We start from the raw sequence: 58,628 nt of genomic DNA, 5'->3' as shown, positions 1-58,628 counted from the left end.
TGGCTAAGGAAGGGCGGGGCTTGAAAGGGGCAGGGTGGGGCTGGGCACAGGGAGGGGGTGGGGTAGGGAGGGGTGGGCAAAGGAGGCGTGGCCAGAAGAGGGCGTGGCCAGAAGGGGGCGTGGTCACGGGGGGGCGTGGCCAGGGGCGTGGTCGAGCCCAGGCGGGGTTTGGCTCCTGTGCAGCTGAGCTGGGGGCGGGGCCAAGCCCCGGGGGGCGGGGCTAAGGGGAGGGGCTTGGCTGGTCCGGGAACCCCGAGGAGGGCGGGGCTCTGGGAGGGGCGTGTCCTGTGAGGGGGCGTGGCCTAAGATATGGGGGCGGAGCTAAGCACTACCCAACGGGGCGGGGCTGGTGGGGCTGGGGCGGGGCCAAGTGGGGGCGGGGCCACGCGCGACCCCGGGGGCGTGGCTTGGGGAAGCGGGGGCGTGGTCGCGGTGGGCGTGGTCAGCAAGGGGCGTGGCTAGTGAAGGGGGAGGGGGCGCGGCGCCCCGTGGGGGGCCGGGGGCAGCGGGGAGGGGGCTCGTGGGGTCCGAGGGGCGTGGTCAGCCGGGGCGTGGCCTGAGTGGGCGGGGCCTCGGGCGGCGGGCCTCACCATCAGGTCCTCCACGGACACGACGTCGTCGAACTCCGGGTCCATCGCACCCGGAAGCGCCGGGGCCGGAAGTGACGCCGCGGCCAACCCGGAAGCACCTCCCCTCTCAACCCCTCCCCGCCCCGCGCATGCGCGTAGGGGAGGGTGAGGCCGGGAGGAGTGACGTCACGGCGCTTGGCGGAGAGGGCCGCGCCCGTGGCCACGCCCCTAGCAACGCGCATAGCAACGCGTAAGGCGGCGGGCGTAGCCACGCCCATAGCAACGGCGTTAGCCACGCCCCTAGCAACGCCCGCAGCCAGGAGGGGAGGGAAGGGAGGGGCGTGGTCTCAAGGGGGCGGGGCCTCAAGGGGCGGGGCTCGTGGTGCGGGAACCCGAGTGGGCGGGGTCTTGGGGGCGGGGCTTAAAGGGGGCGGGGATTGGAGGGGGCGGGTTTAAGGGGGCGGGGTTTAAGGGGGCGGGGTCTCGGGGGTTGTTTTCTCAATGGGCGGTGTTCTGTGGGGGAGCGGTTTCAAGGGGCGGGGCTTCAGGGGGAGGGGCCTCAGGTGGGTTGACTTCGGGGGCGTGGCCTCGGAGGGGCGTGGCCTCAGTGGGCGGGGCTCCAGGGGGTGGTTTCTCAATGGGCGGTGTTCCAATGGGGCAGCGTTCCAAGGGTGGGGCCTCGAGGGGCGGGGCTCCAGCGGGCGGGGCTTCGAGGGCGGGATTCCCGGGGGCGTGGTCTCAGTGGGCGTGGCCTCGGTGGGCGGGGCTCCAGGGGTTGGTTTCTCAATGGGCACTGTTCCAATGGGGCAGCGTTCCAATGGGTGGAGCCTCAAGGGGGCGGGGCCTGGAGGGGCGGGGCCTCGGGGGGCGGGGCTCAAGGGGGCGGGGCTTCATGGGGCGGGGCTCCAGGGGTTGGTTTCTCAACTGGGGGCAGTGTTCCAAGGGGGTAGGTGTTTCAAGGGGCGGGGCCTCGAGCGGGTGTGACTCAAATGGGCGGGGCTTTAAGGGGGTGGGGCTTTAAGGGGCGGGGTCTCGGGGCATCCTAAAGCCGCGGCGGGCCGGGGGCGGGCAGCTATGGCTTCATACCGGGTGCGGGTGCACACTGGGAGCCAGCCCGGGTCTGGCACCGCCGACTCCATCGCCGTGACCCTGGTGGGGACCCGGGGGCCAGCAGGGGGGGGGCTGGGGTCTGGGGGCACCCCGGTCCTTGTAGGGTTCTGGGGACATGGGGATGTTAGGGGACATCGGGGAGCTGGGGGCACCCAGGGGTGTTGGGGGGCTGGGGGCACCACAACTCTTGTAGGGTCTTGGGAGACACTGGGGACATGGGGACATTGGGGGGCTGGGGGCACCCCGGTCCTTGTAGGGTCTTGGGGGACATGGGAATATTGGGGGACATCGGGGGGCTGGGGCACCCCAGCTCTTCTAGGGTCTTGGGGGACATTGGGGGACATGGGGACATTGGGGAGCTGGGGGCACCCTGGTCCTTGTAGGGTCTTGAGGGACATGGGAACATTGGGTGACATTGGGGGGCTGGGGGCACCCAGGGGGCTGGGCGCACCCCGGTCCTTGTAGGTTCTTGGGGGACATTGGAGGATCTGGGGACATGGGGATGTGAAGGGATGTTGGGGGGCTGGGGGCACCCCAATTCCTGTTGGGGGACATGAGGGACACTTGGGGACACTGGGGGGCTGGGGGCACCCCGGTTGTTATTGGGGGGACTTTGGGGACATTGGGGGGCTGGGACACCCCTGTCCCTGTTGGGTTTTGGGGGACACCTGGGGCTGGGGACACCTGGGGACAGTGGGGGGGATGCCAGGGGGGTTGGGGACACCCCGCTCCCTGTCGGGGGGACTCTGGGGGCTGGGGACACCCCAGTCTCTGGGTTTTGGGGGGACACGGAGGGACTGAGGACCCCCTGGTCCCTATTGGGGCCACCCTGGGGACACTGGGGGGGGAGGACATTGGGGGGGGGAGGAGGCCATCGGGTGGCTGAGGACACTTGGGGACAGCGGGGTGCCACCAGGACCACCCCAATTTACCAGCGAAGGGGGGATTCGGGATCCCGTGGGGCCACCCTGACTCTGGGAGGGGACGGGGGGGGGGGCGTGGGGATCCCGGTGTCCCCGATGTCCCCAATGTCCCCAAATGTCCCCGCAGGAGCGCGAGTACCGCGTGGTGGCCCCGCGGGCGCTGGGGCCGCTGCTGCTGGTGCGGGTGCACAAGGAGCCCTACGGGCGCCTGCCCCAGAGCTCCTGGTTCCTTGAGGGGCTCCGCGTGTGGCCCGAGGGGACGTGGGGGCAAGGGGGGGACCCCGAGGACCCCCGGGATGAGGACCCGAAAGCTGGGGACGCTGGGGGCAAGAACCCGAAAAATGAGGACGAGGACCCAAAAAGTGGGGACAAGAACCCAAAAGATGGAGACAAGGACCCCAAAAATGGGAATGAGAACCCAAAAAATGGGGGTGAAGACCCAAAAAATGGGGATAAGAACATGAAGAATGAGGACGAGGTCCCCAAAAATGGGGACAAGAACCTGAAAGTTGGGGACAAGAATCCAAAAGATGGGGACGAGGGCCCAAAAAATGAGGACGAGGCCTCCAAAAATGGGAATAAGAACCCAAAAAACGGGGACGAGGACCCAAAAGATGGGGACACGGAGGACGAGGACACCGATGGTGACGATGACACCGAGGACGACGACGACACCGAGGACGAGATCGGTGACGCGAGTGACACCGACGAGGAGCTCGCTGACCCCGACGCCCCCTCCGACCCCGAAAACCTTGGGGCCGCCTGCGACCCTGACGACCCCTGTGACCCCGACGACCCCTACGATGACCCCGATGACCCCGGCGATGACCTCGAGGCCGCCTACGCCGCGGGGGACATTGGGGACACCGAGGAGGTGGCCCCGTGCTACTCCTTCCCCTGCTACCGCTGGCTGCGGGGTTTTGGCACCTGGGAGCTGCCCGAGGGCTCAGGTGGGGCCCGGTGGCCTTTGTCACCCCCCCCCCCTTTGTCCCCCCCCCCTTTGTCCCCAAATTGTCACCTCGTGTCCCCCCCCCCCCAGCCAAGACCCCCACCCAGGAGTGTCACCCCCTGCTGCGGCGTCACCGGCGCCGTGCCCTCGCCCAGCAGCAGCGGCGGTACCGGTGAGTGTGTGCCCCCCCCCCCCCCGTGTGTCCCCCCCCCATTTTGTCACCTGTGTCGTCCAGCCCCCCTTGTCCCCTTTGTGCCCCCCATTCCTGTCCCCAGGACCCCTGTGGGCTCCTGGTGTCCCCCCAGATGTCCCCTGGGTCCTGTCCCCCCCCCCCCCCAAAAAAATGTCCCCTCCTGCCCCCCCCCCAAGTGTCCCCTCCTGTCCCCCCCTCAATGTCCTGTCCTGTGTCGTCCCCCCCCCACACACTCCCCCCCAAAATGTCCTCTGGGTCCCCTCCTGCCCCCCCCCAATTGTCCCCCAAAATGCCACCTTCTGTCCCCCCCCCCCCCCCAAAAAAGTCCCCTCCTGTCCCCCCCCCTCCTGTCCCTTGTGTCCCCCCCCATGTCCTTGTGCCCCCCCTTTACTGTATCCCCCCCCCCCTCCGGGGGGTGTTGGGGTCCCCTTGGGGACATTATTGGTGGTGGTGGGGGGGGGGTCTTTATTTCAGGGGGGCTACGGGGGGCTTTATTTTGGGGGGGGCGGGCTATGGGGGGAGGCCGTGTTTTAGGAGTGCCTATGGGGGGCTTTATGGGGGGGTTCTGTTTTGGGGTGGCTCTATAGGGGATCTTATGGGGTGGCTGTGTTTTGGGGGGGTCTTTGGGGGGGGTTATGGGGGGGGTCTTTATTTGGGGGGCTACGGGGGGAGGCCGTGTTTTAGGGGTGCTTATGGGGGTCTCCATTTTGGGGGGCTCTATAGGGGAGCTTATGGGGGGGCTGTGTTTGGGGGAGGGGTCTTTAGGGGGAGTTATGGGGGGGGCTTTATTTTGGGAGGGCTATGGGGGGGCTTTATTTTGGGGAGGCTACGGGGGGAGCCCTTGTTTTAGGGTTGCTTATGGGGGGGTTTATGGGGGTGGGGGGGGTCTCCGTTCCGGGGGCTCTATAGGCGATCTTATGGGGGGGCTGTGTTTCGGGGGGGGGGGGCTCTCACCCCCGGGGGGGGTGGGGGTCACTCACCTCCCCCCCCCGCCCCCCCCAGGCTGGCCCCCTTCGCCCCCGGCCTCCCCTGGGCGCTGCCCCTGGGCTCGGCGCCCGACCCCGACCTCGACTTCTCCCTGCCCAAGGCGGCCGCCTTCTACCTGCGGGCGGGGGCCGTGTGAGTGACCTCTGACCCCGTGTGACCCCTGACATCTGACCCCAGTGATCCCTGACCTCTGACCCCAGCAGCCCAGCCACGCCCCTTCCATGTGTCTGCCTGGGCATCGTGGCCCCGTGGCCGTTTGGCCCCACGTGGCTTTATGGCCTCGTGTCCCTGAATCCCAATGGCCCCACGTGTCCCCGTGTCCCTTTGTCCCCGTGTCCCCAAATCCCCATGTCCCCATACCCCATGGCCACATGTCCCCCAAATCCCGATGTCCCCACGTGTCCCCATACCCCATGGCCACACGTCCCCATGTCCCACAGCCACGTGTCCTCACATCCCGGTGTCCCCATGTCCCATATGTCCCCTTATCCCCGTGTCCCCATGCCTGACGGCCACGTGTCCCCCTTTTCCCATGTCCCCATGCCACGTGTCCCCATGTCCCTTTATCCTCGTGTCCCTGTGCCTGTTTGTCCCCATGGTCTCATGTCCCCAAGCCCCATGGCCAAGTGTCCCCGTGCCACATGTCCCTTTATCCCAATGTCCCCATATCCTTTGTCCCCGTGTCCGTGTGTCCCTTTATCCCCATGTCACCACGTCCCATGTCCCTTTATCCTCGTGTCCCTGTGCCACGTGTCCGCATGTCCCCAAGCCCCAAAACTGTGTCCCTTTGTCCCCGTGTCCCTTTGTCCCCGTGTCCTTTGTCCCCGTGTCCCTTTGTCCCCGTGTCCCTTTGTCCCCGTGTCCCTTTGTCCCCATGCCACGTGCCTCATGTCCCTTTGTCCCCATGTCCCCACGCCCATGAGCCCCAAAACTACGTGTCCCCGTGCCCCACGTCCCTTTATCCCCGTGTCCCCGTGCTACATGTCCATGCGTCCCTTTGTCCCCATGTCCGTGTGCCCCCGTGCCATGTGTCCCTGTGTCCCCAGGAACCTGGAGACGAAGCTCAAGGGCTTCCTGGACCGCCCGATGTCCTGGGAGAGCATCGAGGCCATCACGCGCGTCTTCTGCTTCTACCGCACGCCCGTCACCGGTATGGGGACACGGGGACACGCGTGTGCGGTATGGGGACACGGGGACACGTGTGTGTGGTATGGAGACACAGGGACACGCGTGTGGAGTACGGGAGGATGGGGACACGTGTGACCGGTACAGGGACACGGGGACACGCGTGTGCACCCCGCCCGCTGCCACGGCACACGCGTGACCGGCGGCACCTCCTCCTGGTGGCCAGGTTTTGGGAGACCCCATTGTCAGGGTTTTGGGGTCCCCACAGTGCCCAGACACCAGAGGACCCCTGGTGTCAGGGGTTTTGGGGACCCCCCGCATCCTGGTTTTGGGGACTCTGTGCATCAGGGCTTTTGGGGTCCCCCTGGTGTTAGGGGTTTTGGGGTCCCCGCTGTGGGGTTTTGGGATCCCCTGGTCTCAGGGGTTTTAGGGATCCCTGCAATCGATTTTTGGGGTCCTCTGCTGGTGGATTTTGGGATCCCTTATTACCAGGGGTTTGGGGGATTCTGCTGTGGGGTTTTGGGGTCCCCTATTATCAGAGAGCTTGGGGTCCCCTGTTATCAGGGCTTTTAGGGTTCCCCCAGTGTCAGGGGTTTTGGGGCCCCCATATCCAGGTTTTGGGGTCCCCCGCTGCGGGGTTTTGGGCTTCCCTATTATCAGGGCTTTTAGGGCCCCCCACAACCAGGTTTTGGGGTCCCCCCTGTGGGGTTTGGGGTCCCCGCTGTGGGGCCATGGGGGACACGGTGCCGGTCCCGCAGAGTACGTGGTGCGGCACTGGCGGGACGACGCCTTTTTCGGGGAGCAGTACCTGAGCGGGGTGAACCCCGTCCTGCTGCGCCGCTGCCCCCGCCTGCCCCCCAACTTCGCCGTCACCCCCCCCATGGTGGCGCCCAGCCTGGGCCCCGACACCTGCCTGCAGCGGGAGATGGAGGTGGGGGCACTGGGGGGGCTCTGGGGGGGTCTGGGGGTCCAGGAAGAGGAGGGGGACTTGGGGGAGGATTTGGGGGTCCAGGAAGGGGACAGAGACCTGGGGGGGGGGGGGGGGACTTGGGGGTCTGGGAGGGGATTTGGGGGTCCAGGAAGGGACAGGGACTTAGGGGGAGGGATTTGGGGGGACAGGACAGGGACCTGTGGGGGGTTTGGAGGTACAGGAGGGGGGTCTTGGGGGTCCACAAGGGGATGGGGACCTTGGGGGGGGGGGGGGGGGGACGACACAACACCTGGGGGTTTGGGGATGGGGACTTGGGGAGGGATTTGGGGGTCTGAGGGAAGGATGGGGACCTGGGGGGGGGATTGGGGGTCCAGGAGGGGATGGGGACCTGGGGGGGAATTTGGGGCTCCAGGAGGGGATTTGGGGGTCCTGGGGGGGACAGGGCCCTGAAACCCATGGGAAGAATCCTTGGGGGGGGCGATACAGTGACCTCAGCACCCCAAAAAGCCCCCTACAGGACGGGGATACTGGGGGGTGTCCAGGAGGGGACTTGGGGCCCCCTGGGGGAGGGGTTAAGGGGCGGTGGGGGGGGGGGGGGTGTTGCCCCGTGGTGACACCCCCCCCCCCCCCCAGAAGGGGGACGTGTACCTGGCCGACTACTCGGTGCTGGACGGGATCCCCGGGGTGCTCATCGACGGGAGCCCCACGTTCGTCTGCGCCCCCCTCTGCCTCCTGCACCAGCGCCCCGACGGGAAGCTGCTGCCCCTCGCCATCCAGGTGGGGAGGGGGGCACGGGGGGGTCATGGGGGCTTGGGGGGGGGAGCACGGGGGGCTGGGGCTGGGGGGGGTAGAAATGGTTATGGGGGGGTTTAGGGCAGAAAGGGGGGTGCTGGTGGGGGGCACTGGGGTCTGCGGTGGGGGGGAATTAGGCTTGGGGGGGCTGGGGGGGGAATGGGATCCGGGAGTGGGGGCACAAGGGTCTGGGGGGGGGGAAATGGGGCCTGGGAGGGGGGTCAAGAGGCTTTGGGGGGGGGGGGCAGACACGGGGGTCTTGGGATGGGAAATGGGGTCTGCGGGGTACAAGGGTCTGGGGGGGGTAATGGGGTGCGGGGGGACACGGGGTCTCGGGATAGGAAATGGGGTCTCGAAGGGGGGAAATGTGGTCTGGGGGGGGTAAATTGGGTCGGGGGGGGACGCAAGGGGCACGGGTTTAGGGCAGACAGCGGGAATTTGGGGCTCTGGAGGTTCCCCCCTATTCCCCATTCACCCAGCGGGGGGGCTCCGGGGGCGTGGGATTTGTGAATGGCGGCGGGGGGGGGGGAGGGGAGGGGAGGGCGTGCCTCCCCGGGCGTGGCACTTTTGTGAATGGGCGTGGGCGCGGCTTTTGCGTGGGCGGCGCGTCTCTGTTTAGGAACGGCCCCGCTATTTTTTTTTTTTTTATGAATGGCGCGTCCGCTTTCGTGAATGGCGCGGCGGGTTTTTATGAATGGAGCCTTCCGTTTCATGAATGGAACCTGCCTCTTTATGAATGGCGCCGCTCCTTTTTTTACGAACGGCGCCGCTTTTCGCCGCCGGCGTTGGGTGTAGCCGCCCCCCCAGCGGCGTGGCTTTTTTTCGGGGGGGTGGGCGCCCCCCCTCCCCCGCGGCTCGTGACGTCAGGGCCCTGCCCCCCAGCTATCGCAGCAGCCGGGCCCCGTGTTCCTGCCGCGGGACCCCCCGTGGCTGTGGGCGCTGGCCAAGGCGTGGGTGCGCAGCGCCGAGTTCCACGTCCACGAGGCCGTCTCCCACCTCCTCCGCGCCCACCTCCTGGGGGAGGTCTTCGCCCTGGCCACCCGGCGGCAGCTGGCGCCCCGCCACCCCCTGCATAAGGTGGGGGGTGGGGGGGCGGTGGGAGAATGGGGGAGGAGGGGGGACATGGGGGGGGGTGGGTGGCATCAGGGAAATTGGAGGGGGGGAAACGGGGGGCATTGGGGACATGGGGAGGGCTTTGGGGTAAGGGGGGGCTTTGAGGAAATGGGGGGGCTTTGTGGGCGTGGGGGGCATCAGAGAAATTGGGGGGGCATAAGGACATGGGGGGGACTTTGGGGAAATGGGGGGGCGTGGGGGGTATGGGGGGATTGGGAGGGCGTGGGGACATGATGGGGACATGGGGACTATGGGGGCACACAGAGGGGACGTGGGGGGTACTTGTCCCATGGGGGGATATGTAGGAATTTGGGGGGGGGGGGGGGGGGATCCCAGGTATTCAGGGGGGTCCCAGATGTTGGGGGGGGGGGTCCCAGATGTAGGGTACCAGGTGTCACCAGGCACGAGGCTTCCCCCCCTTGCCCCCCCCCAGCTGCTGCTGCCCCACACGCGGTACACGGTGCACATCGCGGTGCTGGCACGGCGCTTCCTGCTCAACCCTGGCGGCGTCTTCGACCAGGTGAGTCCTGGGGGGGGTCCCATGGGTGGGGGGCACCCTTGGGTGGGTCTGGGGGGATCCCCAAGGGGGCGAGGGGGGGGGGGTCTGAGGGGTGCCTGGGGGGGAGTGGGTGGGATCTTGGGAGGGTTTAGGGGGGTGCGGGGGGGCCTGGGGGGCTGATTTGGGGCTATTCTGAGGTGATTTGGGGCAATTTGGGGATGGATTTGGTACATCTGGGGCTGTGTTGGGGGATGAATCGGGGCAATTTAAGGTTTTGGGGGCTGTTGGGGCAAATTGGGGTTACATCGCGGCAATTCAGGGTATTTAGGGATGTGTTGGGGTGAGTTGGGGCTGTATTGGGGTAATTTGGGGATGAATTGGGGCTGAGCTGGGGCAATATGGGGCGATTTGGGGCTGAATTGGGGCAACTTGGGGCTGAATTGGGGCAACTGGGGATGATTTGGGGCAGTTTGGGGCCATGTTGGGGCAGTTTGGGGCCATGTTGGGGCAGTTTGGGGCCATGTTGGGGCAGTTGGGGATAATTTGGGGAAGAATTGGAGCAACTGGGGCAATTTGGGGCCGAATTGGGGTGACTGGAGGGGGCAGCTGGGGGGCTTCTGCTGACTCCCCCCTCCCTCCCCCCCAATTTCCCCCCCCCTCAGGCCATCGCCCTGGGGCGCCGGGGGCTGCTGCGCGTGGTGGCGCGGGGGCTGCGGAGGCTGCGCTACGGGGACCTGGTGCTGCCCCGCGACCTCCGGCGCCGCGGCGTCACCCGCACCCGCGGCTACCACTACGGGCAGGACGCCCGGCGCCTCTGGGCCGCCATCCGCAGGTGGGGGCCACCTCCCCCCGTGCCCTCTCGTGTCGTCCTCGTGCATCCTTGTGTCCCCTCGTGTCCTCCTTGTGCCTGCTTGTGTCCTCCTCGTGCGTCCTCCTGTCCTCCCCATGCGTCCCCGTGCCTCCTTGTGTCCTTTCTGTGTGTCCTCGTGCCTCCTTGCGTGTCCTTGTGTCCTCCCTGGGTCCTCCCCGTGCATCCTTGTGTCTTTCTCCTGAGTCCTGGTGTGTCCCCATGCGCCCTCCCGTGTCCTTGCGCCCCCTTCGTGCATCGCCCTTGTGCCCTTTTGTGCCCCCTCGTGCCTCCTCGTGCCCCCTAATTTGTCCTCGTGCCTCCTCGTGCCCTCTCATTTGTCCTCGTGCCCCCTCGTGCATCCTCCTCATGCCTCCCTGTGCCCCCTCGCGTCCTCTCACGCCCCCCCGTGCCCCCCCCCCCCCAGCTTCGTGGACGGCATGGTGCACCTCTACTACCCGTGCGACGCGGCCGTGCGCGACGACCCCGAGCTGCAGGCCTGGGTGGCCGAGATCTTCCACAAGGCTTTCCTCGGCCGCCGCCGCTCCGGTAGGGCCCCGCGCGTCGCACGCGTGCGTGCAAGGGCCCCGGGGTGCCCTCGTGCAAGCCTCGACCCCCACCCTCCCCTTGTCTCCCCCCCCCCCCCAAGGCGTGCCCTCGTCGCTGCGCACCCTGCGGGAGCTCGTCACCTTCGTCACCATGATCATCTACACCTGCTCCGCGTACCACGCTGCCACCAACAGCGGCCAGGTGGGGGGCGATGGGGGGCTATGGGGTGGGGGGGGGTCGCTATGGGGTGGGGGGGGGGCGATATAGGGTGTGGGAGGGGGTGTTGGGGGGTGTTACGGGGCACGTTGGGGGTGCTAGGGGATGCTATGGGGCGTGTGTGAGGCGCTATGGAGCGCTATGGGGCGTGTTGGGGGGCACAATGGGGGCTTAGGAGGCACTGTGGGGTGTGTTGGGGGTGTTATGGGGTGTGTTGGGGGCGCTATGGGGTGCTGGGGGGCTCTATGGCATGCTATGGGATGTGGGGGGGTGTTGGGGGGGGCACTATGGGGTGCTGGGGGAATGCTATGGCGTGCTGTGGGGAGCGTTGGGGGGCGATACGGGGTGTTGGGGGGTTCTATGGGGTGTGTAGGGGGTGTTGGGGGGCGCTATGGGGTGTAGGGGGGAGTGATATGGGGTGTTGGGGGGCACTATGGGGTGTGGGGAGAGCAATATGGGGCGCTATGGGGTGTGTTGGGGGAGCTGGGGGGTGCTGGGGGGGCTCTATGGCATGCTATGGGGTGTGGGTGGGCATTGGGAGGCTGCTATGGGGCGCTGTGGGGTGTGTTGGGGGGGCGCTATGGGGTCTTGGGGGGCAATAAGGGGTATATAGGAGGCGCTGTGGGGTGCTGGGGGGTGCTATGGGGTGCTGTGGGGTGTTGGGAGGGTGCTATGGGGCGTGTGGAGGGTGTTGGGGGGCGATATGGGGTACTGGGGGGCGATATGGGGTACTGGGGGTACGCTATGGGGTGTGGGGGGGGTGCTATGGGGCGCTGTGGGGTGCCGTGGGTGCTGCGGGTACTCTGAGCCCCACGGATGCTGCAGGGACCGTGGGTGCCGTGGGTGCTGCGGGTGCTCTGAGGTGCTGCGGGTGCTGCAGTGGCTGCAGGTACTACGGGCGCTGTGGGTGCTGCAGGTCCCATGGGTGCTGGGGGTTCTACGGGTCCCATGGGTGCTATGGGCGCTATGGCTCCCTTGGGTGCTGGGAGTCCCATGGGTGCTATGGCTCCATGGGGTCCCGTGGGTGCTGGGGATCCTGTGGGCACTGTGGTCCCATGGGTGCTGGGGATCCCATGAGCACTGTGGGTGCAGTGGGTGCTGTGGGTGCTGGGAGTCCCATGGGCACTGTGAGCGCTGTGGGTCCCATGGGTGCTGGGGATCCCATGGGTGCTATGAGCACTGTAGGTCCTATGGGTGCTGGGAGTCCAATGGGCACTATGCATCCCATGGGTGCTGGGAGTCCCACGGGTGCTACGGGTGCCGTGAGCGCTGCGGGTCCCACGGGTGCTGGGAGTCAAATGGGCGCCGTGGGTCCTATGGGTGCTAGGGGTCCCACGGGTGCTGGGAGTCCCATGGGCGCTACGGGTGCTATGAGTGCCACGGGTCCCACGGGCGCGCGGGACCCACGGGTGCTGGGGGTCCCCTGGGCGCCGGTGTCCCATGGGTGCCCGTGCCGGCGCAGTTCGAGCTGGGTGCCTTCATGCCCAACCTGCCGGCGGCCATGCGGAGGCCGCCCCCCCGGAGCAAGGCGCCGCTGAGCGAGGCCGACTTCCTGGGCGCGCTGCCCGCCGTCAACACCACCTGCATCACCCTCGGGGTCCTCTGGGTGCTGCGCAACGAGCCCCTCGACATGGTGAGCACCCCGGGACCCCCACGGACCCCCCCGGGACCTCAAAATCTCCCAAGGGACCCCCAGGGACCCCCGTGTTCCCAAGGGACCCTGACCTCTCCCAAGAGACCCCCAGGGACCCCCACTTCCCCAAGGGCCCCCCCCAGAGACCCCAACCTTCCCCCCAAGGGACCCCCCCATCCCCAAGAGACCCCAAGGGACCCCTGGGCCCCAACCACACCCCGAGGGGACCCCAAGGGACCCCATATCCCTCAAGGGACCCCCGCGTCCCCAAAGGACCCCCACGTCCCCAACCTCCCCCAAGAGACCCCCTGGGACTCCTACATCCCCAACGGACCCCCATGGCCCTGACCTCACCCCAAGGGACCCCCACATCCCCCTGGGACCCCAACCTCACCCCAAGGGACCCCCACATCCCCAAGAGACCCTTGGGCCCCAACCTCACCCCAAGGGACCCCAAGGGATCCCCGCATCCCCAAGGGACCCCCTGGGACCCCAACCTCACCCCAAGGGACCCCCCCGGCCCCAAGTGACCCCCTGGGACCCAACCTCCCCCAAGGGCCCCCCCATGTCCCTGACCCCCTCGTGCCCCCCACCCATGGGTGCCGGTGCCCGCAGCGCCCGCTGGGCTCGTACCCCGAGGAGCACTTCACGGAGGAGGCCCCGCGGCGCCTGCTGGGCGCCTTCCAGCGCCGCCTGGCCCGCATCTCCCGGCGCGTCCAGCGCCGCAACGCCGCCCTGCCCCTGCCCTACCCCTACCTCGACCCCGCCGCCATCGAGAACAGCATCGCCATCTGAGCGACGGCGGCCCCATCGATGTCCCCAGGTGTCCCCAAATCCCCGAGTGTCTCCCATGTCCCCAAGAGACCCCAAATCCCCAGGTGTTCCCAAATCCCCGCGTGTCTCCAACCCCACATTTCCCTGCATGTCCCCACTGTCCCCAGGTGTCCCCACATGTCCCCTGGTGTCCCCAAAGTCCCCAGGTGTCTCCCATGTCCCCACATTTCCCCAATGTCCCCACGTGTCCCCAACGCCGCCCTGCCCTACCCCTACCTCGACCCCGCCACCATCGAGAACAGCATCGCCATCTGAGCGACGTCGGCCCCAATGTCCCCACGTGTCCCCAAGGCCCTCAGGAGTCCCCAAATTCCCAATACCCCCAGGTGTCCCCAAGTGTCTCCCATGTCCCCAAGAGACCCCAAATCCCCAGGTGTCTCCCATATCCCCACATTTCCCCAATGTCCCCAGGTGTCCCCAAGACCCCCAGGTGTCCCCAACATCCCCACATTTCCCAAATGTCTCTGCATGTCCCCAAAGTCTCCGGGTGTCCCCAAGACCCTCAGGAGTCCCCAAATCCCCAGGTGTCCCCAAAGTCCCCTGGTGTCTCCCATGTCCCCAAATCCCCAGGTGTCCGCCATTTCCACGTGTCCCCAACGTCCCCAGGTGGCCCCAACACCCCCCAGGTCTCCCAATGTCCCCAGGTGGCCCCCCCCATGTCCCCAACACCCCCAGGTGCGCCCCCTCCCCCATGTCCCCCAGTGTCCCCAACCCTGGTGGCACCCGGGTGGCCAATAAAGGAGTTGGGCGCATGTGCAGGGGTGGGAACACGCATGTGGGGATGCACACGCGTGTGCAGGGATCGTAACATGTAAGGGGGGACACGCGTGTGGGAATGAGGACACGTGGGGGAGGTGGGGACGTGTACGGGGATGGGCACACGTGTGTGGGGTTGGACACGTGTGTGGGGATCATGACATGTAAAGGGTTGGGAACACACGTGGACATGGGGACACGCGTGTGTGGGGATGGGCACACGTGTGTGGGGATCATGACATGTAAGGGGATGGGCACACGCGTGTGCAGGCATTAAAAATATGTGGGAATGGACACAGATGTGTTTGTGCAGGGATGGGAACATGCGTGTGGGGATGGGAACACGCATGTGCAGGGATGGGAACACGCATGTTCGGGGATTGTAATGTGTAAGGGGATGGACACGTGTGTGTGGGGATCACAAGGGGATGGACACGCGTGTATGGGGATGGGAACACGTGTGTGTGGGATCATAACACATGTAGGAGAATTGGCACACGTGTGTGGGGATGGGAACACGTGTGTGGGGATGGGAACACGTGTGCGGGGATTGTAATGTGTAAGGGGATGGACACGTGTGTGTGGGGATCACAAGGGGATGGACACGCATGTGTGGGGATGGGAACACGTGTAGGGATCGTAACACATGTAGGAGAATTGGCACACGCATGTGGGGATGGGAACACATGTGTGGGGATGGGAACACACGTGTGCAAGGATCATAACACATGTAGGAGAATTGGTACATGCATGTGGGGATGGGAACACGTGTGTGGGGATGGGAACACGCGTGTGCAGGGATCATAGCACATGTAGGAGAATTGGCACACGCGTGTGGGGATGGGAACACGTGTGGGGATGGGAACACGCGTGTGTAGGGATCATAACACATGTAGGAGAATTGGCACATGCATGTGGGGATGGGCACACGTGTGTGGATGGGAACACGCGTGTGCAAGGATCATAACACATGTAGGAGAATTGGCACACGCATGTGGGGATGGGAACATGTGTGTGGGGATGGGAACACGCCTGTGCAAGGTGGACACATGTGCGGGGATCATAACGTGCGCAGGGATGTACACGTGTGTGGAAAGGGGCACGTATGTGTGTGCAAGGATGGGCACACGTGTGTGGGAATGGACACGCATGTGTGGGGATTGTGACGTGTGGAATGGGCCAGTGCGCACCAGTATGGACCAGTAAGAACCTAAACAGACCATCACACACCAGTATGGACCAGCACAAAACGGTATGGACCAGCAAGAACCTAGATGATCAGACACCAGTATGGACCAGTAGGAACCTAAATGGTTCAATGTACACCAGTATGGACCAGTAAGAACCTAAACAGACCGTCACACACCAGTATGGACCAGCAAGAACCTAGACGATCACACACCAGTATGGACCAGTAAGAACCTAAATGGTTCAATGTACACCAGTATGGACCAGTAAGAACCTAGATGGCTCAGCTGGAACTGGTCATACTGGTGCAATGGCGTAACAGGGGGGAACTGGGCTGGGTCCCAGCCCTACTGGGTCAAACTGGGTCAAACTGGGATGTGGGCCCAGCCCAGTGGTAGGAACTGGGGTCGGAACTGGGGCGTGACTGGGATGGGGCTTGGTCATGGTGGCCCAAACTGGGCTGGAACTGGTTTGGAACTGGTTTGGAACTGGTCTTACTGGGCCCAGTGGTGTAAGAGGGGTGGGAGAGGGTGCGAGGCTTACTGGTGGGACTGGGGTTTAACTGGGGTGGAACTGGGTGGAACTGGGTGAAAGGCCATTGATGAAATCAGGGCCAGAACTGGTCTTACTGGGAGGGACTGGGGTCTGCGGAACTGGGTGGCACTGGGAGGAACTGGGTGGGACTGGGGTCTGTGGGTGGGTGGGGACCGGGATGGGGGGGCCAGGGACTGCTCGGACTGGTCGGTGCGGGGGGCACTGGGAGGGACTGGGAGGGACTGGGACAAGGCTGGGAACTGGGGGAGCGGCACAGGGAAGCGGAGGAGGACCGGGAGCGTGGAGGGACCCCGGTGTCCCCAGGGACCCCAAGGACCCCCCAGGACCCCAAGAACCCAGAAGGACCCCCCTGACCCCAAGGACCTCCAGAACCCAGTAGGACCCCGGTGTCCTTGAGGACCCCCAGGACCCAGAAGGACCCCGAGGACCCCAGGACCCCAAGGACTCAGCGGGACCCCGGTGTGCCCAAAGGACCCCAAGACCACCAGGACCCCGCTGTCCCCAAGGACCCTCCAGGACCCATAGGACCCCAGGTCCCTCAGGACCCCAGTGTCCCCAAGGACCCCGAAGACCCCCAAGACCCTGAGGACTCCCAGGACCCCAAGGACCACCCCCAGGACCTAGCGGGACCCCCGTGTCCCCAAGGACCCCAAGGACCCTCCAGGACCCATAGGTCCCCAGGTCCCTCAAGACCCCAAGGACCCCAAGACCCCAAGGATCCCCAGGACCCTGCTGACCCCCAGGACCCCAAGGGCCTAGCAGGAACCCGGTGTCCCCAAGGACCCCAAAGACCCCCAGTGTCCCCAAAGACCCCAAGGACCCCAGTGTCCCCAAGGACCCCAAAACCCCCAGGACCCCCAGACTCCCGCGTGACACTGGAATCCCCGGAGACCCCCGATGTCCCCCCGGAGACCCCCAACACCCCCCCAGAGACCCCCGAGGCCCCCCCGGGCCCCCCCCGGTACCGGCTGCGGGTGACGACGGGGACGCAGTGGGGCGCGGGGACGCTGGCTCCCGTCACCGTCACCCTGGTGGGGACGAGGGGACAGAGCCCCCCCTGCCACCTCGCCTGGCCCGGCCACCGCCTGCAGCCCGGCTCCGTGAGTGCGCTGGGGGGCACTGGGAGGGACTGGGAGCACTGGGGAGGGGGTTGGGGGGGGACTGGGGGGCACCGGGAGGGACTAGAAGCACTAGGGAGGGGGCTGGGGGGGACTGGGGGGCACTGGGAGAGACTGGGGGCACTGGGGAGGGGGAGCTGGAGGGCACTGGGAGGGACCGGGAGAGACTGCTGGGCACTGGGAGGGACTGGGAGGGAATTGGATGGGCACTTTGGGGGGGGACTGGGAGCACTGGGGAGGGGGCTGGGGGGACTGGGAGAGACTGGGGGGCACTGGGAGGGACACTGGGGAGCACTGCGAGGGACTGGGAGCACTGGGGAGGGTGCTGAGGGGGGACGGGGGGGCACTGGGAAGGACTGGGAGCACTGGGGAGGGGGAGCTGGAGGGTACTGGGAGCACTGGGGGTGGCGCTGAGGGGGGCTGAAAGGGGCAGAGGGGGGGCACTGGGAGGGACTGGGAAGGGATTGGAAGGGCACTATGGGAGACCGGGGGTGACTGGGAGAGACTGGTGGGCACTGGGAGGGACTGGGATGAACTGGGGAGGGGGAGCTCGAGGGTACTGGGAGCACTGGGAGCACTGGGGGTGGCGCTGAGGGGGCTGAAAGGGGCAGAGGGGGACACTGGGGGGCACTGGGAGGGACTGGGAGCACTGGGAGCAGGGGGTGACGCCCCCCCCCCCCAGACGGTGGTGGCCGAGGTGCCCCCGGGGCCCCCCCTGGGCTCGCTGCTGCTGCTGCGGCTGCACAAGGAGCCCCTGGGGGGGGCCCTGGTCCCCGACCGCTGGTTCTGCGCCCATGTCACCGTCACCTCCCCCCCCGGGGACACCCCTGGGGACACCGATGGCGGGGACCCCCCCGGGGACCCCCCCCCCGAGGCCACCTTCCCCTGTTACCGCTGGCTGGAGAGCGGCTGCCTGGAGCTGCGCGAGGGCACCGGTACGGGGGGGGGGGGGGGGCAAGTGGGGGGGTGTGGGGACACCTTGGGGACACTGTGGGGACGTGGGGGGGGCGTGGGGACATCGTGGGGGCAGGGGGACACCGTGGGGATATGGGGACACCGTGGGGACACGGGGGGGGCGGACATGGGGGGGCGTGGGGACACCTTGGGGACACTGTGGGGACGTGGGGGGGGCGTGGGGACATTGTGGGGGTGTGGGGGCACCAAGGAGATGTGGGACACGGGGACACCGTGGGGACATGGGGGGGCGGGGGGACACTTTGGGGACACGGCGGGGTAAGGGGGGGGGGCGTGGGGACACCTTGGGGACATGGGGACACTGTGGGGTGCATGGGACATGGGGACATTGGGGGAACACGGGGACACCGTGGGGACATGGGGGTGGGGGGGCATGGGGACACTGTGGGGACACTGTAGAGACATGGGGGGGGGGCACGGGGACACCTTGGGGACACGGTGGGGACACCATGGGGACACCATGGGGACGTGGGACATGGGGACACCACAGGGACATGGGGACACCGTGGGGATCGTCCCTGTCCCCATATGCCCATGTCCCTGTCCCCATGTCCCCCCGATGTCCCCATGTCCCCCCGATGTCCCCATGTCCCTGTCCCCCCGATGTCCCCATGTCCCCCCAATGTCCCCATGTCCCCGTCCCCCAATGTCCCCCCAATGTCCCCCCAATGTCCCCCTGTCCCCCCAATGTCCCCCATGTCCCCAATGTCCCCCTGTCCCCCCGATGTCCCCATGTCCCCCCAATGTCCCCCCGATGTCCCCATGTCCCTGTCCCTGTCCCCAGCCCGCACGCCCCGGGAGGACGCCTCGGAGCCGCTGCTGCTGCAGCACCGCCTGGAGGAGCTGCGGGAGCGCAGGGAGGCCTTCCAGTATGGGACTGGGAGCACTGGGAGGGGCTGGGGGGGGCTGGGGAGAGGGCTGGAGGGGACTGGGAGGGGAATGGGGGACACTGGGAAGGGACTGGCATGGACTAGGAGGGGAATGGGGGGGACTGGGAGGGGACTGGGAGGTGATTGGGATGGACTGGGAGGGGACAGGGAAGGGACTGGGGGGGAGTGGGAGGGGATTGGGAGGGACTGGGAGGGACTGGGAGGGGATTGGGATGGACTGGGAGGGGACTGGGAGGGGATTGGGATGGACTGGGAGGGGATTGGGATGGACTGGGGGGGACTGGGAGGGGACTGGGGGAGTCACTGGGAGGCACTGGGAGAACTGGGGGGCACCGGGAGGGCGCTGAGGGGGTTACTGGTCTTACTGGGGAGCACTGGGAGGACACTAAGGTGGTTTCTGGCGCCACTGGGAGGCACTGGGGTGTTACTGGGAGAACTGGGGGGGCACTGGGAGAACTGGGGGGCACCGGGGGGGCGTTACTGGGGGCGCTGGCAGGGCGTTACCGGTCTTACTGGTCTTACTGGGCCCCGCGCCCCCAGGTGGGAGCCCTTCGCCCCGGGGTGGCCGTGGTGCCTGCGGGCGCTGCCCCCCCTCCTGTGCCCGGGCCCCCCCCCCGGCCCCCCCGGCCCCCCCCCGCTGTCCCCCGGCCTGGCCTTCCCCCTGGGACACCGCGCCACCGTGGCCGCCCGCATCGCCGCCGCGTGAGTGGCCCCAAAAGGCCCCAAATGGCCCCAAAGGCCCCCAGATGGCCCCGTGTCCCCATAACCCCATATCCACACATCCCTGTGTCCCCCTGACCCCATAACCCCATATCCCCGTGTCCCTGTGTCCCCATAACCCTGTGTCCCCAATGTCCCCATGTCCCCCATGTCCCCATAACCCCATATCCCCCTGTCCTCATAACCCCATGACCCCATAATCCCATGACCCCATAACTCCATAACCCCATATTCCCATCCCCACAACCCCATAACCCCATATCCCGATATATCCCCATAACCCCACAACCCCACGACCCCATGTCTCCATATCCCCATACACCTCCATAACCCCACAACCCCATATCCCCCTGTCCCCACAACCCCATATCCCCCTGTCCCCATGTCCCCATAACCCCACAACCCCATAACCCCCCGTCCCCCTGTCCTGATAACCCCCTAACCCCCCATACCCCTGTCCCCATAACCCCACAACCCCATATCCCCATATCCCCCTGTCCCCACAACCCCATATCCCCGTCCCCATGTCCCCACGACCCCATAACCCCACAACCCCATTAACCCCATAACCCCACGAACCCGTAACCTCACAACCCCATATCCCTGTGTCCCCACGACCCCACAACCCCTGTCCCCATGTCCCCATAACCCCATATACCCCCCACGACCCCATAACTCTATAATCCCCTGTCCCCAGCCAGGTCCGGGTGCGGCTCCGGGGTCTTCACGGGGGGGGCTCCTGGCACAGCTTCGATGACCTCCACGAGGCTTTGGGGTGCCCGGGGACCCCCACCAGCGGTGGGTGCCCCCCCCTGCACCCCAAAAACCCCCTAGCACCCCAAACCCCCTTGTAACCCCCCCCCGGCAGGGGCGGGGGGCATGGCCGGGTTTTGTGGTCCCCCAGTGTTTGGGATTTGGGGTTTGGGAGGGATGCCAGCGTCAAGGTTTTGGGGGACCCTAAATGTCAGGGTCTTGGGGGACCCCAAATGTCTGGGGTTTGGGGGATCCCCTTGTGGGGTTTGGGGGGATGCCGGTGTCAGGGGTTTGGGGGACCCCCAGTGAGGGGTTTTCAGGTTCCCCACTGGCTGGGAATTGGGGTTTCCCTCCCTTGTTAAGGGTTTTGGGGTCCCACAGGGTCCAGGTTTTGGGGTTCCCTTGGTGTCAGGGGTTTTGGGGTTCCCTGCTGTGGGGTTTTGGGATCCCCTATCATCAGGGGTTTGGGGGCCATTGCTATGGGGTTTTGGGGTCCCCTATTGTTAGGGCTTTTAGGGTTCCCCCAGTGTCAGGGGTTTTAGGGCCCCCATATCCAGGTTTTGGGGTCTCCTGCTGTGGGGTTTTGGGGTCCCCTATATTAGGGGTTTTGGGGTCCCCCCTGTGGGGTTTTGGGGTCCCCGCTGTGGGGCCGTGGGGGACCCGGTGCCGGTCCCGCAGAGTACGTGGTGCGGCACTGGCGGGACGACGCCTTTTTCGGGGAGCAGTACCTGAGCGGGGTGAACCCCGTCCTGCTGCGCCGCTGCCCCCGCCTGCCCCCCAACTTCGCCGTCACCCCCCCCATGGTGGCGCCCAGCCTGGGCCCCGACACCTGCCTGCAGCGGGAGATGGAGGTGGGGGCACTGGGGGAGTTTTGGGGGGGCACGGGGGGGGGCAGGAGTTGGGGGGGGGTCAAGATTTGGGGTCCTAGGAATTGGGGTCCCAGGGATTGGGGTCCTAGGAATTGGGGGGGGGGGCAGGGATTGGGGTCCCAGGGATTGGGGGCTCCTGGTTTGGGGGTTCCTTTGGGTTGGGGGTCCCAGGGGTTGGGGTCCCAGGAACTGGGGGGCTCAGGGATTGGGGTCCTAGGAATTGGGCGTCCCAGGCTTTGGGGTCCCAGGGATGGGGTCCAAGGGATTGGAGTCCCAGAAATTGGGGGGCTCAGAGATTGGTGTCCCAGGGATTGGGGGTCCTAGGATTTGGGGGGGGCAGGGATTGAGGTCCTAGGAATTGGGGGGCGGGGACTGGGGGGGGGTCCCATTAATTGGGGATCCCAGGGATTGGGGTCCCAGGAATTGGGGGTCCCAGAGATTGGGGTCTCAGGAATTGGGGATCCCAGACATTTGGGGTCCTAGGTGTTGGGGTCCCAGGGACTGAGGGTCCCAGACATTGGGGTTCCCAAGGGTTGGGGTCCCAATCACTGGCGGGGGGGGGGGGGGGGGGGACGTGCCAAGCACTGGGGTCCCAGGCCGGGGGTCCCGGTGCGGGGGTCCGACGGTGGCCGCGCAGGGGGGGCGCGTGTTCGTGGCGGACTACGCGCTGCTGGAGGGGCTGCCCACGGGGCGCATCGGGGACGAGCCCCAGTTCACCGCCGCCCCCCTCTGCCTGCTGTGGCTGAGCCCCGCGGGGAGGCTGCTGCCCCTCGCCATCCAGGTACGGCCCCGTGGCCCCACGTCCCCACGTCCCATATCCCCATGGTGACCCCCCTATCCCATGTCCCCATGTCCTATTCCCCCTGTCCCATGTTCCCATTGTCCTCAATTCCCCACGTCTCACGTCCCCATGTCCCATATCTCCACGTCCCCATGTCCCCACGTCCCCATGTCCCACGTCCCCATGTCCCCACATCCCCATGTCCCCACGTCCCCATGTCCCATATCTCCACGTCCCCATGTCCCCACATCCCCATGTCCCATATCTCCATGTCCCGATGTCCCCTATCTCCACATCTCCATGTCCCCATATCCCCATGTCTCCCTGTCCCATATCTCCATGACCCCACGTCCTCCACCCCGATGTCCCCCACCCTGATGTCCCCACGTCCCCCACCCCAATGTCCCCATGTCCCCACGTCCCCATGTCCCCATTTCCCCTCATCCCATGTTCTCATGTCCCACATCTCCACGTCCCTGTGTCCTCCTGTCCCATGTCCCCACATCCCCCACCCCGATGTCCCCATGTCCCCTATCTCCACGTCCCCATGTCCCCAATTCCCCCCATCCCACGTCCCCATGTCCCATATCTCCATGTCCCCATGTCCCCACTTTCCCCCATCCCACATCCCCATGCCCCACATTGCCACATCCCATGTCCCCACGCCCCCCACCCTGATGTCCCCATGTCCCATATCTCCACATCCCCACGTCCCCAACCCAATGTCCCCATATCCCCATGTCCCCAACCTGATGTCCCCACGTTCCCACACCCCTCACCCCAATGTCCCCATGTCCCCACACCCCCCACCCCGATGTCCCCATGTCCCATATCCCCATGTCCCCGTGTCCCATATCTCCACGTCCCTCTGTCCCATATCTCCACATCCCACGTTCCCCACCCCAATGTCCCCATGTCCCCACGTCCCCCCATCCCATGTCTCCATGTCCTCCACCCCAATGTCCCCTTGTCCCATATCTCCATGTCCCCACGCCCCCCACCCCGTTGTCCCCGTGTCCCCCCCCCAGCTGTCGCAGCACCCCGGTCCGGAGGCGCCGGTGTTCGTGCCCACGGACGCGCCGTGGAGCTGGGAGCTGGCCAAGCTGTGGGTGCGCAGCGCCCACGTGCAGCTGCACGAGGTGGTCATCCACCTGCTGCTCACCCACTTCCTGGCCGAGGTCTTCGCCATCGCCACCATGCACCTGCCCGCCTGCCACCCGCTGTACAAGGTGGGCCCTGAAACCCGCACCTGAAAACCTGCACCCCAAAACCCGCACCCCAAAACCCGCACCCAAGAACCTGCACCCAAAAACCTGCACCGAAAAAAAAGAGTCCAAAAACCTGCACCCAAAAAGCTGAACCCAAAAACTTGAACCCTAAAACCTGAACCTAAAAACCTGCACCCAAAAAACTGAATCCCAAAACCTGCACCCAAAAACCTGCACCCAAAAACCTGCACCCAAAAAACTGAATCCAAAAACCTGCACCCAAAAAACTGAATCCAAAAACCTGCACCCAAAAAGCTGAACCCCAAAACCTGTATTCCAAACCTTAACCCTAAAACCTCAACCTAAAAACCTGCACCCAAAAAACTGAATCCCAAAACCTGCACCCAAAAAACTGAATCCCAAAACCTGCACCCAAAAACCTGCACCCAAAAACCTGAATCCAAAAACCTGCACCCAAAAAGCTGAACCCCAAAACCTGTATCCCAAACCTGAACCCAAAAACCTGCACCCAAAAACCTGCACCCAAAAAGCTGAACCCCAAAACCTGTATCCCAAACCTGAACCCTAAAACCTCAACCTAAAAACCTGCACCCAAAAAGCTGCACCCAAAAAACTGAATCCAAAAACCTCAACCTAAAAACCTGCACCCAAAAAACTGAACCCCAAAACCTGCACCCAAAAAACTGAACCGCAAAACCTGCACCCAAAAACCTGCACCCAAAAAACTGAATCCAAAAACCTGCACCCAAAAAGCTGAACCCCAAAACCTCAACCTAAAAACCTGCACCCAAAAAAATGAACCCCAAAACCTGCATCTAAAACCCTGCACCCAAAAAGCTGAACCCCAAAACCTGTATCCCAAACCTGAACCCTAAAACCTCAACCTAAAAACCTGCACCCAAAAAAATGAACCCCAAAAACCTGAATCCCAAACCTGAACCCTAAAACCTCAACCTAAAAACCTGCACCCCAAAAAAATGCACCCCAAAACCTGCACCCCAAACCTGAACCCAGAAATATCCCACATCTGATGTCCACATGTCCTGTGTCCCACTTCTGATGTCCCCATGTCCCCACGTCCCCATATTCCATGTCCCACGTCCCACGTCTGATGTCCCCATGTCCCCATATCCCCATGTCCCCACATCCCCATATTCCACGTCCCACGTCCCACCTCTGATGTCCCCATGTCCCCCTGTCCCCCTGCCCCCAGCTCCTGCTGCCCCACAGCCGCTACACCTTCCACATCAACATCTTGGCCAGGGACAAACTCCTCAACCCCGGGGGCATCATCGACCAGGTCAGCCGGGTCTGGGGGACATGGGGACAACGGGTCCCCGGGGTGGGGACACCAGGAGATGACGGGTGACGTCCCCCAGGCCTCGGCCATTGGGAGGGAGGGGGCGCTGGAGCTGGTGGCCCGCGCCACGGCGGCCCTGACCTACGCGGAGCTGTGCGTCCCCGATGACATCGAGCGGCGCGGCGTCGCCGACGTCCCCAACTACCACTATCGGGACGACGCCCTCGAGATCTGGGGGGCCATCGAGAGGTGGGGGGCAAGGGGACAACGGGGAGGGGGCACAGGGATGGGGACATTGGGGCTGGGGACATTGTGATGGGGTCATGGGGATGGGGGCATCAGGATGGTGGTGTGGGGATGGGGACATTGGGGATGGGGACATTGGGGATGGGGATGTGGGGATGGGGGCGTGGGGTTGGGGACGTGGGGATGTGGACGTTGGGGATGGGGACATGGGGCTGGGGACATCAGTCATGGGGACAACAGGGAGAGGACTATGGGGATGAGGACCTACAGGGATGGGGCCATGGGGATGAGGACCACCAGGATGGGGATATGGGGTGGGGACACGGGGATGGCAAGCATGGCCCCGTCCCCATGTCCCACCGGCATCCCTGTGTGTCCTAAAGCTTCGTGGAGGGCATCGTGGGTCTCTACTACCACGAGGACAGTGACGTGGTCGATGACCCCGAGCTCCAGGATTGGGTGGGCGAGATCTTCACCTACGCCGTGCTGGGCAACGAGAAGTCGGGTACGAGGCTGGTGACGGTCGGGGTCGTGGTGATGGCCATGGTCATGGTCATGGCGATATCATGGTGATGGTCATAATGATGATCGTGGCCACGGTCACTGTCATGGTCGCATCCTGGTGATGCTCAGGCCATGATCCTGATCATGATGAAGGCCACAGCCATGGCCATGGTCATGGTCACATCACGGTGACGATCGTGGTGGTGGCCATGGCCATGGTGACAGTTATGAGGATGGTTGTGGCCATGGTCACAGTCATGCTCACATCACGGTGATGGCCATGGTGATGCTCAAGGCCATGGTCACGGTCACGTCACGGCCACCACGGTCACGATCCCATCGTGGTGACAGTCTGGGTGACGTGGTGACCATCACGGCCATCACCGTGGCCCCATCATGATGGCCTTGTTGACGGTGACAATCCTGGCCACGGTCACGGCCACGGTGACAACAATGGCGATGGCCACGGTGACACTACGGCCACGGTCACCTCACAGCGACGGTGACAACAAAGGCCATGAAGATGGGGTCACGGCCAAGGTGCCACCGTCACGGCCACGGCCACTGGGGGCGGTGGGAGGACACGAGCCACCCGTGGCGATGACGTCACCGGTGACGTCATGGGGTGACCCGGCGGTGCCACCCCCAGGTTTCCCGGCGAAGCTCTGCAGCCGCCCCGAGCTGGTGAAGTTCCTCACCATGATCATCTTCCGCTGCTCCGCGCAGCACGCCGCCGTCAACAGCGGGCAGGTAGCGATAGGGGGGGACGTGGCGGGGACACCTGGGGGCATGGGGGACACCTGGGGACGTGGTGGGGACACCTGGGGGCGTGGGGGAGACCTGGGGACGTGGTGGGGACACCTGGGGGCGTGGGGGACACCTGGGGACGTGGGGGGGACACCTGGGGACGCGGGGGACGCTTGGGGACGTGGTGGGGACACCTGGGGATGTGGCGGGGACACCAGGGGACAGGGTGAGGACCCAGGTGGCCATAGGAGGACCATGTGGTGGCCACAGGGCTCACGGGGTCCACAGAAGATGACAGGGATTCAGGTGGCCCTGGGGGACCCCATGGTGGCCACAGGACAGGACAAGGCCCCACGTGGTCCTGGGGGTCAATTTGGTGGCCATGGGACCAGACGAGGACCCAGGTGGCCCTGGGACTCATGGGGTCCATAGAAGAGGACAGGGACTCAGTGGCCCTGGGGGACCCTGTGGTGGCCGTGGGACAGGACAGGGCCCCAGGTGGCCCCGGAGGAACCATTTGGTAGCCACGGGACAGGACGAGGAACCAGGTGGCCCTGGGGGACCATTTGGTGGCCACGGAACTCATGGGGTCCATAGAAGAGGACAGGGCCCCAGGTGGCCCTGGGGGTGTCTATGGGGTGGCCACGGGACAGGACAAGGACCCAGGTGGCCCTGGGGGACCCCACGGTGGCCACGGGAGGGGACGAGGCCCCAGGTGGCCCCGGAAGGACCCGTGGTTGCCCCCGCCCCCAGTACGACTTCTACGCCTGGATGCCCAACTCGCCGGGGACCATGCGGTGCCCCCCGCCGCGGAGCAAGGCCGGGGCCACCGCCGAGAGCTTCCTGGCCACCCTCCCGTCCCCCGCGGCCACCGGCGCCCTCCTCGCCCTGCTCAGCGTCGTCAGCTACGAGGCCGGCGAGCGGGTGAGCCGGGGTGGGAGCCCCCCCTCGCCCCCAAGGGACTCCAACTGTCCCCAATGTCCCCCAAGGGTCCCCAACATCCCCAGGGGTCCCCAACCTTCCCCATGGGACCCTAAACATCCCCAAGAGACCCCAAGGGATGCCCCCATCTCCCAGGGACCCCAAGGGAACCCCCACATCCCCGAGGGACCCCAAGGGACCTCCCCACTGCCTGAGGGACCCCAAAGGACCCCCATGTTCCCAAGGGACCCCAAACATCCCCAAGAGACCCCAAGGGACCCCCATGGCCTCAAGAGATCCCAAGGGAACCCCACATCCCCCAGGGACCCCAAGGAACTTCCTCATTCCCCAAGGGACCCCAAGGGACCCCAAGAGACCCTAAAGGGACACCCATGTTCCTAAGGGACCCCAAGGGACCCCTACATCCCCGAGGGACCTCAAGGGACCCCCATACCCCAAAGAGACCCCAAGGGACCTCCCCATTCCCCAAGCAACCCCAAGGGACCTCCCCATTCCCCAAGGGACCCCACGGGGCCCCTTGAGCCCGAAGAGACCCCGAGGGACCTCTCCCTTCCCCAACGCCTCTCCCATTCCCCCCCCGGGACCCCTCCCCATTCCCCCTGGGACCCCTCCCCACCCCACCCATGGATGCCGGTGCCCGCAGCGCCCGCTGGGCTCGTACCCCGAGGAGCACTTCACGGAGGAGGCCCCGCGGCGCCTGCTGGGCGCCTTCCAGCGCCGCCTGGCCCGCATCTCCCGGCGCGTCCAGCGCCGCAACGCCGCCCTGCCCCTGCCCTACCCCTACCTCGACCCCGCCGCCATCGAGAACAGCATCGCCATCTGAGCGACGTCGGCCCCAATGTGTTCCCAATGTCCCCAATGTCCCCAGGTGTCCCCAAAGTCCCCAGGTGTCTCCCAACATCCCCAAGAGACCCCCAAATCCCCAGGCGTTCCCCGACATCCCCTGGTGTCTCCGATGACCCCGTGTTTCCCAAACGGCCCCGCATGTTCCCAATGTTCCCGCATGTCCCCTGGTGTCCCCAGGTGTCCCCCGGTGTCCCCGGGTGTCCCCAACGTCTCCCTGTGTCCCCAAAGTCCCCTGGTGTCTCGCGACCTCCCCAGGTGTCCCCAAATCCCCACATGTCCCCCCAATGTCTCCGGGTGTTCCCAGGTGTCCGTCACCATCCCATGGTATTCCCAAATCCCCCGTGTGTCCCCAACATCCCCGCGTGTCCCCAATGTCCCCAAGTGTCCCCAGAACCCCCAGGAGTCTCCACATCCCCAAATCCCCAGGTGTTCCCAAATCCCCAGGTGTCCCCAACATCTCCGTGTCCCCACATGTCCCTTAACATCCCCTGGTGTCCCCAAATCCCCATGTGTTCCCAAATTCCTGGGTATCCCCAACGTCCCCGCATGTCCCCAGGTGTCCCCGATATCTCCAGGTGTCTCCCAACACCCGCAGGAGTCCCCAGATCCCCAGGTGTCCCCAGATCCCCAGATGTCCCCAAATTCCCAGGTGTCCCCAACGTCCCTGGGTGTCCCCCATCTCCTCTCATCCCCAGGTGACCCCAAGTGTCCCCAAGTGTCACCAACACCCCCAGGTGTCCCCCCGTTCCCGGTTCATCCCCATCATCTCCATCCCCTCCTCCTCCTGTCCCCACCACCCCCAACCTCGTCCCCCCTCCCTGTGTCCCCTCTTGTCCCCATCCAGCTCCTTCCTTGGTTTCCCCTGTGTGTGTCCCCATTGTCCCCTGTCCCCATTGTCCCCTGTCCCTTGTCTCCATTGTCCCCTGTCTCTTGCCCCCATTGTCCCCTGTCCCATGGAATAAAGGTGGCTCCTGCTCAACCCCTGCGTGCTTTGTGATGGGACATGGGGACAAGGGACACGGTGGCTTTGGGGACACCGGGGGCTGAGGAATGTGGCTATGGGGACACAGTGGCTTTGGGGACACTGGGACACGTGGCCTGCAGGGTTGTGTGTGTTTATTTGGGGTGACAAATGTGGGGAGAGGGTCACTATGGGGCTGGCTACCAGGGATTTGGGGACACAGGGACATAGGGCCACCAGGATCTGGGGACATGGGGACCTGGGACCACCAGGATTTGGCGACACGGGTACTTAGGGCCACCAGGATTTGGGGACATGGGACCACCAGAGATTGGGGACATGGTGACCTGGGAGGCCACCAGGGACTGGGGACACGGGAACCTGGGGGTCACCAGGATTTGGGGACACAGGTACCTAGGGCCACCAGGGATTTGGGGACACGGGGACACCAAGGATTTGGGGACATGGGTTCACCAGAATTTGGGGACACAGGTATTTAGGGCCACCAGGGCCACCAGAATTTGGGGACACAGGACAACCAGGGATTTGGGACACGGGAACCTGGGACCACTGGGGATTTGGGACACAGGGACGTACGGCCGCCAGAATTTGGGGATATGGGGACACCAAGGATTTGGGGACACGGGTATTTAGGGCCACCAGGATTTGGGGACACGGGGGCCACCAGGATCGGGCCCACGGAGCCGCGGAATGGCGGCCGGGCCCCGGCCCCACTGCGCATGCGCAGCGGGGGGGGGGGCGGGGGGAAGCCCACGAGGGGAGGTGGACATGAGCGCGCACGCGCAGTGCGCATGGCAACGGGGCGTGTCCCAATGGGCCAAACCACGCCCCCGATCTATACCATATATGGTTTTCATTTGCATAACCCCGCCCCGCGGGCGGAGACTTCCGGGGTCCGCCGGGGGCAAGCGCGGAGGGGAGGGGCCGCCGCCCGCCCCAAGGCCACCGGGCCCCGCGGTGACCCTGACGTCACCGCTGACGTCACGCGTGACCTTCCCCGCCCCCCGGCCTTGGGGGGTGTGGGGGGAGGTGGCGCCGCAAAGGCTTCTGGGTAACCCGCCCCCCCTACAAGGGGGGGGGGGGGCACGGCGCCCCTCCCCCCCCTTGGAGCCCCCACCTTGACTCCCCCCCCTTTTGCCCCCCCCCCCCCTTGGGACCCCCACTTCCCCACCCCCCTTGGACCCCCCCCCCCAGTGACCCCTCATCCCCCTTGGGACCCCCCCCGTGGGACCCCCCCCATTGACCCACCCCCCCTTGGACCCCCCCCCATTGGGACCCCCTCTTAGACCCCCCCCTTAGACCCTCGCTCCCTGCCCCCCCCCCCGGGGACCCCTCCCCTTTTTGGCCCCCCCTCTTTGGGATCTCTCCCCTTGAATCCCCCCCCCGAAGCCCCCTCCATTGACCCCCCCCCCGTCCCCCTCTTTGGGACCCCCCTCCTAAAAGCCCCCCCCATTGACCCCCCCCTTGAAGCCCCCCCCACCTTGGAACTCCCCCTATTGAGACCCCCCCCCATTGAGACGCCCCCCCCTTTGACCCCACTCCACCCCCCTTGGGACCCCCCCCATTGACCTCCTCCTTGGGACCTCCCCCCTCTCCACCCCCCTCCCTTGGGACCCCCCCCTTGGACCCTCCCGCATTGACCCCCCTCCCCCCCCCCCCCTTGGGACCCCCTATTGAGACCCACCCCTATTGAACCGCCCCCCCGCCTTTGAGACACCCCCCCCCCCTTTGGACCCCCACCTCCACCCCCCCTCCTCACCCCCCATTGGGACCCCCCCCCCCCTTGGACCCCCTCCCCCATTGCCCCCCCCTTTGGGACCCCCCCCCCATCCCCCACTTGGGGCCCCCCCCCACCTGCCCCTTGAGGCCCCCCCCATTTGCGGCCCCCCCCCCCCCATTGCTCCCCCCCTTTGCCCTCCCCTCGCCCCGTTACGGCCCATTGGGGGCGTGGCCCAATTTCCCGCGCTTAGAACCGGAGGGGGCGTGGCTTGCCGTGGTCCCGGCTCCGCGGCGGCGGCGGGGGCAGAGGCGGCGGCGGCGCGCGGTAAGGGGGGGGGGGGGGGCGCGCGCGTGACGTCATCGGGGTCCCCCCCGTGACGTAGGAGGGATGTTGGGGGGGGGCTGCACGCGGGGATCCCCCTCTTGCTGGCGTGAAGTAACGGGGGGGGGGGTACCACGTGCCGGTAGGGGCACGTGGGAGTGATGGAGGGGGGCGGGGGGGTGGGGGGGCTCGGGGGTCCCGGGGGGGGTCCTTAGGGGGGGGTTGAGGGTCCCTGGGGGGGGGCCTGGGGGGGGCCCTGGGGGGGTCCTTGGGTTTTTGGGGGGGCCCTGGGGGGGGCCCTGGGGTTTTGGGGGGGTTTTGGGGGTCCTGGGGGGTCCCTGGGGGGGCCCTTGGGGTTTTCTGGGGGGGCCCTGGGGGGGTCCTGGGGGTTTTGGGATCTGGGGGGTCCCTGGGGGGGTCCTTGTGTTTTCTGGGGGGCCCCTGGGGGGGTCCATGGGGTTTTTGGGGGGGTTTGAGGGTCCTGGGGGGGGGTCTGGGGGGGCCCTTGGGGTTTTGGGCGGGGTTTGGTGTCCTGGGGGGTCCCTGGGGGGATCCTTGGGATTTTTTGGGGGTCCTGGGGGGTCCTTGGGTTTTCTGGGGGGGCCCTGGGGGGGTCCTGGGGGTTTTGGGATCCTGGGGGGTCCCTGGGGGGGGGTTGAGGGTCCTGGGGGGGGGCCTGGGGGGGACCTTGGGGGGATCCTTGGGGTTTAGGGGTCCTGAGGGGTCCTTGGGGGGGTCCTTGGGGTCTTGGGGGGGTTGGGGTCCTGGGGGGCGTCTTTGGGGTCTTTGGGGGGGGTTGAGGGTCCCTGGGGGGGTCCTGGGGAGTCCCTGTGGGGGGGGTTGTGGATCCCTGGGGGGGTCCCTGGCGGGAGTCCTTGGGGTTTTGGGGGGTCCTGGGGGGGTCCTGGGGTTTGGGGGTCCCCTGCGGGGGGGGGGGGGGGGGGCTTTGAGGGTAGCTGGGGGGGGGTCAGGGGGTCTTGGGGGGGGGGGGTTGAGGATCTCGGGGGGGGGGCTTTAGGGTTTGGGGGGGCTACAGGGGGGGGATTGGAGTCCCCAGGGGTTTTGGGGGTCCGCCGGGGGGTGGGGGCTTTGGTCTCTCTGAGGGGGGGTCCCTAAAATTTTGACACCCCCCCCCCCCCCCCCCAAGACATGCAGGTGCTCCACTTCTACGTGCGGCCGGGCCCCCCCGAGACGGTGGCGGGGCCGGGGGGGGACCCCAAGGATGTTGGGGGGGGGGGGGCAGGAGCCTGAAGCCCCCCCCGTTGGGGGGGGGCCGCGCTCCCCCCTGCGGGCAGCCCGGGCGGCGGAGCCGGGGGTGACGGCGGTGACCACGGAGCTGTGCTACAACGTGGCCTGGGACGGTACGGGGGGGGCGCGGGGGGGGCACGGGGCGGGGGGGGGGGGCGTAAGAGCAAGGGGGGGGATGGGGACATGGGGGGGGCCACGGGGATATGGGGGTAGGGGGGGACATGGGGACGGGGTGGGCTACGGGGCGTGGGGAGGGGGGGCACGGGGACGTGGGGGGGCTCGGGGGGGCACGGGGGGGTATAGGGGCAAGGCGGGGGCACGGGGATGTGGGGGGGTGCAGGGAAATGGGGGCTTGGGGGGGTCATGGGGATGGGGGGGGCGCAGGGGGGGCATGGGGACATGGGGGGGCACAGGGATATGGGGGGACATGGGGGGGCACGGGGACATGGGGGGGGCACAGGGATATGGGGGTGGGGGGGGACATGGGGACGGGGGGGCTACAGGGGGCGTGGGGACGGGGGGGCACGGGGACGTGGGGGGGGGGGCAGGGATATGGGGGGGGGACGTGGGAAGGGGGAGGGGGGGGATGGGGACATGGGGGGGCCCAGGGGGGCACGGGGGGGGCACAGGGACATGGGGGGGGCACGGGGATGTGGGGGGGTAGCAGGGATGTGGGGGCTTGGGGGGGTCATGGGGACAGGGGGGCACAGGGGGGGCATGGGGACATGGGGGGGCGCAGGGATATGGGGGCTTGGGGGGGTCCCAACTAATTTTGGGGGGGTCCTGAGTAGGTTTTAGGGGAACATGGGGAGTCTTGGGGGGGGCACAGAGAATTTTGGGGGACCCTTGGCTAATTTGGGGGGGGGGGTCCCGGGTAATTTGGGGGGGGGTCCCGAGTAGGTTTTGGGGTCTCCGGGGGGGGTACAGAGAGTTTTGGGGGATCCCTGGCTAATTTGGGGGGGGTCCCGGGTAATTTGGGGGGGGGGTCCCAAGTAACTTGGGGGGGTCCTGAATAGGTTTTGGGGGGAATGAGGTGCTTGGGGGGGGGGCGCACAGAGAATTTTGGGGGGCCCCTGGCTAATTTGGGGGGGGGGGTCCCGCAGGCGCCGCCCCCCCGGCCCCGAGGAGACGCGGGTCCTGCACTGGCTTTTCGGGAGCTCCTTCGGGGGGGGCGCGGACGTGGCCCCCCAGAGCTTCCTGCGCCCCCGCGCCCACCAGCTGCTGCTGGAGATCGGGCCCAGGTACTGGGGGGGGTGTCCTATGGGTGCTGGGGGGGGCCTATGGGTGCTGGGGGAGGTCCTGGGGGGGGTCTTGGGGGTCCTATGGGTGCTGCGGGGGAGCCTATGGGTGCTGGGAGGGGTCCTGGGGGGGTCCTGGGGGTCTTATGGGTGCTGGGAGGGGATCCTGGGGGGGTCTTATGGGTATTGGGGGGGGTCCTGGGGGGGTTTGGGGGTCCTATGGGTGCTGGGGGGGGTCCTGGGGGGGTCCTGGGGGTCCTATGGGTGCTGGGGGGGAGCCTATGGGTGCTGGGAGGGGTCCTAGGGGGGTCCTGGGGGTCCTATGGGTGCTGTGGGGGGGTCCTGCGGGGGGGGATCCTGGGGGGGCCCTATGGGTGCTGGGGGGGATCCTGGGGGGGCCCTATGGGTGGCTGGGGGGGATCCTGGGGGGGCCCTATGGGTGCTGGGGGGGGGCTATGGGTGCTGGGGGTGGCTTGGGGGGTTCCTGGGGGTTCTATGGGTGCTGGGGGGGGATCCTGGGGGTCCTATGGGTGCTGGGGGGAGCCTATGGGTATTGGGAGGAGTCCTAAGGGGGTTCCTGGGGGCCCTATGGGTGCTGGAGGGGTCCTGGGGGTCTTGGGGGTCCTATGGGTGCTGGGGGGGTCCTAGGGGGGTCTTATGGGTACTGGGGGGGGGTGTCTTGGGGGGCTTTTGAGGGTCCTATGGGTGCTGGGGGGGATCCTGGGGGTCCTATGGGTGCTGGGGTGGTCCTTTGGGTGCTGGGGGACGTCCTGGGGGGGGGTCTTGGGGGTCCTATGGGTGCTGGGGGGGAGCCTATGGGTGCTGGGAGGGGTCCTAGGGGGGTCCTGGGGGTCCTACGGGTGCTGGGGGGGGTCCTGCGGGGGGGTCTTGGGGGTCCTATGGGTGCTGGGGAGGGTCCTGGGGGGGGATCCTGGGGGTCTTATGGGTGCTGGGGGGGTATCCTGGGGGGGTTTTATGGGTATTGGGGGGGGGTCCTGGGGGGGTTTTGGGGGTCCTACGGGTGCTGGGGGGGATCCTGGGGGGGCCCTATGGGTGCTGGGGGGGGCATGGGTGCTAGAGGTGGTCCTTGGGGGGGTCCTACGGGTTGCTGGGGGGGGGGCTATGGGTGCTGGTGGGTGGCTTGGGGGGTTCCTGGGGGTCCTATGGGTGCTGGGGGGGGGTCCTGGGGAGGTCTTGGGGGTCCTATGGTTGCTGGGGGGGGGCTATGGGTGCTGGGGGGGATCCTGGGGGGGTCCTGTGGGTGCTGGGTGGGGTCCTGGGGGGGGGGAGGGCATGGGTGTGGGGGGCGTGGCTTGAGGGGGGTCCGGGGGGTCCTCTGGGTGCTGGGAGGGGTCCTAGGAGGGGTCCTGGGAGGTCTTATGGGTGCTGGAGGGGGGTTCGGGGGGTGGTTCTGGGGGTCTTGTGGGTGCTGGGGGGGCCCATGGACGCTGGGGGGGGGGCTTGGGGGGGTCCTGGGGGGGCCTGTGGGTGCTGGGGGGGGGCCATGGGTGCAGGGGGGTGGTCCTTAGGGAGTCCTATGGGTGCTGGGAGGGGTCCTAGGGGGATCCTGGGGGGTCCTCTGGGGGTCCTATGGGTGCTGGGAGAGGTTCTGGGGGGGTCCTGGGGGTCCCATGGGTGCTGGGGGGTCCCATGGGTGTTACAGGGGTCCCATGGGTGTTACAGGGGTGCTGTGGCCTCATGGGTGCTATGGGGGTCCCGCGGATGCTGGGATCCCATTGGGGGGTCCTCTGGGGGTGCCATGGGTGCTGTGGGGGTGCCATGGGTGCTGTGGGGGTCCCATGGGTGCTGGAGGGGTCCCATGGGTGCCCTGGGGTGCTGTGGTCTCATGGGTGCTATGGGGGTCTTGCGGGTTCTGGGATCCCATGGGGGGGTCCGGGGGTCCCATGGGTGCCGTGGGGGTCCCATGGGTGCCCTGGGGTGCTGTGGTCTTATGGGTACCATGGGGGTCCTATGGGGTTTGTGGGTCCCATGGGTTTCCTGGGGGTCCCATGGGTGCCAGGGGGTCCCATGGGTGCTGGGAGGTTCCCATGGGTGCCCTGGGGTGCTGTGGCCTCATGGGTGCCATGGGGGGGGTCCTTTGGGTTCTGGGGTCCCCTGGGGGTCCTATGGGGGTCGTGGGGGTTATGGGTGCCGGGGGGGTCCCATGGGTGCCGGGGGGTCCCATGGGTGCTGGGAAGTTCCCATGGGTGCCCTGGGGTGCTGTGGCCTCACGGGTGCCATGGGGGGGTCCTTTGGATTCTGGGGTCCCATTGGGAGGGTCCCCTGGGGGTCCTATGTGGGTTGTGGGGGTTATGGGTGCTGTGGGGGTCCCATGGGTGCTGGAGGGGTCCCATGGGTGCCCTGGGGTGCTGTGGCCTCATGGGTGCTATGGGGGTCTTGCGGGTTCTGGGATCCCATGGGGGGGTCCTGTGGGGGCCCTATGGGGTTCCTGGGGGTCCCATGGGTGCCAGGGGGGTCCTATGGAGGTCCTGGGGGTCCCATGGGTGCCCTGGGGTGCTGTGGCCTCATGGGTGCCATGGGGGGGTCCTTTGGGTTCTGGGGTCCCATTGGGGTCCTATGGGGGTCGTGGGGGTTATGGTTGCCGGGGGGGGGGTCCCATGGGTGTCGTGGGGGTCCCATGGGTGCCCTGAGGGTCCCGTGGGTGCCCAGGCTGAACTTCTCGACGGCCGCCTCCACCAACGCGGTGTCGCTGTGCCACGCGGCCGGGCTGCGCCTGCGTCCAGCGCCTCGAGCTGTCCCGCCGGCTGCTGCTGCAGGTGACAGCGGGGACACCGGGGGGGACAGGGGGGTGTTGGGGACATCGGAGGCACCGGGGGGACATGGGGGTGTTGGGGACATCGGGGCGTTGGGGACATCGGGGGCATGGGGGACATTGGGGTCACTGGTGACAGGGTCCCCTCCCCGTGTCCCCAGATGTCCCCCCGTCCCCTCCCCACGTCCCCAAACGTCCCAGGGTCCCCCCGTCCCCTCCCCTTGTCCCCGTGGTGTCCCCAAGTGTCCCCCATCCACACCCCATACCCCCACATCCCAAATGTCCCCCAGTCCCCCCACACCCCCCAGTCCCCTACATCCCCCCCAACGTGTTCCCCCCCCAATGTCCTCCCCCCACCCCTGGTGACACCCCCATGTCCCCAGGGTGCCCCCCACCCCCCCCGGGTGTCCCCCCCCCGATGACACCCATGTCCCCATACCCCCCCCCAGTCCCCTCCACCCCCCAGTCCCCATACACCCCATAGTGTCCCCACCCCCCGATGTCCCCCCCCCTTGGTGCCACCCATGTCCCCACCCCCCTGGGTGTCCCCACCCGCGATGCCCCCCCCCGGTGACACTCCCATGTCCCCAGGGTGTCCCCCCCCCCCAAGTCCCCCTACACCCCCCAGTCCCCATACACCCCATAGTGTCCCCACCCCCCTGATGATGTCCCCCCCCCTTGGTGACACCCATGTCCCCACTCCCCCAGGTGTCCCCCCCCCCGGTGACACCCCCATGTCCCCAGGGTACCCCCCACCCCCCCAGGATGCCCCCCCCCCAAGTCCCCATACCCCCCCAGTCCCCTCCACCCCCAGTCCCTTACACCCCATAGTGTCCCCACCCCCTGGGTGCCCCCCCCCCGGTGACACCCCCATGTCCCCAGGGTGCCCCACCCCCACCCCAGGATGCCCCCCCCCCAAGTCCCCATACCCCCCCCAGTCCCATACACCCCATAGTGTCCCCCACCCCCCGGGTGCCCCCCACCCGGTGACACCCCCATGTCCCCAGGGTGTCCCCAACCCCCCCCCCAGGTGCCCCCCCCACGATGACACCCACCCATGTCCCCAGGGTGCCCCCCCCTCAAGTCCCCATACCCCCCCCAGTCCCCTCCACCCCCCAGTCCCCATACACCCCATAGCGTCCCCCCACCCCCCGGGTGTCCCCCCCCCCGGTGACACCCCCCTGTCCCCCCCCCCCAGTTCGAGGGCGAGCCCCCGGCGGGGGCGTCGGGGCGGCTGCTGCGGGCGCTGGGGGACCCCCTGACGGAGCAGCGCTACCCCCACCCCCTGCGCTCCTTCGAGGTCCCCGCGCGGCCCCCCCCCGTCACCGCCATCGACGTCCTCGGGGGGGCGCCCGGGCCCTGGAGGAGGCGGATCGAGAGCTGGGTACGGCGGGGGGGGGATTTGGGGGGGGATTTGGGGACGCGGGGGGGGGGATTTGGGGACGGGGGGGGGGGGGGGGATTGGAGGGGGTTGGGGGGGATTTGGGGATGCGGGGGGGGGATTTGGGGACGTGGGGGGGGATTTGGGGATGCGGGGGGGGGGATCTGGGGACACGGGGGGGGATTTGGGGACGTGGGGGGGGGATTGGAGGGGGTTGGGGGGGATTTGGGGACGTGGGGGGGGATTTGGGGGGGATTTGGGGACGTGGGGGGGGACGGGGGAGGTTTTGGGGACGTGGGGGGGGGGATTTGGGGGGATCGGGGGGTTGTTGGGGAGGATTTGGGGGGGGATTTGGGGATGTGGGGGGGGATTTGGGGGGGGATCTTGGGGACGCGGGGGGGAGGATCTTGGGGACCTGGGGGGGGATTTGGGGACGGGGGGGGGATTTGGGGATGGGGGGGATTTGGGGGGATCGGGGGGTTGTTGGGGAGGATTTGGGGGGGATTTGGGGATGTGGGGGGGATCTTGGGGACGCGGGGGGGGATCTTGGGGACGTGGGGGGGGATTTGGGGACACGGGGAGGGGACATGGGGGGGTTGGGGGGGATTTGGGGACGTGGGGGGGGATTTGGGGGGGATTTGGGGATGGGGGGGTTTGGGGAGGATTTGGGGATGGGGGGGGATTTGGGGACATGGGGGGGGGTTGGGGACGTGGGGGACATTGGGGACAAGGGGACATGGGTACGGGACACGGGGAGACCGGGAACCCGGGAGCGCGGCGCGACACGGGGACGCTGTGAGGACACCGGGGGGGGTGTCAGCGGGGGTCCTTGGGGACACTTGGGGAGGTGGGGGGGGTCCTTGGGGACACCTGGGGACATTTGGGGACCCCCGCGTCCCCCCCCAGGGCTGGCCTTCGACCCCTGGGACGTGCAGTACTACACCCGGCTCTTCCGCGCCGCCGGCCGCAACCCCACCAGCGTGGAGTGCTTCGACCTGGCCCAGTCCAACAGGTGACACCCCCGGGTCCCCCCCCGTGTCCCCAAATCCCCCCCACGTCCCCATGGCCCCCCCATTCCTTCCCGTGTCCCCATATCCTCCCTGTCCCATGCCGACGTCCCCGATGCCATCCCGCTCTCGTGTCCCCCCCCGTGTCCCCACGTCCCCCCCGTGTCCCTATGTCCCCCCCCCCGTGTCCCTATGTCCCCCCCCCCGTGTCCCTATGTCCCCCCCCCGTGTCCCTATGTCCCCCTGTGTCCCCACCTGACCGTGTCCCCATGCCCCTGTGTCTCCATGTCCCCGTGTCCCCCGGGGGTGCCACCACCCAGGAACTTGTCCCCATGTCCCCTCCTGAGCGTGTCCCCATGTCCCCCCGTGGATGTCACCACCCATGAGGATGTCCCCGTGTCCCCATGTCCCCTGTCCCCCCGTGACCGTGTCCCCGTGTCCCTGTGCCCCCATGTCCCCCATGAATGCCACCACCCATGAGGATGTCCCCGTGACTGTGTCCCCATGTCCCTGTGTCCCCATATTCCCATGTCCCCTGTCCCCATGTCCCCCCGTGACCGTGTCCCTGTGTCCCCACCTGACCCTGTCCCCATGTCCCTATGTCCCCGTGTCCCCCATAAATGCCACCACCCATGAGGATGTCCCCATTTCCTCGTGTCCCCGTGTCCCCCTGTGACCATGTCCCCTGTCCTCATGTCCCCGTGTCCCCCCGTGACCGTGTCCCCTGTCCCCATGTCCCCCCGTGACTGTGTCCCATGTCCCCACCTGACCCTGTCCCCGTGTCCCTATGTGTCCCCGTGTCCCCCATGAATGCCACCACCCATGAGGATGTCCCCTGTCCTCATGTCCCCATGTCCCCACCTGACCCTGTCCCCATGTTCCCATGTCCCCCATGAATGCCACCACCCATGAGGGTGTCCCCGTGTCCTCGTGTCCCCTGTCCCCATGTCCCCTGTCCTCATGTCCCCGTGTCCCCCTGTGACCGTGTCCCCTGTCCCCATGTCCCCACTTGACCCTGTCCCCACATCCCTATGTCCCCGTGTCCCCCATGAATGCCACCACCCATGAGGATGTCCCCATGTCCTCGTGTCCCCTGTCCCCCCGTGATCATGCCCCCTGTCCTCATGTCCCCGTGTCCCCCCGTGACCGTGTCCCCTGTCCCCGTGTCCCCCCGTGACCGTGTCCCCATGTCCCCACCTGACCATGTCCCCGTGTCCCCCATGAATGCCACCACCCATGAGGGTGTCCCCGTGTCCCCTGTCCCCATGTCCCCAGCGAGCACAGCCGCCACTGGTTCTTCCGGGGCCGCCTGGTGGTGGACGGCCGCGAGGTGCCGCAGTCGCTGCTGCAGAGCCTGGTGGGGACACAGCGCTCCAGCAACCCCAACAACGTCATCAAGTTCTGTGACAACAGCAGGTGGGCCCACGGCACCCATGGGTGGCCCCTGCGAGGTGGTCGTGGGGTCCCATCACCCGTGGGGGGGTCACGGCAGGGTGGTTTTGGGGTCCCGTCAACCGTTGGGCGGTGATTATATGGTGGTTGTAGGGTCCTATTGACTGTTGGGTGACCATGACGTGGTGGTTATGGGGTCCCGTCACCCATGGGTGCTAACGGCAAGGTCGTTGTGGGGTCCCCTCACCCATGGGTGCTCATGGTGTGGTGGTTCTTGGGTCCTGTCACCCATGGGTGGTGGTTATATGGTGGTTGTGGGGTCCTATCAACCGTTGGGTGACGATCACATTGAGGTCATATGGTGGTTGTAGGGTCCTATCAACTGTTGGGTGACCACAGCATGGTGGTTATGGGGTCCTGTCACCCATGGGTGCTCATGGCAAGGAAGTCATGAGGTCCCCTCACCCGTGGGTGGTCATGGTGTGGTGGATGTGGGGTCCCATCAACAGTTGGGTGACCATGACGTGGTGGTTATGGGGTCCCGTCACCCATGGGTGACCATCACGTGGAGGTTATGGGGTCCTGACACCCATGGGTGGTGATAATGTGGTGGTTATGGGGTCCTATCAACCGTTGGGTGACGATCACATTGAGGTCATGGGGTCCCATCACCCATGGGTGCTCATGGCAAGGTCATTGTGGGGTTCTGTCACCCGTGGGTGCTCATGGTGTGGTGGTTATGGGGTCCCGTCAACCGTTGGGCAGTGATTATATGGTGGTTGTGGGGTCCCGTCAACAGTTGGGTGACCATGGCATGGTGGTTATGGGGTCCCGTCACCCATGGGTGGCCATGGCCTGGTGGTTATGGGGGTCCCGTCACCCATGGGTGGCCATGGCCTGGTGGTTATGGGGTCCCATCACCCATGGGTGGCCACGGCATGGTGGTTATGGGGTCCTGTCACCCATGGGTGACCATGACAAGGAGGTTGAGGTGTCCCACCACCCACGGGTGACCACGCCAAGGGGGTCGCGGTGTCCCAGCACCCATGGGTGACACCCGTGTCCCCTCAGCGCCATCCGGGGCGTGCCGGTGACGGCGCTGTGGCCGCAGGACCCGGCCCGGCCGAGCCCCTTCGAGAAGAGGACGACCACCCGGCACGTCATCTTCACCGCCGAGACGCACAACTTCCCCACCGGTCGGCCATCTTGGGGGGGCGTGGCCTGGGATGGGAGGCGTGGCCTAAAGTCGGGGGCGTGGCTTTAAAATGGGGGGTGTGGCCCACCTGGTCTTGGTCGGCCCCTGTAGGGGATATGGCCGTGGGTGTGTGTAGGGTTGGGGGCGGGGCCTGATTTGGGTGTGGTCGCATGGGCGTGGTCTTACGGTTGGGGGCGTGGTCTAAACTTGTGGGTGTGGCTTAAATTTGGGGGCGTGGCCAGCCAGGTCCTGGTTGGCCCCCATAGGGGTTATGGCAATGGGTGGGTGTAGGGCTGGGGGCGGGGTCTATTTTGGGTGTGGCCACGTGGGCGTGGCCTGGGGGAGGGGCGTGGCCTGACGTGGCCCCTCCCCCCAGCCGTCGCCCCCTTCAGCGGGGCCACCACGGGCACCGGGGGCCGCATCCGGGACGTGCAGTGCACCGGGCGCGGGGCCCACGTCATCGCCGGCACCGCCGGGTACAGCTTCGGCAACCTGCTGCTGCCTGGTGAGACCCCGAATCCCCCCGGGACCCCCCGAAATTACGCGCCGGGACCCCCGGTTCCCCCAGGGATCCCCCAAATCCTACCGTGGGACCCCCAGATCCCCACTCCGGGACTCCCAGAATCACCCCTAGGACCCCAACATCCTACCCTGGGACCCCAAATCCTACCCTGGGACCCCCAGATCCCCAATGGAACCCCCAAATCCCACCACAGGACCCCCAAATCTGACGCCGGGACCCCCGAATCCCCCTTGGGATCCCCCAAATCCCTCCTGGGACCCCAAAATCCCACCCCAGGACCTCCAAACCTTCCCCAGGACCCCCAAATCCTCCTGGCGGGGATCACCCCAAGACCCCAGGACACCCCCGACCCCAGTATCCCCCCTCAGACTACCCCTGCCCTGGGAGGACGGGACACCCAAATCACCCCGGGACCCCCCAACCCCCCCCAGACCCCCCAAAATCCTTCTTAGGGCCCCCCCAAACCTCCTCTAGGACCCCTAAATTCCCCTGTGATCCCCCAAACCTCCCCTGGGACCCCCAAATCCTCCTGGCTGGGACCACCCCAAGACCCCCCAGACCCCCCTGACTCTTCCAAGACCCCCCGTGACCCCCCTATCCCCCCCCCAGACTACCCCCTGCCCTGGGAGGACGGGACGCTGCCGTACCCCAAATCCTTCGCCCGCCCCCTCGAGGTGGCCATCGGGGCCAGCGACGGCGCCAGCGACTACGGGAACAAATTTGGGGAGCCCGTGCTGGCCGGTGAGGGGGGGCCCGGGGGGATTTGGGGACATCAGGGACCCTCTGGGGGTCTGCAGGGACCTTCGTGGCCTTGGGGACCCCTTGGGACATTTGCAGACCCCCAAGGGGCACCCAAAGGTCCCCATGGTGTTGGGAACCCCTTTGGGACGCTTGGGGACCACATTGGGACTTTGGGGGACCCCACTGGGGCTTTTGGGGGCCCTATTGGGACGCTTGGGGACCCTTTGTGACACTTGGGGACCGCATTGGGACTTTTGGGGACCCTTTGGGACGCTTGGGAACCCCACTGGGACGCTTGGGGACCCTCTTGGGACATTTTGGGACCCCTTTGGACTTTTGGGGTCTCCCTTGGGATTTTTGGGGACCCCTTGGGACACTTGGGGACCTTCTTGTGACATTTGGGGACCCCCTTGGGGCATTTGGAGACCCCCATGGGACACTTGGGGACCCCTCAGGACCCTTGGGCACCCTTGGGGACATTTGGGGTCCCTTGGGCACCCTTGGGGACCCTTGGGGACGGGGATATTTGGGGACCCTAGGGGTCATTTGAGGACATTTAGGGACGTTTGGGGACCTTTGCGGGAGGTTGGGGACCCCTGGGGACATTTGGGGACCCCTGGGGACATTTGGGGACATTTGGGCACCCTTAATGACGTTGGGGACCCTTGGGGTCATTTTGGGGTCCCTCGAGCACCCTTGGGTGCCCTGCATATCTTGGGGGCAATTGGGGGGGGACGTTTGGGGTCACCACCAGCCTCAGGGACCCCGGTGGTGGCGGGGGGCGTTGGGGGGGGGTCCGGGTGACACCGGGTGACGCCGGGTGACGCCGGGTGACGCCAGGTGCCCCCCCCCCCAGGGTTCGCCCGCTCCTTCGGGCAGGTGCTGCCGGGGGGGGAGCGGCGCGAGTGGGTGAAGCCCATCATGTTCAGCGGGGGGCTGGGCGCCATCGAGGACGCCCACGTGCGCAAGGAGCCCCCCGAGCCCGGTGAGAGACGACACCCCCCCCCCCCAAATCCTACCCTGGGACCCCCGAACCCCTATGGGAATCCAAAATCCCCCCCACCCCACCCGAGACCCCCAAATCCCCTACAGGACCACGAACCCCTATGGAAACCCCAAATCCCCCCCCCCCCGGGACCCCAAAACCATATGGGAACTCTAAATCCCCCCCGGGACCCCCAAACCCCTGTGGGAACCCCATATCCCCCCCTGGGAACCCCAAATCCCACCCCGGACCCCCAAATCTCCTATAGAACCCCAAATCCCTACGGAAACCCCAAATCCCCCCCTCGGGACCCCAAAACCATATGGGAACTCTAAATCCCCCCCGGGACCCCCAAATCCCATACGGAAACCCCAAATCCCCCACGGGACCCCAAAACCGTATGGGAACCCCAAACCCCCCCCTCGGGACCCCCAAATCCCTATGGAACCCAAACCCCTATGGGGACCCCAAAACCGTGTGGGACCCCCAAAGCCCCCACGGGAACCCCAAATCTCCCCCCCCAAGGCCCCCATATCCTACCCTGGGACCCCCAAACCCCTACGGGAATCCGAAATCCCCCGTGGGACCCCAAACCCCTATGGGACCCCCAAAATCCCACCCCGGGACCCCCAAAATCCCTCTCCTACACCCCCCAAACCACCCCCAGGACCCCGAAGCCCCCCTATGGGATCCCCAAATCCCCTCCATGAGACCCCAAATCCCCCCCTACCCCCCCCAAACCACCCCTGGGACCCCCAAATCCCCCCCATGGGACCCCAAACCTCCTCCGGGACCCCCAAATCCCCCCGGGGGGGGCAAGGGGGTCTTACCCGTGTCCCCCCACCCCCAGGGATGCTGGTGGTGAAGGTGGGGGGCCCCGTGTACCGCATCGGGGTCGGGGGCGGCGCCGCCTCCTCCATCCAGGTAAGGGGGTCCCCAATGTCCCCAGGGGGTCCCCAAGGGTCCCTTCGTGTCCTCATCCCCGCTTCGGGGCCACCCTGGCCCCTCGGTGGCCCTTCCCCGGGGTGTCCCCAACCCCGGGGTGCCTTGCGGGGGGGGACCCCATAGGGTCCCTGTGGTGGCCCCAGGGTGTCCCCAGGTGTCCCCACAGTGTCCCTGGGTGTCCTCAGCGTGTTCTGGGGTGTCCCTGGGTGTCCCCAGGGTGTCCCCAGGGTGTCCCTGGGTTTCCTCATGTGTCCCCAAGTGTACCTATAGCATTCTTGGGTGTCCCTATAGTGTCCCTGGGTGTCCCCAGGGTGCCCCCAAGTGTCCCTTAGGTGTCCCCACAGTGTCCCTGGGTGCCCCCGGGTGTCTCCAGGGTGTTCCTGGATGTCCCCAAGTGCCCCCTAGGTGCCCCCAGGGTGTCTCTGGGCATCCCCAGGGTGCCCCTGGGTGTCCCCGCGGTGTCGCCCCAGTGTCCCCACGGTGTCCCCTGTCCCCACCGGGTGCAGGGGGACAACACAGAGGAGTGGGACCTGGGGGCGGTGCAGCGGGGGGACCCCGTGGTGTCCCCTGGGTGTCCCCAAGTATCCCCATCATGTCCCCAGGTGTCCCCAGGGTGTCCCCAAGTGTCCCTATAGCATTCTTGGGTGTCCCTTAGGTGTCCCGAGGGTGTCCCCGAGTGTCCTCAGGGTGCCCCAGGTGTCCCCAGGGTGTTCCTGGGTGTCCCCGAGTGCCTACAGGATGTCCCCAAGTGCCCCCTAGGTGTTCCCAGGGTGTCTCTGGGTGTCCCCAGGGTGCCCTTGGGTATCCCTGCGGTGTCCCCACGGTGTCCCCTGTGCCCCCCCCCAGGTGCAGGGGGACAACGCGGAGGAGCGGGACCTGGGGGCGGTGCAGCGGGGGGACCCCGAGATGGAGCAGAAGATGAACCGGGTGCTGCGGGGCTGCGTGGAGAGCGGCGAGCACAACCCCATCTGCAGCATCCATGACCAGGGGGCGGGGGGCAACGGTAGGGGGGGCACGGGGGTCACCTGGGGGCATGGGGGTCACATGGGGACACGGGGATAGGAGGGGGACGTGTGGGGTCACACAGGGACATGGGGATGTGAGGGGGGCATGTGGGGTGACACGGGGACATGGAGACACAAGGGGGATGCATGGGGTCACACGGGGACACGTGGGGTCACACGGGGACATGGGGACAGGAGGGGGACATGTGGGGTCACATGGGGACACGGGGGGGTCACACGGGGACATGGACACGGAGGGGTCACGTAGGGACACAAGGGGAATTCGTGGGGTCACACGAGGACATGGGGACGTGAGGGGGGCATGTGGGGTGACGTGGGGACATGAGGGGGACACGGGTCACACGGGGACATGGGGACACAAGGGGGATGCATGGGGTCACACGGGGACACATGGGGTCACACGGGGACATGAGGGGGACACGTGGGGTCACACGGGGACATGGGGACGTGTGGGGTCACATGGGGACAGGAGGAGGGCATGTGGAGTCACACGGGGACACAAGGGGGATGCATGGGGTCACATGGGGACACAGGGGGTCACGCGGGGACATGGGGACAGGAGGGGGGCATGTGGGGTCACATGGGGACACGAGGGGGGCATGTGGGGTCACCTGGGGACACGGGGGTCACCCAGGGACATGAGGGGGTCACACAGGGACAGGAGGGGGACATTTGGGGTGACACGGGGGTCACACGGTGACCCCCCCGTCCCCCCCCCCCGTCCCCAGGGAACGTGCTGAAGGAGCTGAGCGAGCCGGCGGGGGCCGTCATCTACGCCAGCCGCTTCCAGGTACCGCCCCCCCCCCCGCCCCCCTCGGTGACACCCATGGGTGCCCCCCCCCCCGCCGTGGGCTCGTCCCCTTTTGTGCCCCTTAAGTGGGGTGGGGTACCCCTCAACCCCATAAGGACCCCCCTGGGTGCCCCCCCCAACCCCACAGGGACCCCCCCCGGGTGCTTCATGGGGATGGGAACCCCCCTGGGTGCCCCCCCAGCCCCATAAGGGCCCCCTGGGTGTCCCCCCAGCCCCACAGGGACCCCCCCTGGGTGCTCCATGGGGATGGGAACCCCCTGGGTGCCCCCCCCAGCCCCATAGGGGACCCCCTTGGGTGCCCCCCCACTGCCACGGAGACCCCTGGGTGCCCCCTGACCCCACAAACACCCCCGGGTACCCCCAACCCCACAGAGACCCCCAGTTCCCCCCCCCAAAGATCCCCCCAATCCCTCCCCCCTTCCTGTGCCCCCCCCCAGCCCCCCCCCAGCCCCGCTGCCCCCCCCCCGTGGGATTGCAGGGAGCTGTAGGGCTATTTTTGGGGTGCAGGGGGGGACCCCCAACCCCACAAACACCCCCCCCAGAGTCCCCCCCTCCTCCCCCCATCCCTTGCCCCTCCCTCCCCCGACCCCCCACCTGCCCCCCCAACCTCCCCATGGGATCACGGGGTGCTGTAGGTCCGTTTTTGGGGGTGCAGCGGGGGGACCCCCAACCCCCCAACCACCCCCTAGAGCCCCCCCAACCCCCCAGGGGCCCCCCCTCCTCCCCTAATCCCTTGCCCCTCCCTCCCCTGACCCCCCAGCCCCCCCCCAACCCCCCCATGGGGTCGCAAGGTGTTATAGGGCCGTTTCTGGGGGTGCAGCGGGGGGACCCCCAACCCCCCAACCACCCCCTAGTTCCCCCCCAACCCCCCAGGGCCCCCCCCCAATCCCCTCCACCCCCCTTCCCGTACCCCCCCCAGCCCCCCCACTCCCCCATGGGGTCACGGGGTGCTGTAGGGCCGTTTTGGGGGTGCAGCGGGGGGACCCCCAACCCCCCAACCACCCCCTAGATCCCCCCCAACCCCCCAGAGTCCCCCCCAATCCCCTCCACCCCCTTCCTCGTACCCGCCCCAGCCCCCTCCCCATACCCGCTCCAGCCCCCCCCCAGCCCCCCCCACTCCCCCATGGGGTCACGGGGTGCTGCAGGGGGCGCAGTGGGGGGACCCCCAACCCCCCAACCACCCCCCAGAGCCCTCCCCCAACCCCCCAGAGCCCCCCCCCAATCCCCTCCACCCCCCTTCCCGTACCCCCCCCAGCCCCCCCTAGCCCCCCCAACCCCCCCGTGGGGTCACAAGGTGCTATAGGGCCGTTTTTGGGGGGCGCAGCGGGGGGACCCCACCCTGAGCGTGCTGGAGCTGTGGGGGGCCGAGTACCAGGAGTCCAACGCGCTGCTGCTGCGCCCCCCCCGCCTGGGGCTGCTGCGGAGCCTGGCCCAGCGCGAGCGCTGCCCCCTCAGCGTCGTGGGGAGCATCAGCGGGGACGGGCGGGTACGGGGGGGGGCACGGGGGGGGCACAGAGTTGGGGGGGGGTAGGGGGGGCATGGGGGGATCGGGGGCGGAGGGATGGGGGGGATACGGGGCCATCGGGGGGGACACGGGGACGTAGGGATGTGGGGGGACGTGGGGACATTGGGGAGGGTTAGTGGGGATGGGGGGGGCACGGGGGGGGGGCACGGGGACACGGGGCGGGACATAGGGGTATGGGAGTGGAGGGGTGGGGAGGGATTTGGGGACGGGGGGGGCGGAGGGATGGGGGGGATATGGGGCCGTGGGGGGGACACGGGGACGTAGGGATGGGCTGGGGGGACGTGGGGACATTGAGGAGGGTTAGTGGGGATGGAGGGGGCACGGGGGGGGGCACGGGGAGGGGACATAGGGGTGTGGGGGTGGAGGGGTGGGGAGGGATTTGGGGATGGGGGGGGGGGCGGAGGGATGGGGGGGATATGGGGCCGTGGGGGGACACGGGGACGTGGCGGGGGGGGGGTCATGGGGACATTGGGGAGGGTTAGTGGGGATGGGGGGGCACGGGGGGGGAAGGGGGGGGCATGGGGGGGGCCCTGGGGGGAGGACGGGGGTTATGGGGGGTGGGGGTGGGGTTGGGGGCATGGGGGGGGGCAGGGGGATTGGGGACGGAGGGATGTGGGGGGACATGGGGACGATGGGGAGCGTCAGCGGGGACGGGGGGGGGCATGGGGGGGGCATGGGGGTGGCACGGGGACATGGGGGGGCTTGGGGACATTGCGGGGGCACAGGGTTGGGGGGGATTTGGAGTTGTGTTGGGGGCAGGGGGATTGGGGATGAAGGGGTGGGGGGACATGGGGACGTTGGGGAGTGTCATTGGGGACGGGTGGGTATGGGGGGGGGCAAGGGGGGGGCATGTGGGGGGCTTTGGGGTCACCTTGGAGGCAGGGAGGGGGGGCTTTGGGGTCCCCAAGGGCTGGGAATGTGTCCAGGGGGACAGGGGAAGGGGGGCGGGGATGTTTTTGGGGTGCCCCCTCCCTGCTGACCCCCCCTTTGTGTGTCGTCCCCCCCCCCCCAGATCGTGCTGGTCGATTGACCTGGAGGCGCCGGTGCCCGAGGGGGGGTCCCACGAGGGGCTGCCCACCCCCGTCAACCTGAGCTGGAGTGGGTGCTGGGCAAGATGCCCCAAAAGGTGAGGGGGGGTGGGGCAAAATGGGGACCCCCCCCCCCAGGGTGACATCAGGACCCTGCCCCCCAGTCCCTTGGGGCTGGCGATCCCCAGATTTGGGGTGACATCAGGAGCCCCCCCCCCCCCAAAAAATGGGGCACCCTTGATGGAGTGACCCCCCCCCCTTCACACCCATGGCCCCCCACTACACTGAGGACCCCCCCCCCAGTATTTGGGGACACCCCATAAGTGTGTCCCCCCCCCCTTAATTTTGTTCCTGGAAGCCCCCCAGGAACCGGGGACCCCTCCCCAGGCGGTGACATCGGGGACCCCCTGGGGGACTTTGGGCGCCCCCAGGTGACCCTGTGACCCCCCCCACATTGAGTACCCCCCCCCCCAATATTCAGGGACACCCCATAAGTGACACCCCCCCCCTAATTTTATTGCTGGAACCCCCCCGAGAACCTGGGTCCCCTCCCCAGGCGGTGACATCAGGGACCCCCTGGCACATTGGGGGCCCCCTGGGGGTGTCAGGATGTGACCCTGTCCCCCCCCCCCTTTTTTTTTTTATGTTCCCCCCCCCCCCCCCCCCCCAGGAGTTTGTGCTGCAGCGGGTGACCCCCACCCTGCGCCCCCTGGAGCTCCCCCTGGGGCTGGGGGTGCGCCAGGCGCTGGAGCGGGTGCTGCGGCTCCCGGCGGTGGCCAGCAAGCGCTACCTCACCAACAAGGTGCCCGTGTGTCCCCCCCCGTGTGTCCCCCCCCTTTCTTTGTGTCACCTCCGTGTCACCTCCCCCCATGGCCAGGGTCCCCTCCGTGTCCCCCACGTCCCCCCCCCCAGCTGGTGGTGGTGAGCCAGGTCCCCCCCTGCAGGCGGGTCTTTGGTAGCCCCAAAATGTCCCCAACGTGGCCCCAGTGTGTCCCCGAAATGTCCCCAACGTGTCCCCAGTGTGTCCCCATGTGTCACCCCCTGTCATGTCACAGCTGATAGCCCCCCCATGTCCCTTGTCCCCCACATGTCCCCTTCCATGTCCCCCATGACGTGTCCCAGCCGATGTCCCCTAGCGTGTCCCCGTCCCCAACGTGTCCCCCCCCACGTCCCCCATGACGTGTCCCAGCTGACGTCCCCCCACGTGTGTCCATGTCCCCGTGTCCCCCTTCCCAATGACGTGTCCCAACCAATGTCCCCGGGTGTGTCCATGTCCCCAGCGTGTCCCCTCCATGTCCCCCATGACGTGCCCCAACCAACGTCCCCCCAGTGTGTCCCCATCCCCTCCACGTCCCCCTCCACGTCCCCCACGACACACCCCAACCCCTGTCCCCACCGTGTCCCCACCGTGTCCCCACCGTGTCCCCACGTCCACGTCCCACCCTCTGACTCCTGTCCCGGTCCCCAGGTGGACCGCTCGGTGACGGGGCTGGTGGCCCAGCAGCAGTGCGTGGGCCCCCTGCACACGCCGCTGGCCGACGTGGCCGTGGTGGCCCTGTCCCACTTCGACACCGTGGGGGCGGCCACGGCGCTGGGCGAGCAGCCCATCAAGGGGCTGCTGGACCCGGCCGCCGGCGCCCGCCTGGCGCTCACCGAGGCGCTCACCAACCTCGTCTTCGCCCGCATCACCGAGCTGAAGGTGAGCACGGCCATGGCGCGGTGACGGCAGGAGTGGCGTGGTCACGGCGTGGCCGTGGGAGAGGTGGTGTGGTCGTGGTGTGGTCATGGGAGCAAGGGCACGGTCGTGGCATGGTCAAGGGAGCGATGGCGTGGTCGTGACGTGGTCGTTGGAGCAAGGGTATGGTCGTGGGATGGTCACGGGAGTGATGGCGTGGTCATGAGGTGGTCATGGGAGCAAGGGCATGGTCATGGGAGCAAGGATATGGTCATGGGAGCAAGGATATGGTCATGGCATGGTCATGGGAGGAAGGGCATGGTCATGGCGTGGTCACGGGAGCAATGCCGTGGTCATGGGAGCAAGGGCATGGTCATGGGAGCAAGGATATGGTCATGACGTGGTCATGGGAGCAATGCCATGGTCATGACGTGGTCATGGGAGGAAGGGCATGGTCAAGGGAGCGATGGCGTGGCCATGACCACGTGGCCACAGGAGCAATGACGTCATCATGGTATGGTCATGGGAGTAATGGCATGGTCGTGACATGGCCACGGGAGCAATGACATCATCACGGCATGGTCATGGGAGCAGTGGCGTGGCCATGACATGGTCATCGAAGCAATGACATGGTCATGGGAGCACAGGCATGGTCGTGGGAGCAAGGGCATGGCCATGACGTGGTCATTGGAGCAATGGCATGGTCATGGGAACAAGGACATAGTCGTGACTTGGCCACGGGAGCAATGACGTCATCACAGCATGGTCACGGGAGTAATGGCGTGGTCATGGGAGCAATGACGTGGTCGTGACGTGGTCAGGGGCTCCATGACATGGTCATGACGTGGCCAAGGGATCATGACTTGGTCACGACGTGGCCGCAGGAATGATGACGTGGTCGCGGCATGGCCACGGGAGCGATGGTCCCCATGTCCCCCCCTAACCCCGCCGTGTCCCCGTGTCCCCCAGGACGTGAAGTGCTCGGGCAACTGGATGTGGGGCGCGAAGACGGGGGCCGAGGGGGGGGCCCTGGTGGCGGCGTGCGAGGGGCTGGTGGAGCTCCTGCACCGCCTGGGGGTGGCCATCGACGGGGGCAAGGACTCGCTCAGCATGGCCGCCCGCGTGGGCACCGACACCGTCATGGCGCCCGGTGAGTCCCGGCGCGGGGTGGGGGCGCGGGGGGCACCGGGGGGGCTGCGGAGGGGGTGAGGGGTGGTGGGGGTCACCTCCGTGATGGAGATGTGGTGGTGGGTTGTGGGTGTCGTGGGGCTGGGACCCATGGGTGTCATCACCATGATGGTGGGTTATGGGTGCCACCATCATGATGGGTCCATGAGGTTGGGTTTTGGGTGTCAACAGCACCAGGACCCATGGGTGCCACCATCGTGATGGGTCAGTGAGGCTGGGTTATGTGTGTCATGACACCAGGACCCGTGGGTGTCATCATCGTGATGGTGGGTTATGGGTGCCACCATCATGATGGGTCCGTGATGTTGGGTTATGGGTGTCATGGGGTCGGGACCGATGGGTGTCACCCCTGTGAGGGGTCCATGATGTTGGGTTTTGGTTGTCACGGCACCAGGACCCATGGGTGTCATCACCATGATGGTGGTTTATGGGTGCCACCACCATGATGGGTCCATGAGGATGGGTTATGGGTGTCATGAAACCAGTACCCATGGGTGTCACCACCACAGTGGGTCCATGATGATGGGTTTTGGGTGTCATGGCACCAGGACCCATGGGTGTCATCACCATGATGGTGGGTTATGGGCGCCACCACCATGATGGGTCCATGAGGATGGCTTATGGGTGCCACAACTCCAGGACCCATGGGTGCCACCACCCTCGTGACGGGCCACAGGGTGCCATCACCATGGCACCGTGACCCCTCTCCCTGACCTCTGACCTCTGTGACCCCTTGACCCTTGACCAGGCACCCTGGTGATCTCCGCCTATGCCGTCTGCCCCGACATCACGGCCACCGTCACCCCTGACCTCAAGTGTCCCGATGGCAAAGGTCAGTGGCTCGGGGGGTCGTGGGGTGTCCCGTGGGGGGCTGGACCCCACCCATGGGGGCTTTGGGGTGGCCTCATGGAGGCCAGGACCTCCTCCATTTCCCCCATGGGGCTTTGGGGTGGCTTTGGAGGCCGGGCTCTCCTTCATGGAGGCTTTGAGGTGGCCTCAAGGAGGCCAGGACCTCCTTTATGGGGTTTTTGGGTGGCCTCAAGGAGGTCGGGACCTCCTCTATGGGGCTTTTACGTGGCCTTAAAGAGGCCGCGACCTCCTCCATCTCCTCTATGGAGGCTTTGGGGTGGCTTTGGAGGCCGGGACCTCCTCCATGGAGGCTTTGGGGTGTCCTCAATGAGGCTGGGACCTCCTCCATCTCCTCTATGGAAGCTTTAGGGTGGCTTTGGAGGCCGGGACCTCCTCCATGGAGGCTTTGGGGTGGCCTCAATGAGGCTGGGACCTCCTCCATCTCCTCTATGGAGGCTTTGGGGTGGCTTTGGGGGCTGGGACCTCCTCCATGGAGGCTTTGGGGTGGCCTCAATGAGGCCAGGACCTCCTCCATCTCCTCTGTGGGGTTTTTGGGTGGCCTTGGAGGCCGGGACCTCCTCCATGGAGGCTTTGGGGTGGCTTTGGAGGCCAACTCCCCCCCACGAGGTCTTCGGGGTGCCCGGGGACACCTTTTACCCCCCCAGGGGGAGCCCATTGGGGTGCCCGTGACCCCCGTTGGGTGCCCTGGAGGGGGTGTGGAGACCCCAAGGGTGCTCCCCGGACTCACGGGGTGTCGGGGTCACCCAGGGGTGCTGCTGTGGGTGCAGCTGAGCCCTGGGCGGCACCGCTTGGGGGGCAGCGCCTTGGCCCAGGTCTTCTCGCAGCTGGGGGACGCCTGCCCCGACCTGGACGAGCCGGGGGTCCTGGGGGCCGCTTTTGGGGTCACCCAGAAGCTCCTGGAAGGTGGGTGCTGGTGTGTGTGGGGGGCTTATAAGGGATTTATGGGGGGACGGGCAGTTTGGGGCGGGCGGGGGTGGGATTTGGGGGGCGGAGGGGATTTGGGGTGGAAAAAGGAGATTTGGGGGGAGTGGGGAAAGTTTGGGGTGGATGGAGGGATTTGGGGTGTGGGGGGGAGTTTGGGGGGTAGATGAAGGAGATTTGGGGTGGAAGAGGGGGATTTGGGGTGGGTGGGGGAATTTTGGGGTGGAAGACAGGGATTTGGGGTGGGTGGGGGAAATTGGGGGTGGAAGACGGGGATTTGGGGTTGAAGAGGGGGATTTGGGGTGGATGGGGGAAGTTTGGGGGGAATGAAGGAGATTTGGGGGAGTTCCAGCAGGGATTTGGGGTGTGCAGGTCAATTTGGGGCCATGAAGAATTTCAGGGTACCCCATGGCGGGGGGGGGGGGGGGGGGCACTTATTTCAGATGGGGGAAATTTTGGGCTGGGTGCAGGGCTTTGGGCACCCCCCTTTGGGGTCTGGGGGAGCGCATGGGGAGATATTTGGGGGGGGGGGGGGAGGTCCCACGGGGTGGGAGGAGTCTGGGGGGGGCTCGGGACTGACGCTGCCCCCCCAGAAGGGGCGCTGAGCGCGGGGCACGACGTCAGCGACGGGGGGCTGCTGGGCTGCGCGCTGGAGATGGCCTTCGCGGGCAACTGCGGCCTCCAGCTGGACATCGCCCCCGACCCCCCCGGCACCGCCCGTGAGTGTCGTCCCTCCCCCCCCAAGACGCCCCCCCGGGATGTCCCCACCCCAGGGAACCCCCTCGGGACATCCCCAGCTTGGGGAGCCCCTGTTTTGTGTCCCCGTGTCCCCTATCCTCATCCCACATCCTACACCCGATGCCCCACGTCCCCACGTCCTATATCCCCACTGTCCCCGTGTCCTACACCCCATGTCTGACGCTCCGTGGCCCCACGATGTCCCCACGATGTCCCCATGATGTCCCCGTGTCTCACGTCCCCGTCCCACGCCCCACACCTGATGCTGTGTCCCGCCCCACGTCCCATATCCCCACGTCCCCACATCCCATGTCCCCCTGTCCTGTATCACCGTGTCCCCCTGTCCTATATCTCCGTGTCCCATATCCTCATGTCCCCACATCCCATGTCCCCGTGTCCTATATGACCATGTCCCCATGTCCCACGTCCCCATGCCCCATGTCCCCATGCCCCATATCTCCACACCCCATATCCCCATGCCCCCATGTCCTATATCACCGTGTCCCCACGTCCCATTTCCCCATGTCCCATACCCCCACATCCCCACGTTCCATATCACCATGTCGTCACGTCCTATATCCCCATGCCCTATATCTCCATATCCTATATCGCCATGTCCCACATCCCCACGTCCCCCCGTCCCTGTGTCCCCTGTCCCCGCAGCGCTGGCCGTGCTGTTTGCCGAGGAGCCGGGGCTGGTGCTGGAGGTGCCGGTGGGCGGCAGCGTGGCCGTGTGCCGCCGCTACCAGGAGGCCGGCGTGCGCTGCGTCCCCATCGGCCACAGCGGCCCCTACGGGCCCGATGCCATGGTGAGGGGACGGGGGGACGGGGCGGGAGGTGGCCCTGGGTGGCCCCGGGGGGCTGGGTGGGACGGGAGGTGGCCATGGGCACGTCCCCATGTCCTGTGTCCCCTGTCCCCTTCACGTGGCAGTGCTGGTGGCGTTGGCCGTGGCATTGTCCATGACATTGACCATGACATTGGCCATGATGTTGACCACGATATCCATCATGACGTTGGCCATGGCATTGACCATGACGTTGGCCGTGATGTCAACCATGGTGTTGGCTACGGCATTGGTCATGACGTTGGCCGTGACGTCCACCATGGCATTGACCATGCCATTGGCCATGATGTTGGCCATGACGTTGGCCATGGCATTGACCATGACGTTGGCCATGATGTCAACCATGGTGTTGGCCACGGCATTGGTCATGACGTTGACCGTGACGTTGGCCATAATGTCGACCATGACATCAGCCATGATGTCGACCATGACGTTGGCCATGACGTTGACCATGATGTCCACCATGACGTTGGCCACGGCATTGACCATGACATTGGCCATCATGTCAACCATGGTGTTGGCCACGGCATTGGTCATGACGTTGACCATGACGTTGGCCATAATGTCGACCATGACATCGACCATGACATCAACCATGATGTTGACCATGATGTCGACCATGACGTTGGCCATGATGTTGACCATGACCTTGACCACGGTGTGGGCCATGATGTTGACCATGACGTTGGTCACGACGTTGGCCATGATGTCAATCATGTTGTTGGCCATGATGTCGTTTGGCCATGATGTTGGCCGTGACGTCGACCTTGATGTCAACCACGACGTTGGCCACGGCGTTGGCCACGATGTCGACCTTGGTGGCACCCACGACGTTGCTCGTCCCCGACGTCCCCACGCCCCCGTCCCTCCAGGTGCGGGTGACGGTGGCGGGCGAGGAGGTGCTGGCCGAGCCCGTGGGGGACCTGCGGGGGCTGTGGGAGGAGACCAGCTTCCGGCTGGAGCGCGAGCAGGCCACCGGCAGCTGCGTGGCGCAGGAGGAGGCCGGGCTGCGCCGCCGCTGGGGGCCCACCTTCAGCGCCCCCTTCGACCCCCTGGAGGAGCCGTCGCTGCTGAAACACCTGGGTGAGGGTCGGGGAGGGGGGGCCCGAGGGGGTCGCGGGGGGGGGGGTCTGGGGAGGAGCTGGGGGGTCATGGTGGTCGTGGGGTGGGCGTAGGGGTATGGGGGACATGGAGGGTACGGGGTAATGGGGGTCTGGGGGCTTCTGGGGGGTCATGGTGGTCATGGGGTGGGCATAGGGGTAGGGGGGACATGGGGGGTATGGGGTAATGGGGGTCTGGGGGCATCTGGGGGGCCATGGTGGTCGTGGGGTGGGCGTAGGGGTATGGGGGACATGGGGGGTATGAGGGGATATGGGGTGTATGTGGGTCTGGGGGCATCTGGGGGGGTCATGGTGGTTGTGGGGTGGGCGTAGGGGTATGGGGGACATGGGGGGTATGGGGTAATGGGGGTCTGGGGGCATCTGGGGGGGCCGTGGTGGTCATGGGGGGACCATGGGGGTTATGAGGTGGGCATAGGGGAATGGGGGGGTCCTGGGGTTATTGGGGTCTCGGGGGGTTATGGGGGTCCGGGGGGGGTTATTGGGGTTGGGGGGGGGGTTATTGGGGTCTGGGGGGGGTTATAGGGGGGGGTTATGGGGTTATGGGGGGGTTATGGGGGGGTTATGGGGTTCTGTGGGATGTGGGATCTTTAGGAGGACATTGGGGTCTGAGGGGTCCCTGGGATGGTGCCGGGGGGGGTCAAGGCCTCTTTAGGGGGGGGGTGACACGGGGGGGGGGGTGACACCCCTGCCCCCCTCCCCCCCCCAGACCTGCCGGGCCCCCGTGTGGCCGTGCTGCGGGAGGAGGGCAGCAACGGGGACCGGGAGATGGCGGCTGCCTTCGTCATGGCCGGCTTCCAGGTGAGGGGACCCCCCCCACCCCAAAATCCGCACCCCCAACCCCCCCCAGCACCCTAAGGACCCCTCCCCGTTATGGGGTGGGGGGGGTCCCCACGCGCCCGCTGTCCCCCCCCAGGTTTGGGACGTCACCACCCAGGACCTGTGCGCCGGCACCGCCACCCTCGACGCTTTTCGGGGGCTCGTCTTCGTGGGGGGGTTCAGCTACGGCGACGTCCTGGGGTCTGCCAGGGGTGAGACCCCCCCCCCCCCCCAAATTTTTGGGGTAACCCCATAGAGGTTCCCCCCCCCCCCGATATGGGGAAGTTTGGGGGGTCCCCTGTCCTGATATGGGGGTGTTGGGGGGGGGGGCTTGTTGGTGCTGGGTTTGGGGGTGTCACAAGGTTTTGGGGTTCCCTCTCCGATCTTGGGGTGTTCCCACCCCAAATTTTGGGGTTTTCCCATAAAAGTTTTGGGGCTTCCCATCTAATTTTGGGGTGTTCCCATCCAATTTTGGGGTTTCCCATAAAAGTTTTGGGGTTTCCCATCCAATTTGGGTGTTTCCCATAAAAGTATTGGGGTGTTCCCATATAAGTATGGGGGTTTCCCATCCAATTTGGGTGTTTCCCATCCAATTTGGGTATTTCCCATGGAAGTTTTGGGGTGTTCCCATAAAAGTTTTGGGGTGTTCCCATAAAAGTTTTGGGGTTTCCCATCCAATTTGGGTATTTCCCATGTAAGTTTTGGGGTGTTCCCATATAAGTTTTGGGGTTTCCCATCCAATTTTGGGGTTTCCCATAAAAGTTTTGGGGTTTCCCATCCAATTTGGGTATTTCCCATGTAAGTTTTGGGGTGTTCCCATATAAATTTTGGGGCTTCCCATCCAATTTGGGTGTTTCCCATAAAAGTTTTGGGGTGTTCCCATATAAGTTTGGGGGTGTTCCCATCCAATTTGGGGGTGTTCCCATCCAATTTTGGGGTTTCCCATAAAAGTTTTGGGGTTTCCCATCCAATTTGGGTATTTCCCATGGAAGTTTTGGGGTGTTCCCATATAAATTTTGGGGTTTGCCATCCAATTTGGGGGGGTTCCCATTCAAGTTTTGGGGTTTCCCATTCAAATTCTGGGTTTTCCCATATAATTTTGGCATTTCCCCTCCAATTTTGGGCTTTCCCATCCAATTTTGGGGTGTTTCCATTCAAGTTTTGGGATTTCACATCCGGTTTTGGGGGTTTCCCCTCCAAGTTTTGGGGTGTTCCCACCCAACTTTGGGATTTCCCATCCAATTTTGGGGTGTTCCCGTTCAAGTTTTGGGATTTCACATCCGGTTTTGGGGTTTCCCCTCCAAGTTTTGGGGTGTTCCCACCCAAGTTTGGGATTTCCCATCCAATTTGGGGTTTCCCCTCCAATTATGGGGGTTTTCCACCCGATGTTGGGTTTCCCCTCCAAGTTTGGGATTTCCCATCCAATTTTGGGGTGTTCCCATATAATTTTGTGGTGTTCCCACCCAAGTTTTGGGGTTGCCCACACAAGTTTTGGGATTCCCCACCCAAGTTTGGGATTTCCCATCTAATTTTGGTATTTCCCATCCAATTTTATGGGTTTCCCATCTGATTTTTGTGGGTTTCCCATCCAAATTTGGGGTTTCCCCTCCAAGTTTAGGATTCTCCATCCAATTTTTTTTGTTGTTTTTTTTTTTGTTTGTTTTTCCATCCAATTTTGGGGTGTTCCCAATCGAGTTTTGGGATTTCCCACCCAATTTTGGGGTTTTCCCATACAAGTCTTGGGGTTTCCCATCCAATCCGGGGGATTTCCCCTCCAAGTTTAGGATTTCCCATCCAGTTTGGGGGTTTCCCACCCAATTTTTGGTTCCTCCCCCAATTTTTGGTTCCCCCCCCCCAATTTTTGGTTTCCCCCCCAATTTTGGGATCCCCCCCCAACTTGGGGATTCCCCATATTGCCCCTGACC

The 58,628-nt window shown here is 66.2% G+C and overlaps 3 protein-coding genes across 3 annotated transcripts; 2 read left to right on the top strand and 1 right to left on the bottom strand.

Annotated features, from left to right (window-relative positions):
* Positions 1-2,529: 2,529 nt before the first annotated feature.
* Positions 2,530-28,451, top strand: LOC310891894 (uncharacterized protein). The gene is made up of 27 exons (XM_083854120.1): positions 2,530-3,552; positions 3,642-3,723; positions 4,747-4,863; positions 5,778-5,881; positions 6,615-6,787; positions 7,421-7,564; positions 8,462-8,656; positions 9,126-9,212; positions 9,854-10,023; positions 10,466-10,587; positions 10,688-10,788; positions 12,266-12,436; positions 13,052-13,222; positions 16,126-16,869; positions 17,570-17,822; positions 18,647-18,731; positions 19,293-19,454; positions 20,170-20,270; positions 20,904-21,076; positions 21,732-21,875; positions 22,904-23,104; positions 24,318-24,404; positions 24,484-24,653; positions 25,034-25,155; positions 25,804-25,904; positions 26,655-26,825; positions 27,487-28,451. The coding sequence occupies exons 1-27, from the start codon at positions 2,718-2,720 to the stop codon at positions 27,664-27,666; spliced, it is 5,166 nt and encodes a 1,721-aa protein (XP_083710246.1). The 5' UTR covers positions 2,530-2,717; the 3' UTR covers positions 27,667-28,451.
* Positions 28,452-30,671: 2,220 nt separating this feature from the next.
* On the top strand, positions 30,672-56,947 carry LOC310891896 (phosphoribosylformylglycinamidine synthase-like; the record flags this gene model as incomplete). Its single annotated transcript, XM_083854122.1, is given in 31 exon segments — positions 30,672-30,715; positions 31,860-32,073; positions 33,064-33,066; positions 33,069-33,201; positions 35,869-35,929; positions 35,931-35,975; positions 37,170-37,323; positions 37,326-37,355; positions 38,259-38,364; positions 39,635-39,775; positions 40,823-40,947; positions 41,323-41,451; positions 42,079-42,210; positions 43,067-43,195; positions 44,046-44,119; positions 44,987-45,143; positions 45,894-45,955; positions 47,301-47,462; positions 48,514-48,528; positions 48,530-48,587; positions 48,590-48,627; positions 49,200-49,331; positions 49,998-50,228; positions 51,174-51,354; positions 52,141-52,224; positions 53,010-53,165; positions 53,777-53,902; positions 54,585-54,730; positions 55,639-55,849; positions 56,594-56,685; positions 56,801-56,947. Coding segments are annotated over 30 exon segments (3,399 nt in total), but the record flags the coding sequence as incomplete, so codon positions are not given.
* On the bottom strand, positions 54,758-55,630 carry LOC310891895 (uncharacterized protein). The gene is made up of 2 exons (XM_083854121.1): positions 55,451-55,630; positions 54,758-55,414 (listed from the first exon to the last, which is right to left on the bottom strand). The coding sequence occupies exons 1-2, from the start codon at positions 55,493-55,495 to the stop codon at positions 54,842-54,844; spliced, it is 618 nt and encodes a 205-aa protein (XP_083710247.1). The 5' UTR covers positions 55,496-55,630; the 3' UTR covers positions 54,758-54,841.
* Positions 56,948-58,628: the final 1,681 nt, after the last annotated feature.

This window comes from Anser anser (assembly GCF_964211835.1).
Source record: "Anser anser genome assembly, contig: HAP1_SCAFFOLD_440, whole genome shotgun sequence".
In the NCBI taxonomy this organism is placed as follows: domain Eukaryota; kingdom Metazoa; phylum Chordata; class Aves; order Anseriformes; family Anatidae; genus Anser; species Anser anser.
This window is presented reverse-complemented; position numbering and strand designations above follow the sequence as displayed.

Excerpts from the sequence above, each read along its gene's own strand:
- LOC310891894 (XM_083854120.1), top strand. The coding sequence starts at position 2,718 with ATGTCCCCGCAGGAGCGCGAGTACCGCGTGGTGGCCCCGCGGGCGCTG. Across the intron at positions 10,024-10,465 it reads CTCTGGGCCGCCATCCGCAG|CTTCGTGGACGGCATGGTGC; the intron begins GTGGGGGCCACC and ends CCCCCCCCCCAG. Across the intron at positions 23,105-24,317 it reads CCTGCCACCCGCTGTACAAG|CTCCTGCTGCCCCACAGCCG; the intron begins GTGGGCCCTGAA and ends CCCTGCCCCCAG.
- LOC310891895 (XM_083854121.1), bottom strand. The coding sequence starts at position 55,495 with ATGGCCAACAACATGATTGACATCATGGCCAACGTCGTGACCAAC. Across the intron at positions 55,415-55,450 it reads TGGCCAACGTCGTGACCAAC|GTCATGGTCAACATCATGGC; the intron begins GTCATGGTCAAC and ends ACCGTGGTCAAG.